This window comes from Trichoplusia ni, chromosome 4 (genome assembly GCF_003590095.1).
Source record: "Trichoplusia ni isolate ovarian cell line Hi5 chromosome 4, tn1, whole genome shotgun sequence".
Classification (NCBI taxonomy): Eukaryota; Metazoa; Arthropoda; class Insecta; order Lepidoptera; family Noctuidae; genus Trichoplusia; species Trichoplusia ni.
In genome coordinates, this window is record NC_039481.1 from 10,838,633 (window position 1) to 10,910,721 (window position 72,089).

General features: G+C 34.3%; 1 protein-coding gene across 1 annotated transcript; it reads right to left on the reverse strand.

Annotated features, from left to right (window-relative positions):
* Positions 1 to 1,156: 1,156 nt before the first annotated feature.
* On the reverse strand, positions 1,157 to 31,845 carry LOC113492992. The gene is made up of 12 exons (XM_026870755.1): positions 30,909 to 31,845; positions 27,780 to 27,971; positions 13,836 to 13,982; positions 13,343 to 13,531; positions 12,282 to 12,432; positions 10,233 to 10,364; positions 8,506 to 8,673; positions 7,923 to 8,112; positions 5,452 to 5,603; positions 5,161 to 5,276; positions 4,932 to 5,084; positions 1,157 to 4,263 (listed from the first exon to the last, which is right to left on the reverse strand). Exons 1-12 carry the CDS (start codon positions 31,219 to 31,221, stop codon positions 1,784 to 1,786), a joined length of 4,383 nt encoding a protein of 1,460 aa, XP_026726556.1. The 5' UTR covers positions 31,222 to 31,845; the 3' UTR covers positions 1,157 to 1,783.
* Positions 31,846 to 72,089: the final 40,244 nt, after the last annotated feature.

Consider the following 72,089-nt stretch of genomic DNA (forward strand, 5'->3'; position numbering starts at 1 on the left):
CTTTCCCCGTTTATCGTAGAATAATTAAGGAAGTATATACAAATTAGGATTGGGATCGAACCTGCACCTCGTGCATACAAATCCATACAAATTAGAAATGTGTCTCTAAGTGTTAATGATAAAACTACAAATAAAAGAAGTAAAAAACCAACTAATGAAATGATACAAACCATACAATTATCGAACAGAGATTGCCTTCTGATTATTACAAGTCGTAATAGGCCAAGTTTTTGGATTGGCGAATAAGGATCAAGGGCTAATTGGCATGAGCAGTGATGACTGAGGCCTTGAATGGTAGTCATGATTCACGAATTACACTTACAAACTCGCTCAACGATAACACTGCTGGATGTAAACTTTGTAAGCTTTTGTGTGGGCTTAAGTAAGAAGGTTAAAGCGAGGAATTTTTCAAGGGTGATAAACCAAGAGGTCTACCGGCAGCCGGAACTCTGTCATCAGGTTTTCACAAAGCACACGAAAAGAAGAAAAAGACTAAAATATTAAGATGAGCAAATTGATAAGTATTAAGATCTAAATCTAAGATTTGGTGACGAATATTCGTAAATCGTTATAATCTGGATTTTAATTATCCAGAACGAATCTTAGTTAAGTCTATTATTTGAACCGTTTGAATGTTGCCATCCTAGTTTCTCATCTGAACTACAACAACTGTAAAAAAAAACACTGCTCTGCCATTGCTCGTAATAAGTTTGTAGCTCATACCACACAGAGGATCAAAGTATAATTTGTAACATTTGGAAAGTAAGAACGTCTTCAAAAGACAATAAGAGATGCCGCGATGCTTGGGATATCATTAAATACTTACTGCTGGTTTTATTGTTGGAATCAAAACGTCTGCTACGTTCCCTGTTATGAAGCCGTTGTGATTTTTCAATTGTATATTATTTTCATACGGATTCTTAACTATAATGAGATGTATTATAAACTCATTACTTTATTTTGGGTTTTGCTAGGGTCCAAGGTATCAATAACTATACCTAATCGTGGTTGATGACTGACTTTTTTGAAGGGATAGTGTCAAAATAAACTTACTCGTTAAAAACGAAAGCTGATTTTTAAACATTGGATCTTGTGTAACTTACCGATTATGACCGGAATTTAAAAAAAATGCAATAAATCTATGTAAAAAAACGTATATTTTCAAAATGCATATTTACATAAATGGTACTTTGGCATGCAATTGGTCTGATTTTTCATTAAGTTTTTTTATTTTTGGAAAAACTTATCTTAGGTACATTCTGGTTTAAAATCCACTATCCCACTAAGTAGGTTCTATCTTACAAATGCCTTAAATGTAAAACATTAAAAATACATTAATAACACGTATCTATATAGAGACCTACCATTAAATGCTACATCTAATATTTTTTCTGGGTCTCTTTACTTACAAAGGCAATAATTATATTTCATTGCTTCAATTAACACTAAAGGACTATCTATTTTCTGTATCGCAATGCAATCATGAAATATAACTACGTACATAAATTATGTAGTTCGTACATATTTTGAAATGACTTCAATGTTTCATCTGGCAATTTGTATTTATGCCTGAAACTGTCGTTCCGGATTGCAAAGATATACTTTCACGTTTACATCATAAGCCTTATAACTAAGTATGTATTATTGAAGTAAAATATTTCATTACACCTACAGAGATCATACTGTTCCTACATTTTTGTACAAACAGTATACAAATGAAATTATCATTTAATATTCACTAACACTTTCATGAAAACTTACATTTTCGCTTTTCCTTTGAAAGTCAACCCTTTTTTAGTTCGACCTTTTTCACGGTCCCTGTACTCGTTTCAGTATCATTCGACGAACCTGAATTAGAATGTTCTAATTTCATTGAATCAAGTTTGCTTTTATCACTAGCTCTCTTGTTTTTTGAACTCCTATTCAAAATCGAAGGTGTTCTCATACTTTTTCTTTGCTTAACTTTAACAGCCTTTTCAGGAGGTCTGTGAATACTTTCAGTTCTATGCTGAAGTTTATTTAAACCGAAGTTCGGTTTTATTTGGGCCGTTCTTTCCAAGTCCGTAATTTCTGGCAAAAATAAATCACTTATACACACATAATCCTCTTTCGCTTTAGGAACTAAAATACCGGGGTTTATTTTAACAGGTACTATTTCTAATTTCTTTTCAAAAATATTGTCCGGCCCCTTAGAGTCTAAAACGTCGTCCATATTTGTTGGTGAGTCAACACCTCCAACTAATTCTTGAATTAGTTTATCTTCAAACTCTTCGTCAATGTCATCATCATCATCATCGTCATCAGAGCAGAATGACGAAAACGATGTAACAGAGCCAGTTTGAGTATGAAAATCATCAGGCAAACGAACTCGTGTAACATTTTTTGGTATTTCTACTTGACTGGGCGAAGGTGTTATGACTATCTTCGGTTCTTGAGATGCAGGAATGTCGCTAGATGCTATTATTACTCTTGGGAACTCTCTGTCCTTCAACAATACCGTGTTTGGCTCAATTTTATTTCGTTCAAAAGAAATATTGCGTGTTACGTCATTATAAGGAGATAACGTGTCAATATTTTCATAATTTTTAACACAAGCATCTTCATTTATTTTCTTTATGTTTGATGAATCAAATGAGGATAAAGGCTTTGTATTTTTGTAGGCAAGACGTCTTTCCAAAGTTGTTGTTCTTGGAGGTGGTTGAGGCGGTACTCTTGGGCGATCATTCTGACTATCAATTGAAGAATATCCACGAAAAGATTGAAGTGAAGTTGGCTGTAGTGACAATCGCTTTTGAGCTTTTGGTAAATCTGGTAGAACTTTAGGAAAGTTTCTTTTTTTAATCGTCAAAAGCGCTTCTTCAGCAGACAGCGGATTTGTTTGCGAGTTTTCTTCTCGTGACGTAACATTTACATCGTTTCGAAATGTAACAGGTGGCAGAATGTTTGCAAGGTTAGCACACTCCATCTTTTCTAATAGTTTATCATAATTTACATCGGTTACTGGATCAGATGAGGAATGTTTGTGAGATATCATCAATGGTTTATGTTGAACTGAAAGAGTTACTACGTTAGTAAAAGTTTTTTCGTCCTTCTTAGGTTCAAAATCGTTAGTATTCTTGAAATCAGTTTCACTAGCATTTTGAATTTTATTGGAATGTAGTTCATCACCAGAATCGAAAGATTTTGTTATTTCGATTGGTTCTTGATTCAAAATGGAGTGCGTTCGGGCGGCAGGGGTCGCGTCTATTGCAACCGATACTTTTTTAGACTTAATACTTTCAGTTGCTTTACTTTTAATGGAATCGTTTGATTTACTGGTATGTTTAATACTGTTGAAAGACTGTTTATTACTTCCTATAGATGAGTGGGATCCCAGTGCTGATGTCGACGTCGTTTTTTCGGATGTCTTAGTCCTGCTGTAAGTTTTAGAAGCAAAACTTTTTGAATTTACACTGTCATTTATTTTAAGGTCGTCCTTCTTTTTCTTCGATTCTGAAAGAAGTTCCTCCGATCTCGTGAAAGGTTTAACGACGGTCATATGTTTTTCATTTAAGTCCGAGTTAGATTTACGAAGTATACCAGGAGAACAGCGATGCATCATTTCATTGGCTATCCAGTCTCGTACTTTAGTATGAGCATCTAATGTACTGGTTGATAAATGCCGTCGGAGCTTAAATCTCTCTCTAAACCCGCCCGAGTCATCAGATTTAGGAGTTTTACAAGGATCGGATTTCTTCTTATATTTTTTCGAATTGCTTTTCATTTTATTAAAACTCATCGACTTGATGACGCTGCATCCGTTTTTTAAAGTTTGCAAAGCGCTTTTGTCTTCCTTAGAGCTCTTTTGACCGATTACATCCACTTCGCCTATTTCGGCGCGCGGCTGATGAGAACTCTCGAGTGTTTGCTCCCGTATTCTGAGCTTACGTTTTTTGAAATACAATATAGAGCAAATTCCGGCGTTGACGGCGAGAAACAGAATCCCTAACGAGACTATTAGCGTTATAGTTGCGCTGGATGTTTTAACTGCCATGTTGACTTTTGGTTTAGGCGTGGTTGTAAAAGTTGTGGTTTTTTCCATTAATCCCGGAGGAACGGGATGGGAAGGTTTCACAATAGACTTAATTTCTTTGAATATAACGTTGTGATCTGGTCTGTGCACAGGTTGAGAATATGGACGTAATCTTCCGTATATTGAAGATGATGAAGAATAATGTGGGGTCTCAACTTGAGGTGTCCATATTCTTCGAACTGGATCTGTGAAAGATCAGTCATATTGTTAGAGACAAATTGAACAATAGATTATGTAACATTGATTCTATAATAAAAATGTTATTTGACTTTGATGTTTTCTCATCATCATCGGCCTAGCCTTTCAACGAGGTTGGGGTCGGCTTCCAATCTAACCGGTTTTAATTAAGTACCAGTGTTTTACAAAAAGCGACTGCCTATCTGACCTCCTCAACCCAGTTACCTGGGCGACACGATACCCCTTGGTTAGACTGGTTGTCAGACTTTTCAAGCTTCTGACTACCTGTATCTGACTGTCAAAGATGTAGGAATAACAGCCGAGACCCACAATTTAACGTGTTTTCCGAAACACGGAGGAACTCGTTATGACAAAGATGGTCACCCATCTATGGACCAACCGCGTCAAGAATAGCTTAATCTGTAATCGATTCACTTATGATTACCGCAGTTATAGCTTAGCCACGAGCTCCTCTAGAAAACATAAAAAAATCGATGTTTTCTATTAGATTAAATAAGAAATATACTTTAAGTACCTGCTGCTCTTGCACCTCCTCCTGAGTATCCTCCTCCTCCTCCTGAGTATCCTCCTCCCCCTCCTGAGTATCCTCCTCCACCTCCGGAGTATCCTCCCCCTCCTCCATTTCCTCCCCCACCAGCATTACCGCCCCCCACCGCAGTATTCCTGTGCGTTACTTTAGACTTTTGTGTAGTAGGTGAAGGAGTATACTCAAACAGCGGATCAACTACATATCTGCTCATCTTTTGAGGCAAAGTCTCAATCCAAAAGTTGGTGAAGTTGGTCCGATACGATGTATCAACTTCTGGTGGAAGATCTGTGGAATAAATAAGTTGTAGTTGGTGCTCGAAGTATCGAGTGTTGACAATGTCAATAATATTGGATAAACTTACCGAACTTCAAATACGATTGTCGGATCCCCTCATATTCTGGCCAGTCCATGTCGTAAAGGCTCCACTGTCTTTTATCCATATTGAAAAATTTTACCGGTGCTTGTGAGTTGGGAGATCTAAAAGAAAAGAAAATAAGTACATTGTTAATACGGTACATATTTCTTGTTATGCTTTTGATTTATCAACCTATACAAACTATGTATAATAAGACTTGAAGTCGTACCTTGAGAAAACATAACTAAGACAATCTGTCGTTTTTATGAAGTACCTTACTACCTATTATAGACTTACCCATATTTCACGAAATTGGTCCACATCCTCATAATGACCTCGCTTAATAACTTCTCCTGCTGTGTGTAGTCTGGGCTGAAGTGTGTGTTCGTTGACCCCAGCGGGACCCCGAACACGTACGGCAGTTCTTGACCTTGGACACTTTTGTTTAGCTGAAAAACATTTTTATAACATTTATTTGGTTTGAAACAGTAAAATATAGTCATCTGTTTATTTCCAATATTGTTTTTGTCAGCCAGTAGTATTGACGTATTTATACTAAAGAAATTTGTTGAAAAACTTTAACTTTTGGTGAAGTGGCTAGTGACCCTGACTGCTATACTAGAGGTGGTGGGTTCGATTCCCACCTAGGACAAAATAATGTTTGTGTAATGAGCATGATCATTTGTTCTAAGTCTCGGCGTAACTTATTCATATTTTGTTTGTATTTAAAAATAAATAAGTTGTATTATATAGTACTCATAATAATATATGAGCTTTGCTTAGCTTTTACGCTAGATGCCGTTATGCGAAAGTTGTGGAATATTATATTATATTATACTGCTTCCAGACTGTACTGCCTATATGTATGTATGTCCTTCCCGCTGAGAAAACGGTACCTTACATTTAATTTACATGGGTTTTTGGAGTAAAGGCTTGATATACATCTTGCAATATAAAGTTAGTAAGAAACTGCATCTTCGTGGCAACATTTAGTAACACCTGACCCACATCTTCAGTTGTTTACGAGGCCAGTATTAAACTAATTTCTAACTTCATCTCGGTATATTCTAAGTTATATCATTCTTATGCTTCTAAAAATTACCACAAATTTTAGTATTTACCGAAGGAACTAGCTTCATTCACATGTATATATTTAAATGCAAGTTTTTTATGGCGTCACTTTTCTAGTAATAAAAACTTCTACGAACTTATTTAGCTGAAATGAAATTTATGTATGATATTTATTCTCATCATAAAAATCGGCGGTGCATTAATTTGAGTGAAATCATGTCTCATTTTTATTACTTTCGCACCTGTTGCAATCAAAGCTATTTCAAAGTCCATTTTATTATGAAAGTTAAAAGTTTTAATATTTCCCCAGCATTGTGTGCTGCATTAAGGTACTTGTTTCTTTAAAACACATCTATACTTAATATATAAAGCTGAAGAGTTTGTTTGTTTGAACGCGCTAATCTGAGGAACTACCTACTGATTCAAATTGAAAAAATCTTTTTGTGTTGAATAAACCATTCATCGAGGAAGGTTTTAGGTTATACCTATACTATCACGCTGCGACTAATAGGAGCGAAGATACAATGGAAAATGTGGAAAAAAACAGAAAGAATTATTCATCTTCGAGAGCTTCCGTTCAAAAATTCCTAATTTATTTTTTGTAACTAGGAGGACGAAGTCGCGGGCAACAGCTAGTTTAAAATATAATTGAACTTAGAATTTGTAAAGAATGCTGGTTATAAACTGCGATTCTTCATTAATTAATCGTTGTTTTTAAGAAGATACACATATTTTTGTTCTTGAAAAATAAGGGACCTTTATAATTTTTTAAAGTTTCAAAGCGCATGATTCTCTAGATTAAAATAAAAACGACAAAATTTTATATTTTTTTGTTGTGGTAGTCAGATAAGCAGTTGTTTAATGTCGTAAAGGAAATTAAAGTAAGTCCGCTTAAACTGGCTTCTTTATACTTGTAGATTGGAAAAAGGCCTAACAGAAGAATTATTTCCCTCGCGTGCACCAAAATGCAATTTTCATTGCGGTTGTATTTTGTTCTGAGGTATTTCTTAATTTCCTACATACGACCCTCGATGTACCGAACATTTTTCAACATATACGAACGGACGTAGGCAGAATATACTCTCTCCAAAAATCCTCGTGTTTCGTCCCACAATTAATCTTTAGAGCAGGCTACATGGATGTTTTTGTTAGACCAGGTTGCGACAACAACATGATGTAGTGTATTTTCACCTGACAAAACCCTTTCAACACGACCTACCTTTTCAGAAGCGTAATGTTTTCCTTAATCACGATTTACTACGCCCGTAGGATTCGAGGTGTTGCATGCCTCTCTGTTACACAACCTTTTCTAAATGACTGCTTTAAAAAATGTGTTTTATAAACGTCATTAAATTGACGGTTTTACATATAGGTTCGCATAGTGAGTTCGTATTTAATAATTGAATACTGTATAAAATTCAATGTTATAACTGTTTAACTCTAAGTGTCTTAACTTCGTGTTTAATATTTTTCTACTTTTAACATTTTTACAGACAACTATAACTTAACTTAATCTCTAAACAGTATAAGACATATTATGATGCAATTAATAAATTGAAATTCTTTTAGTGATCTAAAGCAAGTTGTATCTGTGATCTTAATTTTTTCACAGAAGTATGTGTATTTATTTGCAGCCATTTTAAAATTATCATTTACTTAAAAATGATATATAACGTTATTTAGGTTTCAATACTTACAGCAGCATAATCAGAGCTGATGGAGTTATGGCCAAAGACATAGAAATAGGACTGCCTGTTGGCCTTGGACTGGTAGTTGGCGAAGCGGATGACAGGGGCCAATGTGCGAGCATCGCTGAACATGTTCAGTATGACGTCCCGGTTGGTCTCCACATTCCAGCGCTGAGGGTCTAGTTTAGATGGGGAGTATCTGGAAATGAAAAAAAACTTTTGGTCAATAAACGAAAGTAAAGGGTCTTTATGTAATGGACAAATAAACTGGTAATAAACAGATTTTTAAGACTGATAGAAGTATCATTGATACATGATACTTCTATCAGTATCAATGATACTTGAATATTTTTACAAAATTTGTAATTACATTTCAATGGCTAGTTTATCATACTTGTTGATAAACAAGCCATTGAAATGTAGTTGGGCGTTGTAGACAGAAAAAAATGTTTAAGCGCATAACTCAAACCATTTCGTCAAGTTACTCATATTACTATAATCCATACAGACCTAAATGGAAAACACTCTAAATTTTTCTCCCTTTCTCATGCAGAAAACTTGAACCAAGATAATTAGAAATAAATGAGCTTACTCTTTCAATATTGCCTTCAAAGCTTCATCCTCAGCGCCTTCAAAGATGATTTTAGCGAACTTCTTAATGAAGTCATCTCTCTGGTTCTCCAGGACTCCATGCTCTAGTTCAATGACACCAAAGTCGTGGTACCTCTCCATTTCTGTGACTCCACTTAGAAGCTGATACCTAATGGAAAATACTTTTAATATTGTTGCGTGGTAGTAAGGAGGTTTGATAAACTCAGCTCTTTTAAGCGGATTAATCAGTATTACGCTTTAATAGGAGATACAAACACTTTCTTGATAAATAGGTAACTTTGCTTAAAAAAAACAAGATGACTTCAAGGTAAACCAGTGAGGTAATGGCTAGTTTGAGGTACACTAATAAGGATAAGGAGTATCAAATAACAATCCAAATTTTCAATCGAAGTCGATTGTTTTTGGTTAATTAGAAGTTTGTAGATCTGTTTTTCCCTATTTCAGTTATTTTTGGAAGAATTTTTTTTAGATTTCCTGGAAATTAACTTGCTTTTATGCGTTTGACTGTCGTACTGTCATGGTCTTAATAACTCCCGCCTAGTTTTAGTTTTTCGTTAAAAGACTTTAGCAACACTAACAAAAAATAACCACACTTCTCACCTAAAGTACACTATAGATAAATATTATGATAAAATCTATTCAAAATTGTTTTATTAAAATCATTTTCGGTATCAGACTAGACGTACTTCACCCGTCCTTTAAAGATCGATACACACGACTAGATAAACACTCAACATACACATATAACTCTTTACATCCAAGTGTCTGTGAGAAGTGTAAACGCACCAAGCTCACATAAAAGAACGTCATTAGAGAGATGTTTTTACTGCGTGTTTTATATGGAAAGCATAGACGTGACAATGTGGATCTGTTTGTGGGAATTTTATCTGGGCTATGCTTAGAAGCTTGTAAAGGTTTATGCAAAGCTATTAAGAATTTTTAAAGGTCCCAGCAGCAGTTTGTAACTGGTATCATTGTTTTTTGGTATTTTGCTTGTTCGCTATTTTCAATTAAAACAAGAGACTGTAAAAGTATTTGGACTCACCAACGACATCGGGAATTTGTGGGTAAAATAATTATAAGTAGTATGAGAGGTGTGGTTACGAAATGGAGAGTTTGCGACCACAAATTGCGATGACAACGACAGTTCGGCCGAAAATGGATCAACAAAAAAGGACTGTCGCCAAAAAACTTCATTAATCTATAATCGTAATATTGATTTAGATCCAAACAGTATTAAAGAATAACTTATTCTCTTCGAGCATAACTTAGACCATACAGTACGATATACAAACAATGACTAACAGAACTAAGGCCATCAATATCTGCCCGAAAATAACGTGTTCTTTGATCAATTCTTGGGCAAAACGCCTCTTGGCTACCATTGCGATACTATGTTGCCTTGGATTATGTACTAAATTATGAGTGAGATTTACCTCTTGTTATAAAATATTTGAAAATAATTAGGCGATTCTACAAGTTGGTTCAGTATTGCATTTACCAGAAGGCTATGAAAACAAATTTCACATTAGAATGGCATTCCATTTTGACAAGTGAGTAAAAGACTTTCTCCATCGTCACCGTTTGGAGGAAAGTGTTTTGTCTCCAGGCATACATGATACATACATTAATGAGGTTACATTTACTTGAGTATATTATACAGAAAAATTTTTACTAAAGATATAAATGAAAGAGGTCTTTACTTACTTGCTCAATAGGTTGGGGTACGACTCCATAGTTTTCGCTGGTTCACTTGGTATGAACGAACCCGCGACTACTGGTCCCAACGGAGTCTCGAACTCTCTAGCCAGTATCTGCACCTTCTTTATTTCTGACAATCTGTAAATACATTTTAAGATTAATATAAACATTGTAATTAACTAAACTTTCAACTCATAAACCGCGCGTTTTTACTAAATGAGAGGTTAGAATAATATTTTTTTTTCAACTTGATATACCAATCAATCAAAATCAAAATTAAAACTGTGAATCAAAATTAACCCCCAACCCAAAAAGAAGGGAAGATTTAAGCTTGATGTATCTATCTGTCGGTCTATTTGTGGCTTCATAGCTCCCGCACAAATTGAGCAATTTAATTGGTAATTTAATTTGTTTGGTAAAGTTGAATTATGAGTGTTCTTAGATATCTTTGATATAAATCGGTCAAGTCGTTCAAAAGTTGCGGGATTTTTTTTCTTTCGGGGGTTTCTTAGTAAGCCTTTTTTTAAGCACTTTCGAAGGGTAAATTATAAATGACTCTAGTTAACAAATGTACTAGACAATTTCCAAACTGCATTTTGCCCAAATAAATCTGTTACCAGAAACATTCAACCAGTACAGACGATACATATTTCATCGACTTTAAAAAAATCTATAAACGTTAAAAGCTTTTAACACTCAACATGGGGAATATAACTGCTCAATGGTGAACACTCACCGGCTTTATTGTTCGTTTAAGTTTAAATACCTCTTATAAAGTTATTCCGATAAGAATGGAATGCTTCTAATGTTGAATACTTCTTAAGAACATGAACTTTGTCATTTTGTGAGTGATACTACAGAAGTTAAATTAATTTCTATCTTTGTACTGTGACAGTATTGTTTCTGTTCCAGCTCTTCGTTTATTGTAATTTGTATTAATTAGAAAATCGACTCGGTTCAGTAAAATAATTCAAGTGTTCTTTTTAAAAGGAGTCGAATAAATTTTGATTCAATATTACTTTATGGTAAAGAATTTTATTGATATTTATAGCAGAATCTAAATAACCAACTTGCGAGTAATTCAAATCAGTACTCTTTACATAATAACATGATAATATGAAGATTTTGATCTTAATGTGGTTAATTATTATTGCTCAATATATTTTATAAATAAATACTAGCTGAATGTGATAAAATTTTTATGCCATATAAATTAATTATTGAGGAATTTCGGGTGTAGAAAACAGTACATAAAAATAAACTAAAAAATATAGGGGTGGACAACACTTATCCGATTCTCAGTATGGAAAAACATTATAATCTATCATTCTAAACTAACCCTTAGACTTGAGAATTTTATAAACAAGATTACTAACACACACACAGCATCATATTTTGATTTGATAAAATTCTCCATTCGCTTTTCTATAAGTTAAGGAAACTGTTTGGTGATTCAGGGCCAATATTAAATCCGATAACATTGTAGCCGACCATAAAATAGTAACTGCGTATTTTACTCAATATGTCGTTTCAATCCTAGCTGACGGAGATCGTTTCAGAGACCGATCCAGTTTCAAAGTAGACGCTAGTTTAGAGCGAGTGAAATCGCTTTAAACTTACATAGTTTGAACTTAAATGATTGCAATTTTCTTAGCTTCTTCATAGATGCAAAGATTAGGCTAAACCTGGTTTAGGTCGTTGTCGTTTGTCGGTTTTATGAATGGATTTGATGACACAGGGTACAGGTTCGATAACAACGCACTCAATGTACAAATGTGTTTTTTCAGACAAGACGTGTTTTCTTTCAGGCAAGACGCTAACTTATAGGAAAATATTATGAGGAAACCTGGATTCAAATTATTGAATTCTGAAATCGCCATCCCGCATTGAGGTAGCGTGGTGATCACTGCTTTTAAACCTTCCCTATACGGGGAAAGACCTTTATCCATCAGTAGGAATTATGTCTCAACTATATATACTAAACTCATAGAAAAGTTATTCTGTGTGTAGTGTATCTAAAATAATAATAAATGAACGTTATGTATATTGACTTACGGTTTCTTTTGCAAACAGGCCATCATGTTCTTGGAGGTAGGGTTGCATCCTAAACTCTGTGCGACTTGTAACGTGTAGGGTGTCGGATCTTTTGTCATCGCCCAGTCTGACAACGCCGACCCTGACATTAAAATCGCTCGGTGAAATAGGCCTGAAATTAAAGAAACATAAATACATGCATAGTATGTCTTATAGGGTTATTAGCAATTTAATTTATTTAAAAAATAAGTACACAATTTTCTCGTGACTTGAACATTTGAAAGAGTATGGCATATACCGCGATCCGCAATCAAAAACTAAGACCGCGTTCCCGTTATAAATAAGATTTTACGATTTTATAAAATAGCATTTACACTGGTTGTCCATAAAACTGTTAAAAGTTTATATCCTTGAAAAGAACAAAAAAAAATAAGTGATCATTTATCAGACTTCTGTTTTTTATTGACACAGTGCTATATCATAGCATGTAGGAAGGATCAAAGAAAACAGGAAGGAAAATCCATACGGCGAGAATAAATTTGACGTGTGTAATGGACGGTATACGATGGGAGAGTCGCATCTGATATGTTATAAGGCAGGATTGTGAAAACGTGACACGATGACATTGAAAATGTAAGAGAAACCAGGTTTTTTTTATGTTATATCTAAAATATCTATTTCTGGGTTAATTAGAGGTTTTAGAAAAAAATGTAAAGATTTAGAAGAGGCCTTTGGCGTCTTGTACCAGAATTTAACTTGTTTAAGTTTTTGTCCACATATCACTTAATCCGTATTATACTCTGCAATTCAATTGAAACCAAATCAATCATTATTGATACATTTGGCAAAAAATCCAGCTAAATTCAGTTTATAATTCAATAAAATGTGCCTGTTCAAAGATTGCACTGAAGTTAGTATTTTTAATAACTGCTCCATTAAAATTAAAATAATATTGATTTAATTGCAAGAAACGTGTCTTTTGTGAAAGAAATAGTCGCGGTTTACTATGAAGTCTGATTTCAGTAGTAATTAATCAACAGCCTACCTGAAACCGCCATCCAATGTAGCCTTCAGGTACTTACCGTTGGAAATAGGAGACAGCATCAGAAAGTTAACGCAAGCAGCTCCAGTTCCATGGCCCATCAAAGTTACAGAGTTCGGATCCCCGTTCAGATCTTCAATGTTATCTTTGATCCACTGTAGCGCCGCTAATTGATCTAACAGACCATTGTTGCCGTAAACATGCTCTGTTAGACTTGGTTTCATGAAACCTGTAAAATAACAAATCAGATATTTTAATAAATTTGCAATCTTTAACTTTCGTTCTAGGGTCAAATTTTTAATAGATTTTTGATTCATCAGTTCTATGGTGGTTATTGAATTGGATACTAATACATAAATAATTACGGGAAATCTAGGGTTGATAAACTAAGATTAAATCGGTGTGTAAGTGATACGGTATTAGTAACAGTCAATGGCAACTATCTTACTTTATCAGCTCCAACAAGAAAAGCAAAGAGATCAATTGAGAAAGAGTGAAGGATTTAGATATTGCTTAAACAATCATTCACTCACCAAGAATTCCCAATCTGAAGTTGACAGTGATGACCATGACATTCCCGTAGGATGTCAACATTCTGCCATCGTATGGGTTCCCGGAACTCCACTCGAAAGAGTCGCCGTGGATAAACACTAGCACGGGAAACTTCTTCGTCTTTTGTTCTGAGGATGAAAACAAACAATTGAACATCGAACTAATGAACATTATGGAAAAGATGTCTTATTATGGCTGGAGTATATGAAGAAAGTTTTAAACGCGGAATAGCAAGTCTTTGACATATCACCTATACACCGTGATTTTTTAGTCGTCTTACAAAAGCAGCCCAGTTCATGTATCCAATGACTAGAACACGTTCATGATAAAAAATAGGTATTTATGAGATTTGAATAAATTTAAAATGCAATTTTTATTCAATATTATGATGCAATTCGTAGCTTTTTAGAAACACAGCTCTGTTGCGAGCGCGGTCCGAGCCTTGTAACAATGGTGAGGGGCACGGGCGGCGGCGCTTTATCATTTTTAAGAGTATATTTCAGATTTGTCTTGTTTAATTTTTCTTCGTACTTATTATCTTAGTTGATGATAAAAAATAATAATCGCGCCTAGGGGTATTTTACGTCGGATACATGAATCACTGTGTATAAACAGTTGGAGATCAAACTTAAGAACATGCCTCCGAAAACTGTAGTATTAACGTAGTCATAAATAGCCCTTGTGACTACACAAAAGAAAAATGAGGCATTGTCACTGATCTAAAGATGAATCAGATAAAAGCTATGAGTTATATGGCTTTAGTCGCTATTTACGAAGGACCTAATTGAAAATGAAATGGCAAAAACATTATTTGCATTTTGTAAAGCAGACACAGAATGAAACGCTTTTAAGTAACGATGCTTACAAGAATCTAAAAAGTCTTCTAATGGACAATAAAGAAAATGCATTTCATTTAACCCTTATAAAAGATAAAAGCGTATGCTTAAATATTTTAGTAAAAAAAAAACAAAATTCCCACTGTAATTTTCCCTTAAAAAGCTAATCTTTATTTATTTGATAATCTCCCCTCCGAGTGGATGAAAAGGGAAAAAAGCATCATTAATTGTAAATTCATTTAGCTCTTGGAATTTCAACTTTAATATAATAATGTAAGGTTGATATTGTTTTGTAATTGATAATATTTTTGTCCTTGGTTAATGTAATCATTGCAAAGATCAAAGGAGCCTTTCCACAAATCAATCCTGTCTTACCTTTCCGTTCGCAACTATTGTTATCTCCGTTGTTGTTTATACCAGATTGAGTATAGGAGATGTTTAATTAAAGAAATGTGTTAGGATGAGAAAATGTGTACAGACGAAACCGGACCAAAATATCTGAGTCTTAAATAGCTACACATAATGTGTAAATATCTATAACAGCTACAAGTGTACTTCCTATTTCTTATATCATGAGAATTATGGGAGACGCACTAATGAATGGGGGATTTTACAAACATTCAAGTCACAAGCACAAAGTCGGACTGAGTCCCAGACCAAGGTATTAGCCTAGACCTCTCTATTTTTCTTTGTAGCCATTTTATAACCGATGGTAAAATGAGAAAACATAAAAGTAACTTAAAACTTTTATGTTTTGTCATTTTACCATCGTTACAACAAAAATGTGTACTTACAACAAAAATCTTAAAATTTCAGGACGGATAGCCGAGTAGCAGATGCGTGACGTGTCGCGGGTTCCATCCCCACGTAATACAACACTTGGAAGAAGCATTTTTGTGATCCGCAATTGCTTATTTCAAGACCGGGTGTCATATAAGACACCCGGTGGGATACAAGGATCGATTTCTGTTGGAGTGTTTCTTTTTTAACAACAATACATATAACTTCTGCTTGATGAACTATAATAATATTAATAGTTCATCAAGCTGAAGTCCAGTTATTTTACAATTTGAAAATAATATTTAATTGTTAAAAGTTGGTTATGACGATGCATACAAACTTTAGTTTCTTTATGTTTTACTTGCTTTACAAATACCCAAGAACGTCTAGTAAGTAATGCAACTTAGATTACAAAAAAACTGTATAACATTTTTCTTCCTCATTCATTTAATATTTCGCTCCATAACAACACCGAATTAACCACCTCGAAACTTTTACATAAACGTTATAAAAGTTTTTGGGTCTAACGCATTAAAATTTCTGAAAGTTCAAACATGACCCAGCAAATTGCTGACTCATAATTTATTACTTCGGGCTTAAAATTACGATACTTGTAACGCCATCTAGTTTTATATTTGTAAACGAAGTGGGATGTTAGGAATCTACTGAAGAGAAGCTGTGAGTTGCATGAAACTGTACGTAGGAACAGCATGAACTATGTAGTTCGGGGTTTTGTTCATAGATGGCAGTGTGAAAGTGAAATTGCGTTCTGTTTTTCAGGCATGAATGAATTCAGAATTAGTTCAATTTAAAAATATATTTAGTACCAGACGCTCAACATTTCTTTATTTCCAGCTTTAGTGTGTTGTAATAATTTAAATTGAGAGACAGCTGAAACTGTGAAACTAATCCAAAAAGTTCAATAGGAAAAGAAAACAATAACAAACGGACTTTATACACGAGAAACATTTGGCTTTTAAACAGCGGTAAAAATTCTGTTTGATTTAAACAATGATTATTATGTATTAACATTTTCTTTTTTTAAATAAAACATGTCAAAGACAACCTAATGCCTGAGTCATTCTCTAGCGGTCAACTATAATAAAATTAGCGTAAACTCCAATAACTTCTGTTCCATTTCTATCCGTTCGGCACTCAAAATCATAAAATTAAAACACGAATATCTATTACATCTTTCATAGCATTCCATCCCATTAAATTAAAACAGGTGTCAACAAATAATAACTTCAACGGTAATTTCGAAATATGAACAACGTAGAGCAATAGCATCCCTACTAATATTATAAATGCGAAAGTAACTCGGTCTGTCTGTCTGTCTTTTACGCTTTCACGTCTAAACCACTGAACTGATTTTAATGAAATAGATTTTAATTGGCACAGAGATAGAGTTGACCTTGAGAAAGAACATAGGACAGTTTTTATCCCGGACTTTTGAAGAGTTCTTTTGGAACCGTGATATAACCGACATCGACGCGGGCGAAGCCGCGGGCGAAAAGCTATACCTAATAATTCAAAAGTTATTTAAATAGGAACCAGGCCAGTATGAAATAACATTCAAATGTTTTGCAGAGAACATTTCCACGTACATTACGGCAGAGTAGTGTAGGAGCTCGACCTAAACATAATCGGTTTAAAAAGGACATAAAATCAAGAGCATGAGTAACGCGAGCGGAAATGAGGGGAATTCTAACGTCGACCGCTTTCAGCGCGTTATTGTGCTGTGCGTCAGGCGCGCGGTTGTTATACGCGAGCTTTTTATAATTTTTATTATATTTGTGCTCAGTTTAACTTGACACGTAAATATTAAACGTAGTTTTTTTTTAATATTGTTGTCGAATTTCTTAAATTATTATATATTTTTAAACTGATCCCACATTAAATATTTTAATCCTTGTGTCTCGTAAGATTTCACATGCTGAAAGACACCTAGACTGAAAACAAGCATTCATGGATCCCAAAAACGCTTGTCATACAAGGGGATCGATTGCTCTGTGGTTTTTGGCTTGGTGACATCAACCACTCAGTTATCCGTGCAGTACATATATAGGTCTTGCTTAAAATTATCAAAAACTGTGCTTTCTGTTCAACGGAAGCTTCGGTCTAGACGAATTTCAAAACGGAAATGTTAAGTTAATTTGAACGACACTAAAAGCAAGTCGCACGTTTGCACAAGCGACAGCCATGCAGTATACGCTACTAACAAAGAGAACATAAAAGTTCAAATTGATCATTGAAGTTAATTTCACATGAATATTATTAAAAAAAGTAGAAGCTTAATCCTTAATTATTTTCGGTTTAAATTACAAAAAGCGACATACTATTTTCGGTTTAAATTACAAAAAGCGACATACAATTATAGAAATCTTCAGTATTTGTGAAAGTATAGCCGTGCAATTCACGTTTTGTATTATTTCCCTATGTTCGAACAAAACAATCGCGTAAAACAAACCGAATCCTTGAATTCCGTGTAAAAGGAATATCTCTATCCCTTTCCGACGTATCAAAATAAACAGAGGCGGAGAAGTTTCACGAATACCGCGTAAATCGTTGTGCTTTTGTTGAAATCAAAGCGCTCCGCTTTGACGAGTCGGCTTTAGCATTAGGATGTTTAATTACTTTTAGTATTAAGTAGTGGGATTAACGGCCTAAACAAATAAACGAAATAAGGATGTTTTGATTTAGAATTTGGAAATAGAAGGATTGCTTTAAGTTGTGATGTGGATTCATTTTAATAGAATTTTTGATATAAATAAATCAAAAATTCTTCTTTGTCATTTGCTCTTAGACTAACTATATCGAAGAGTCCGTTGTTATTGGATGATAATAGCTCAAATAAGTTTGTTTTATTTTAACTAAACATCCCTTGCTTTATAATATAACCGAAGTTAATTCTAACACGAAATTTCTACAGACGATTTTATTCTCCAAATCAATACAAGTATTGGCGCTGTTGGAGACCAAAATCTTCAGGTACACGAGACTATAGTCCCCACGTATACGAAGTTCCTAAGAATAAAAATAGTTAAGCGGGTTAATATAGTACTTGGTAGTAATGAGCCATCAATGTGTTATTACATATAAACTGTGATTACTGAACCTAACATTATCGTTGGAAATCTGCCAATATTTTATAATGCATGGACGCTAGGAAACTATAGGCACCGTACGAACAGCGTTCCAATCTATTATTTCAATAATTATGACTCTCAGTTTAGAATACCGAGAAATTTGTATCACACTGAAATATAGCACTTCAATAAACAGTTGACAATCCTATAACTCTTAATTTTATGGAATTGACATTTGTAATAAGTCACGTGATTTAGATTTCGATAGGATAGGAGAAAAATGCGTGTTGACAATTGAACATCTACTAGATTAGGACCAACAATTGCGAATCATACAAATGTTTGCCATGGGCTTGAATCCTTGAGTGGAGACGGCGAATTGGCCAACGCAGTGACCAAGCTCACTCACCCAATGAACCGATAGCCTGGAATGCCTGGATAGCCAAACCAGCTACGGTTTGGATTGTATGTAAATGGTGGAACATCAGGTGATGTGGTGAAACTTGGGAGAGTCCTAAGTTCAAAAGTTTACTGCGATAGGCTTATTTTATTTGAGGCGACTTACATTCTATAAATACCCAAAGTAGCTACATTCCTAAATAATATTAATTTCAATTTTTATTCAACAGCCGATATAAATAAAGAAATAATTAATGTTTACTTGGATTTACCTTCAGGAACTTTTAATAAATGTTGGAGTTTTTGATGACGTCAGTCAAGAACTGTCCAAATTAATTAACGTTACTTCAAATTACTTCAGATGTTATTTCTACAACATTTATTTAGCGAAGTAAATGGGTTAATTAGTGGTTATTGTAGGCTAACTGCCAGGAAACCGTCACTTATATTTTTTTATAGGTTAAAACGGTTAATGTTTCTAAAGCACCCGTTATAGATTTTCTTGAAATAAAAACGAATTAGGTATTCGTTTGAATGGCAATTTGATTGTGGCCCGCAAAATAAATAGGCGAAGCAAAATTTCCATTGTGGCGCATTGGATTCTTTTACACGTGAGTATGCCTGATAGGTTGGCAGAGAGCAGGAGGTATATGAACTAGTAGTTGCTATATTTATTGTGCTACTCAGTATCATAGGGTATGATTTGTGTGTACTGCTAACATTATATGGATCAAGATCTGAAATAAAGTTAATTTCATTTCGTTAGACCGGTTTATAGTTAAAAATTGGTCTTACTATGAGCTCTTGCAGCGGAGTGTTGCCAAAGCGAGACTCCGCTACGCAAAGTCCAGAGCCGTCTTGTTCACACACTGACAATAGTCTTACACCTATACTCGCTCTTAAAGCAGAAACATAGACTTATACTGTTAGATAGATAGGAACCATCTCAACCTATTCTTTATCTCCAGACACTGTGCTACAAGTTTGATTATTTCCAGTACTGTCATACGTGCATCATAATGTACAATATTAGAACCTCTATTTTACATAGTCTTTTGTATTGCAAACTGATCTACTATCAGCATTCAGACACCAGTTTAGTTCACTAGGTCATCAAGATCGCATGGTATGACGTTCTCACAAATAACAGGATGTTAAAGATCATGGTTACACAGAATTTGCACAATAATAGTAAGGCAAATATATGATGATATGCGTAAGGCAGTGGCAGGTAGGGATTGGAGAAGGAGAGTTGAAGATGGTGGCCTGCTATGGGAGAGGCCTACATCAGCAGTGGACTGAGATATATGATATGATGATCAGAACTTCAGCAATACTCTGACTCTTTGCCTACCATTACAAACAGTTGTCATAGGCTTCCAGGGGGCAAGTTAAGAGATTCTCAATTTCTTTTGGCGCTTGCTTTACTTAGTACTTACCACCACTTCGAATCTCCGTGCTTAAGAAAATATGTTGCTAGCACTGATAGAAAGAAGTATCATCCAACAAGTCTCAAATTGAGTATGTCGATGAAATTTAAGACTTCGGTAAGGACGACAAGTGCGGGCTACTGGGTTTTAAGGAAATTACAAAATCATACCTAGTTATGAAATCAGAAGACCATTCAAATAATCACATCCTTGTAAACCGAGATGATATTTCTACTGGACTATTTATACAATTTTGTATCAACTTAGTTTGGAACAGATTGTGTACGGTAAAAAAAAACTAATTTTCAGTAGTTTAATTATTAAATAGTTCGTCTGAGATATTAGACCTACAGGATTGTTAAATTAAGAACCCTATTTAACAGGTATCTGCCCCACACAGTTAAGTATAATTAAATATTATTTTTGGACATTAAAAAACAGGATTAAAACAATAGTGTCGTACCCTAGCAGTCAACACGTCTACTGTTCATTGTTCACCGACTTTCTTTGTTCCTAGCGGCCTTTTGTTTGTAGGAAAATTACGTGAAAATTTCACTGGATCAGTGTACAGGTAATGCTAAAAGAACAACTCTTGGAAATGTCCTGATATGCGCTCCATATGTTCGACGTTTGCCAAAGACTGGTTCTTTTATGACGGTTTAGAGGTTAAAGGCAAAATAGTGGCTTGATTTTAGTTATCAATTAAGCTACGTTTGTTATGGTCGAACCGTGAATGGGTGACCATGCATATCATAACAAGTTCTTCCGTGGTTTTGGAAAGCGGTATTTTCTTAGTTACGGGTACTTAGATGCTTGAACGTCTGACAACCGACTTGATGAGGTCAGACTGGCATTCTCTCTTTGTAAAACACTGGTACTTAGCTACATCCAGTTAGACTGCTAGCCGACCCCAACTTAATTAGAAAAAGGCTAGACTAATGATAGAGACTAGATATATGCACATCAGATAATCTTATTCCGCGATCAGTCTCAAAAGCATACACTGCATCCAGAAAAATAACATCAAGACCCAAAATAAGTATTGAAATATGTGGATGACTCTAATTTAATGTCTGCATCTTACTGGGATCGAATTGATCGAACCAGTGGATTATACGAATACACCAAATTGTTCAACGGTCCATCGGGATTAGTAACTCCTTCACTAGTTCCTACATCCCATTTAAATCCAATTCTAATGTTGGAAACTTTAGCTCAGTGTAGGCAAATTCAAACAAAGGTCAGAACAAAATGGAAATTTCTTAGAAAACTTTTGAACAAAACGAAACTTCTACTTTACATCTTTTACAGCCAGTTTGTCGGGTTACGTCTGGATTTGACGTTTTTATCTTTAAAAGCAAATTTAGACCTTACGACTTCGAAAATAAAGTTCAGTATAGAATGATGATTTTTTTAGTAATCCTACTTTTTACCGTTTGAGATTTTATCGAGTTCCTTATTACAAAGGTATTATGTTGAAGGATTCTTTCGTGTAGTAGTCCTAATGTTTGATAAGTCGAGGCAATGTTCCGTATTTATGTTACGTGGCGCATGTCGTGATCTACAAATGAAATTCTTTTATACACGCCCTTGTTATCCGACATTCGGTCATATTTATTTATTTGATAAACTCGATTTTGATCTTTTGCAGTTTTTTTTTTAATGTGATCTCCTTTACTCATTCTTTCATAAATGCATATCCAGCATTACTATAATGTTCATCGGACAATAGACTTTTAAAGCCATTTATAAGTTTTTTTTGCATATTTTCTCTGTATATGATTTGCTTGATTCTTTATCAAAGTAACGATTAATACTACATCGTTTTAAAAGTTCTCAAACACCATGAACAATTTTTCACACCGTCGAAAAGTAACGCAGTTCTTTCGTATTCAAAATCGTATAAAAACCTCGTAAAAGTTGTAAATACGTGACATTACGTCCTACCCTACAGGCCTATTATAACCCGTGTCAGCTGCGAACCAATTTCATGCGTCTATTTCTAACACTTCCGTCGCGTACTGTCCAAATTCTTTGGTTATAAATAAATATTTGGAACCATTCGGGCCGGCGTAAACTAAACTTAGTTAAGAATGTTTCAAGTTTTGTTCGAGTGATACAGGGATTTGTTACTGGGGCCGGAAAAGTGTTGTCTTATTTAAAAGAGGTCTGTTATGAAGATGATTATGATAAGAGTTTTTGGTTGATGACTTTATTTTAATTTATTCGGTATATTTTTTATTGGGATACGATTTAAGTAGTAATACTGTAGCCAGTTAATTTTTTAAGACTATATTTTGTTATAAATACTTATTATTTGATATTTCAACATAATTTCATGTTTAAGTCCTACGTCGGGATAGATCATCTCACTTACAAGGCGGGAGAATTGATTTTATTATTGTTAAATGTTGCGACGTCTTTTTAAATAAACCTGGAATTATTCACCACTACTACCTACTATCTAAAGTCCAAAGCTCCGATACTTTACACGTAGCTTGGAATTCTCATATAAACAGAGATGATACCATCACAAGTGGAGCAAAACTTTGTTGAAACATCCCACCCAAGTGTGTCACAGAGAATATTCTGTTACCATCTGTGAATGAGTTCTGGAGCTAAGATAATTATGTTTGAATGTAGGCTAGCAGCTTTAAATATCTAGATTTTGATAGCAACTATCGTGAGTGTTATTCATTATTAAATGATGTTGGGTTCGAAACTAGTCGGGCAATCCCGATAAATACAAGTGAGTAAACCGTTGCATAATTGAATAGCTAGATATCTGTCTAAATAATTTATTAAGTAAAGAAACATACATTTCCATAATTTCCTTTAGTTAACGATTGAAAATCAAAAACAAAAATGCAATGGAGAAATTTGAGTCACCGGTCCTTAACAGCTGAGCTTATGCTATCAAATCATCTTATGCAAATAAAATGATTCGATTTTATTTAAGTCCCAAATGACGCTAAATATGTATTGAAATGTAATACTAACCCGCTTAAAAATACTTCTAAAATAGGTAAAACAAAAAGTAAATATCTGACCGTAAGCAAAATACTAACGTCATCCAAGGACGGTGAAGGTTATTCTGATGGCGTTATAATTTAAAGAGATCAAAAACCAAAAAAAAATATATTTAAAAATAAAGTAATTTCAAGTACCATCCACTACTCACTTAAGCATTTCTGAAAACGAATCAAGCATCGCCCTACTTCCATTAAAAGTATGTTTGCTGATTGTGTACGCGCTATTTCAGTAGTTTCAACCGGCATCTACCATGATTGACATATATTTACTCATACGTTTTCGTGATGGCGCCAAAGTTATTTTAATCTGTGGAATAACCTGTATTAGTTTTGTGAGCGAATGTTTCTGGGTTGATGCGGTGAAGAAATTTTAGCGTTAAATTGTACGTAGTACATTACAGAATTTATCGTCTTTATAAACATTTTATGTTCTGGTAACATGATAATTTCTGTTTACTTTTGATTATGAGTCACTAGACCGAAAACTTTTGAAATAATTGTAGCATTCAAATTTTTATGAAAATCGTCTCAAATATAAATTGCCGTACCTAAAACAAATCCTCAGTTTATATTTAGGCGAAATAGTTAATTTCAAGCCTTTTGTCTGGTTCTATATGCAACTTTCAAGTTTCTCCACACTTGATGAAAACATTGGATCTTGTTTACATTCTAACCGCCTATGATCATCCCAAGATATTTCGAAACAGCCGAAATGCATTCCAAACATTTGCATATAGAAGTTACGCATGCACTGGAAAACATCGTTGAATGAAAATTTATGTCGTGTGACGCTTGTCATAACAAGAAGATCAAAGCTTAGTAAGTAATGGATGATACATCACTATTAGCAAGAACATACTTACCATAACTTAGCCAAGCAATGATTAATATAATACAAACAAAACCAGTCAAGTACTAGGCTCAAGACACTAAGTGTTCCGTACGAACTACGGCTAGAGAAAAACGAGTTTCTCATAAAATAGTCAATCATCAAATTTGTGACCGTGCTAAACCTTGTTCTACTCTATTTAAATTATTTTTAGTTATAACGGCTATAGAAATACACTATCTGTAAACACAGACCAATCACGGTTTGTTGTTTAAGTAAATTTCAACAAAATTAAAAGTAAATAGAAAGAGAACTTCAAGATTTTTGAGATTCTTCTAAACAAAACATTATAACAGCGTATTAATTCGTGTCAAAAATGCAAGGACAGCCACTTGAATTAAAATAGCCACGGTCAGGTATTTTGGTGTCAAAATCAGCATTTTCATTTGAAGGAAATAATGATCGTATAAGGACAAGCATGGACCCTCTAATCTCTAGTAATTTCTTCATGCCCATCTTTGACTTCATCTCCATCCTACAAGTATACCTTTAGTATTTATATTTAGAGTGCATTCACCACAAATAGTTGAGCACCATGTTTACAAGCTCCAACGGTGCACAGTATTGAGTAATATTTCTACAGCGTTCGAACGTTCGAACTGCACGATCAAAGAGCTGTCCATATGTAATGATGGGAATACTATTAACTGAGTCAAAATGTTGTGTACATTTTGCTGTATTACTAACAATGACAGTGATTGGTTGCTTTTTAACAGCAAGTACATTATTGAAAGTTATTGTTTTGACAACAATTGGTGCATTGTTTATAGCAGTTCTGTCTCTTCAGTAACTGACATACCTGGAAACGTCTATGATAAAAGACTTTAGGAATGATGAAAACTGGTCAAGTGTGAGTCCTTTCTGGGCCACCACAGGTATAATAAGGTATAGCTTAATAAGAATTCTTGACAGAAGGACGTATAGATAGATAAACGGACAGACGGCTAAACAGTGGCCTTACTTCAGGGTAACTGCTGTTTTTCGGTTTCTACGAAACCCTAAAATTAGGTAGTTTATTTATTTGTTATGTATTTTGTAAGGAAACATATTTCCAGGTTAAAAAAATACTAGGCCTTATGGGATTTGCAGAAGAACATCGTTCACCAATATAACAAAAAAAAAAAACAAGACATCGTTCTCGACTTAAAACAGTCAAGTGGAAAAGCATGAAAATTTCCTGTACTAAGCTGTCCTTGAAAGACTCCAAAGAAACTTCAAGTAAACGGTGATTATGTTTTCTGATGGATATGATACTATTAAGCATACTTGAAAACTTTTGGGCGCTCATTTCTGGCGCTAAATAGGCAATCCAACTTTTTGATGAACACTCCATTTATTAAGACCTGTTTTCTATTAGATTCCACTTGCTTTTGAAACGACTATTTTATGATGTTTCAAAACAGCCCTTTTGATTTTGTATTTGGGTTCTTAAAGGTAGTTAAGAAATCAAAATTGAAAAAAAAAATTTTTTTAACACATTTTGTAGAAAAAAATTCTTTTCTACATACAATTATAATCGAATGGAAGCAGAACCTGTCTCCCAGAACAAAGTATTTTCAAAGAGAACACAATTTAAATACAAAAGAGACATATTTTAAAATGTTTTAAATTATTATTTATTGTGTACGAGTATGAAAATGTTAGGCCAATCAAATAATTCTATGATTCATTTCTGGAATCCTAAAAATTTTAACACGCCTGCCAAATCTTTTGAAGTTAGTATTTTGTTGTTTATTGTATTTTTTTAGGATTCCCATTGACGCCATTAAATATCAATGTTATCTTCCAGATATTATTCACGTGGTTACGTGGCGTCCGAGGTTAATTTTAAAAATAGTTAATGTTTTGTTTGCTTCGCTATACATACACACATAACAACTATCTCTACAGATTTCTTCATGAAAACATGTTGTGTAGATTTTGAAGATCATCCTCAATTTATTCATTTTACTTATCGTGAGTTTCGAATACCTATTTGAAATATAGACTCAAATTAATGCATTTGACCGGTTATTACGTAATGCGTTAACCGGATAATTACTGAGATACAGACTGGTGACAGAGATGCCAACAGTGGAGACTAAAAGACAGGATCGCGAACGGTACGCTAGTGGTTTTAGGCAGGAAAGCCTAAAAAAATCTTGGGGTACAAATCTATCCAAGAAGGTCCAAAAGTGGTCCAAATCTGGTTCCTCAAATTACTAATCTTCCATAAGACAAACGACAGCGCTTATAATATACTGTTCTCATTATTTAATGATTCATCTGAACAATTCGAAGATTGCTGCGTGGCTGCCAATTCATGTGATAGTACGAGGATTGTACTATTGCCAATAGGCGCTTCGATATTAGATCGATTGTATTCAGTTGTTTTCAGTAGCGTTGTTGGGTAATCAATGATTTGATTTTTGGTTTCAATGACCTGGTTGCCTGAATTTGTAAGAATACATTCTGGGGTAAATTTAAACGAAGTAAAGTTTTTTTGGTGGTCTATTATAAAGTGGTTGCTATTAAATAAATAAGCGATTAAGTAAGAGTCGGACTCACGAGTATGTAGTTTCCAAAAAAATCCCTTGGTTCTGTCAAAAAAAATTGGTTGAGTGACAATTATATATTATGTACTTGCCAGTCTTTATACCCGTAACAACTATTTATCCATTAAGCTAGGTCTATATTTCTATTTTTGTTAAAGAACTGAAATATATCATAGTGAAAAACTCGATGAACTCGATGACTCGTGAAAGACTCGAGATCCAACCAGGTGACAGACAGACAGACTGTAAAAATACCTAAAAATGGGATTCTATATAAGAAATATATAATATTCTTTAACAAATAAATAATTCACAAAACAAATATCGGAAACAAGAGATTTGATGAAGAATATTTATGATGTCGACATACTTTGTTCCATGTCAGTTCTGAGGCATGAAAAATGAGTTCCAACACCTACGTTAGTATTATTATTGCTTTGAGTTTCGAATGCGGTGACTCTATAACGTTATGTATGTAATTTCCTACATAAAAACGATGTGCTGTAGAAACTTCGTAATAATCTTCTATCATTAGTGTGAGTTTGTGTAATAATCTTGTTCTTCGTAATAATGTTGGTTTGTCATATCGTGTGCCGCTCAATCAAGTTCACTATCGGAATTGGTTTCAAATGGTCAGAAAAGCAACCAGTTTTCACGAGCGTTGTGGTTTACGAGATCCAAAAATAATGTACCTGCCTAATGCATATTTGTAAATCAACAAACTAATGACAACTATTAAATAAAATTGTTTTCACAAAAATGAAAACAATTTTATTTAACTTCTAGTCTACGGGGTTGATCTAATCTCTAGTAGGAAAGGGACGGGTGAAGCACCCTGGTGACGTTAGCCGCTAAGAGTAGACTTCTCCCCAGGGTGATTTCTCCGTATAAAAAGGCCCTCTAGTGCAATCCATAATATTGAATAAGCCACCTTACCTCGATATGGAACGTAAATGTTCAAATACAAGCAGTCTTCAGACTCATTGGTGAGGAATGTCTTCAACTGGTTCAAGTAGTGTTGTCGCCCCGAAGACGGCGGGTTCCCCTTCTTGATGTGGGGTAATGATTGGGGGCACACGGGGGCAAATCGTGTGGCCATCTTCATGCCCGGCCATGGAGGGGCACTGACTGAAACAAACGCAGTTATGATAAAAGATGAAGCATATAGATTTTACCAAATTCTTTGCGGGATTTTGGGTTACTGCGGTTGGTATTTCCTGTTGCTGTATGCTTATCGTGTTTTATTTTTCTGTTGATATTTTTCTCTGTCTTTAAATTGTAGTACTTATTCAAGTTCATTTGATTTCATTTGCATTTTTAAAAGATAATTTTTGAATCGTTTCATGCATGTGTTTATTTTACATCAAAACTGGTTTTCAGTGTCTTGAATCCAAAGAATTAATCTTACATTTTAAATGATAAAATTATTTTAAAATAAATGTCATTCTAAAGACCAAAAACTTGTAACTTATACAAGCAATCGTAAAGAAGTGGTAAGATTTCTTAGAAATAAAATACAAATATTGACGAAAAAAACTAACATTAATGCCTACATTATGACTCTCTTAATTTGGAAACAATTTGATAGCGCGCAAGCTACTCATAGGGATATTTTATAGTTTTCGGTTAACCAAAACATCAAAATATGAATCAGCGTTATTTCCATCCAATTCTTAGTAACAATCGTTAAAGTTTTGACCAATGATTGGCGTGTTTATAAAGATATAACAGATTTCTTAGAATATTACACTTAAAAGTGTTTCTGAAATTATTCTTTCAAATTACAAATCTGACCAAGCGAATTTGATCTCGTCAAGTTACACAAGAAGACTTTAAAAGCACAAATTAAGCGACTGTAACAATGATGGGCTTTATGAACTCAAAAATTGATTCAATATTGGCAGAAACATTTGTAGATCACACCAATATTTTTTTCTCAGAGAGAGATTTGACTATTTTTGATTCATTTTGTTTAAGACATATTTTGCTTTTGATTATGTTAAAAGTATTGCAATGGCTTACAATCTTGGACGTTTTCTTACTGTTTTTTACAGTACACGCACTTTTACAGATGGCCACTTCTCTACTTACATAAATGATAAATGATCGGTATAAATGATGACTTGTATAAATGATCGGGGAATTTTTTTTTTTGTAAATAATAATATCAGTTTGAATACAAAACTTTCAAACAGCATTTTATTACACCTTCAAAAGTAAACCCAGTTAAACGGTGCATAAATTGTTAGGTCCTGAACTAGGAACGGAAAGGAAAATGTTTGTTGTGCACACAAGAATAGCTAGTGTTTGTATAAAACGTGTTTGTGTGTGTTTGTTCTTCTATGTTTAAAACCAACACACGATGCTGGAGCGGGCGTTTTGTGATGGGTTTTAAAACTTATATTCCTGATATTAGTATTAATATCCTGATAAACAAACTAAGATCTATTGGAGCTTAATTAATATTTATTAAAAAAAGCAACATCTATGATGTCAAATTGCCTTTTAATGGCACTTTATTAGAACACTAGCTGTTGCCCGCGACTTCGTCCGCGTGGTTAGAAGATATAAGTTATGATTTATATCTGCCCTGCTTTTTCCACATTTTCCATTGTACTGTCTTGTCATTGTAATACCTTCCTCGATGAATGGTCTATTCAACACAAAAATAATTTTTCAATTTGTACCAGTCGTTCCTGAGATTAGCGCGTTTAAACAAACAAACGAACAAACTCTTCAGCTTTATATATTAGTATACAGTATAGATTTGCCTAATATTTTCATTTAATCTTTAAATTGGGCAAATGATTCTAAAACTAATTAATAGGTGAGCAGTATTACAGTAGTATTGATATAAGAATTGTTGTTGTGCGACCGACATGTCACTATACGCAGAGTATTACACTGTCATGCTTCCACAATAGCTTAGAAAACCGGGAAAGTTAAAAACAAATTGCAATTGATCGACTTTCGAATTCGATTCGATCACAGGTTAATCTATGCTTGACGCGGTTGGTCCGTAGATGGGTGACCATCTTTGTCATAACGAGTTCCTCCGTGTTTCGGAAGGCACGTTAAATTGTGGGTCCCGGCTGTTATTCCTACATCTTTGACAGTCGTTACAGGTAGTCAGAAGCTTGAAAAAGTCTGACAGCGAGTCTAACCAAGGGGTATCGTGTTGCCCAGGTAACTGGTTAAGGAGGTCATATAGGCAGTCGCTCCTTGTAAAACACTGGTAATGAGCTGAAACCGGTTAGACTGGTAGCCGACCCCATCATAGTTTGGAAAAGGCTAGGCCAATGAATGTAATAGCTCACTGTAGAGTGTGGCTTTTGCACTATAGTAAAACAATTTTGGACTGGTGAATGTTATACGTCAAAACACCAACGATCTTTGTGTAGTCCGTTTTCGATTACCACCAAAGACCAGACAAAGCAAATGTTTGTGTGATCCATAAATGCTTGTTATAACGACGAGTGTCTTTGTGCATGGTATACGCCTGTTTGTGAACTCCCGACGCAAGGATATAGGAGCGATTTATTTAATAAAGACGTGAGAGAAAAATATCGTTTTGATTTTAAAACAGATTGAGTATTAACGAGATACGGGATCTATTCGTAAACATTACTCAGTTATTTTTATGAAGTTTGTTACGGTAACAGCTGTGGCCCAATGAGCTAGCCTTTAAAGGATAAAGGTTGATGCGTAGGTGTTTGTTCGTAACATAACAATGTTGATTGATCTCCATGGTAATTATTAATCTTTTCTTTGTATGCATTTTTCCCTCATAAAAGTAGTGAATCCAATATGTGATATTTTCACATCAGCTACTATAGCAAGACTCATTCCCGTGCAAGTAATAGCTTTGTATGTATTTTTTACCTAAAGAGCGAGGTTAGGCCTTTGGTGATGTGTGATGAAGTGATGAATGTAAACGAGGAAAAAATCAGGTAATAATATTGATGAAAATTTATCGACGCCGTCTCCTAGTCTATATTAGCAAATTGCTAAATCCTTTCACATTTTTCTTTGTACTTAATTCTGTTTTTCCTAAATGAAAATTACCTGGTGGCATAAATCTGAGGTGTCCGGTAGGGGGCGCTGCATACGGTATGCCGAGAAACATCTCCACATACTGCAGATCGTATTGCCGGCTTGGTTTCACAATCAGGCCCCTCAGAGCGCCTTGCCTAAGGTGGTATTCCCTAGTTAATCGCTTCCCTCCATCGTCATTCGGAAAATTTCGGCTATCTCCGTACACATTCGCAGCACCTTCGTTCGCCATCGGCAATAGGAGCGAGATGAATATACAAATAAACATATTGTGATTTATAAACGAAGTTGCGTGCCGGTTAGTGGCCATTTTGTTTATGAGCATCGGTTTGCTCGTTTTATGCTTGGAGTGCTCGAAATAGGTGGAGTTTTATTGTTTGTTTGCACTCTGCATCAAAAGTCCACTGTTCACTGTTACTGTTGTATTTTAATTTCGCTTATGTCTATTTAACCATCGTTTCTAAAATAGCACAACACTAAAAAAAACTCAAATAAATTTAAAAATGAAAATTTTGGATTTGTAAAAAAAACATTATCACAGATTTTCTGATCGCTAGGAAAAACAAAGTATGTAAAATATTGTGACGATCTATTTTTGTTTCGCGATATTTTTTAACGATCGATAAACGGCGTTTGCGCGTTCGCGGCGCGTGATTCCAACTGGATGGCTTCCAAAGTTGTCCCCGCGAGTCTCTAATACCGAAATACTACGGCATCTGAAGCAGAGGGGATGTGCATTGCTGAGATTGTTTCTAAAGATGCGAACATTCCTCGCACTGGATTTTCTTTTGTGTCAATCTGGATTTAGTTTTGGAAACAATTGCATCGACTGCCAGACTCCAATTTATATTGGAATACAAAGTGGTTTTATGTGTCAAAAGAATCAAATTTCGTTTTGTCATTCTTGGGATTTTCTTTGATTTTAGTTTTCGTTTAACTAAAAGTGTCATTTTTATTAAAATAACAAACGAATGTTTATTTTAATAAAATGTCACCTTTTTAGCTTACAATAATTTTGCGATAATTTGACAAAAAAAAGTGAACGTTAAAAAATTACAATACTTATAAGTGTTTTCTTAGAATAACTATTTCATTTATCAAGGGACTAATGAAACAAAATTAATACGTTACGTAAAATAAAGGTTATTTTGGTTAGCGTTAACTTTTTAATCGCTAAAATTATTTGAAAGTTATTTCCTAATATAATTTTTAAAAACTCTATAGCATTAACGATTGCATTTATTACCGTACCACCTAAATTCACAAAAATATTATTCATTAACCACAAAAACAACACATTTATCAATCCGAATCACATTAAAAAATTATCACTTCTTTACTCACAAAAACAACTCCACAACACAAAAAATATTCAACAAATACCAAAAAAAAAAACAAACGATCTATCCCAAGATTAATCCCTTAGGAGCATCTCGTGTGCACCGGCACCTCTCATCGTCGCACGCGCTTCATTATAACCGTTGGACTAACACTGATCTATTTACGTTGCAGCACGTGGCATTCCGGATAATGACCGGCCAGGAAGGAAACAATGCTTTTGATCCGGATGTTTCGACATCCACGGATATTTAAAAAAAAAGTATTTGTATACGTAAGTTGGTTTTTAAAACTTCGTACCTCATAGCATAAAAACGGACCCCTATTACTGAGATTTTGCTGTCTGGCCGTCCGTCTTAACACTGTATCTCATGAACCATGATAACTAAAGAAATGTCCAAAGACGATGTGTGAGATGATTTCCGCTAGAATAGAAATTATATAAAATAGAAATTATCATTCATAAAATTGACAGGCGGGGCTTTCTACTGCAAAAATGACGAAATGGCACTTGTCAGAAAGAAGAAAAGTTTTAATCGCTTTTTGCTAATACGATGTATCTAATTTTGTTTAGTACTATAGTCGATAAATAAAACCAAGCCAAAAATATTCAACTTGTATTGCTTTGCTATAAATATTTCCCCACTATACGAATTAATATCAAAATCAAACTTCTTAAAATATAGTATTTTTTTCCCTATTTGCAAGAGTAGTTTATATGTATTTCACATTGAAATTGTTAGTTATTCGTTCAGGAACGCGAATAGGATTTTTCAGTAAGCTTACGTTTCTAGAAAATATTTTATTTTGATGATATCAAAGCTTTGCTTTGGTTTTGGAAAAATAAAATCGCTTCATGTTAACTGACTAGGTTTTTTTTATATTGTTTTTATAGCATCCACTTTTAGTCAAAACGGTTTCAGCTGAATACCCATATTTAAAATAGAATGCTTACAATGAAACACAACAATTACAACGCAGAAGTTGTTCGATCACAGGTTAAGCTGCACTTATTACGGTCGGTTCTTGGATGGGTGACCATCTATATTGAAACGAAGTTTTCGGTTTCTTGTCTGTTACTTAAACAAGCAAAAAACTGAAAAATATGTTTGCTTGAAAAACTTTGTGTTAACAATTTTCAACTAGGTACTTATTTACAATTATTTTGGTTTGATCACATCTAAAAACCCAAATATTTAATCTACCATTTTCGCTCAGCTTAGAATAAATTGTCAAAGAATACAATTTACCAGATACTTCATAATACAAATGTTTGAATGTATACGACCACATGACAAAAACAGTACAGGAATTATATGTTGACGGGCCTGTTGGTCTAGTGGTTAGTGACCCTGACGGCTATACCGGAGGTCGCGGGTTCGATTCCCGCCCAGGACAAATGTTGTGTGATGAGCATGATCATTTGTTCTGGTGTCTGGGTGTAATTTATCTATAATATGTATGTATTAAGAAATATATAAGTAATTTTATCAGTTGTCTGGTTACCATAACACAAGCTCTGCTTAGCTTGGGATCTAATTATGAAAAAACTACATTATCTAAACTTTAAACAAAATCCCTTAGATTGATTTGACGTTTCTTCTTAGGGTAGCCAGTCAGAAAAAGTTGAGTATGTCTAACTTAAAATATCACAGGTTAATTTCAAAATATGTGGTTTTATTTCATATTTACATCATTTTCATCAATTGTAGTGGGACTTTACATGATATACCTTAAAATAATGTTATGTAACTAAAACAGTATACAATTAATTTATTAGTGTACAATGTATACATTGTTAATTAACTTGTTCATAATCTATGAAATTTCTATTAGCTACACGCTGATTCTGTGTGAATATTATTAATAATTATTTAACACAACATTCATTGTTTATCTTGTATTCAATAATCTATCAGGGGATAAAATAATATTATTCGTAAACTTCATCAAAACACTGTTTTAGCAATGACATTTTATAGTTCATAAATGTTTTGTTTTTCTTTATTGTAGATTCACACTGTAATTAATTCTAGTTCTATATTTAACGAGTCTCGTTATAACCGTAAGGAAAGTAAAAAAAACAACAATTAAATTACATCAAAAGAGTTTTTATATGCGTAAATGTAACAGGCAGATTGCAAAGAAAAGAGAGGTTTGGAAGAGAAAGGGGGAGGTCTTTGCCCAGCTGTGGGATCAAAAACAGGCTATATAAAAATTTTAAAAAAGGTTATCAACCCATCGAAGTGAATGATCAAACAAGTTTTAGTAACGCCAAAAACTAAGTTCTTGTCTAACTTCTTGTCTCGGGGCTCTTCAAATAAAATGTTCAAAATGTCATCTCTACATTTTACTTGATCATTGTCAGTCGCCGACGGCCATCTTGGGCCGCGATACGTATTTCTAGGAAAGCCGAAGATAAATCGTCTAGTTTCTTCACCAATTACGGCATTAATTTTATGTTTATTTTAAGTGCTGCGATTATTCATGAGTAGAATATACGGAGATGATTGTTCGTTGCTGTTTTTGTAGCTGAAATCGTTTATTTGAATTAATGTGTTGAAAAAGAAAACATTTATGTGTTTTTTAGTTGTGATTGTGATTTGAAGATAGGTTTAATTCCTTTTTAAAATCTAATTTCACAAATTTCTTTGTCTGTTAAAATATTGCAATTTACGCACTTCTCTGTTTTCAAATGAGCTAAATTTTTTCATAAATGTGTGTGCATCGCGTGGCAATGCAAGATGGATCTGATGATAGAGTTAGCAAGTAGCTGTCGAAGCTCAGCAATAAAGTAACACATCGTTATCGAACTTGGGCTCGTTTCATTTGTTTCCACGAGAACTTTGATGCCAAAAGACGATACAAAGTAAAAAAAGTTTTAAGCGAATATTTGTATGCCAAGTGAGGCGAAACATAGTGAGACTTTTTTTTTATTAAGAGCTTTTATATGTGTTACCTATGTTTAAACAAATAAATTTATGCTATTCTATTCTATTATAAAAACTAATATAAATTTCTTCTTTTTCACTTGTATATTACCTCCACAGTTGTAGTAAACCAATCAGACCAATAATAAAAGAGATTTCTCTACTGTTATTTGCCCTTTTTTCTACTTCATACCAATGTAATCATTATTGGTCCAAACGCGTACATTTACATGTGTGACACATTATTTCAAACAAAAAAAACACACTCAACAACAACTAAAATTCTATGCCCGTCTTGTATTGACTAGAAAGCCACACAGTACTAGAATATTTGACAACACTATTCGGTTCAGATATTATTAGAATTTTTCACAGACTAAAAATAATTAGACAGTAATAAAATCACATTCAATTTAAATATAATTTTATAATTTAATAATTTGTATGGCACCAATCGTTTACAATAAGATACCAAAACCAATAAGAGACTTAAATGATAAATTATTCAAAAAAAGGCTTAAAATGTACCTAGTTAGTAAATGTTATTATAGCATTAACGATTTTTTAACAGAGAAATGTTATTAAGGAGATAATTTTACTATTGTTTCTAACAAATTTTGTTCCTTTATTGTGTTTACTAGCTGTTGCCCGCGACTTTGTCTGCGTGTCTCTCAAGATGTGAAAAACTATGAAGTTTAATAATAACGATCATAGCGAAAATGTAATGCAATATTGAAAATGAAACACTTTTTTTATATTTCAAGCTTGTTTTTTTATTTCTAAATTATAATGAATCTTGTGCGGCCCAAAAACTATCAAATGTTTGAATCAAACACATTTCATCGTTTACGATACTATCCTGGTGTCAAATATTTCACAGCTGTTTTAATGACTTTTTCTTATTTAATCCCAAAAAGAGGGGTTTATAACTTTGACATATCTGCCTGCCTGTCTGTCTGTGACATTATATCTTCCGAACGAATTGAACTATTTTAATTTAAACGTGAATTATGTGCGAGTGTTCGTTTAGACATGTTTGACAAATCGAGCCGTTTAAAAATGAGGGAGGGGGGGGGTGCAAGTAGGAAAAAATAACAGAAGGTATAACTCAGTCTTAGCACTTCTGCTAAAAATGTTTTACTTTCGAAATTTTCCATTTACTAATTGGGATGATTTTCAAGCACGTCTGTTCTTGGGCCGGCCTACACCTGAAATTGCTAGACGGATTATGACAGTGATTATGAGTTATCATAAAATTATTATTGTACTGTAACCAAAGAAGTAAACCAGAACGATATTACTGAGGCCCTGGTGTCCGTTTGTCTGTCTGTCACCTGGCTGTTTCTCAGGAACAGTGATAGCCAGACAGTTGTTATTTTCACACACGATGTTTTCTGACGCTATAAAGAAGATGTCAAATTATTTTTGTGGACGGAGCTGGTGAAGTGAGAGTCGGGCTCGGTAACTGTGGATTTTACATAGTGTCATAAGATATAAGATTTTGCAAAATTGTACCCAGATAAACGGTTTCCTGAAACACGTTATGTTTGATTGTCCTCTTAATATTAAAACTGATCTTCCTCACAAACATTTGGTGTTTTGATCATGATTTGCCTTTAAATTGCTGATAAATAAATAGCGTGATAATAAAAAAAATATCAGTCACCCCTTTTTTTTAAATTGACAATGACAAAAGTCTAAAGTATAGGATATCTGTTATTTGTGATGTTAGGACAAAGCAAAATATGAACATAAAAGTGACTTCATGTGCATGAGTTCTATTTACTGTACCAATTTAAAAAGAAAAATTACGTATTTTATTCGTTAACATACCTGAGGATCATTAAAGTAAAATACCTACCGTCATCCCTACTGCATAAATGGAACTTAAATAAAGACTGGTTATGAGGTTACGCTGTCGATACCGACAGCCAAAATGAATTTTCCAGACATTGTATGACGGATGTAAGTGCTGATAGCTACACGCTATTATCAGCCCTATTGGGGAAATTTCCAAAAATATGTTCCTAATCCTCGTCGGCTTAGGGATCTCAGAGACTTATTCAGTCTCGTTCCTTCCCCTGTTTTTACCAGGCTACGAAAGAAGAAAATTTTAACTCAGTAGAGAATACAATAAATTGTTAAAGGATTTTTTGGAAGGACCACGTGTGCGGTCTCTATAATAGCAGATGTAGACCGATCAAATCGTTAAAATATTGAAAAATCCCAGGTATCAGTAGACATTATTCTATCAATAGATACATAATGTATATTCATTGATAGCTTTGGTCTTATAGTTCTTTCACATTGCATACCTATTATGCAGTTTTTATGCAAGATTTCTGGGCTTTTTTATCGGAAATACTTTCCGAAAAATTTAAGAAAAAAAAATTGTTGCTGGTTGTTACAGATGAACCAAGGTAATAATTAACTGTGTCGTTCAGTAATTTTTTTTATGCATAATTATAGATGAGATCAATGTGAACTACATGCAACTTTGGGTTGAGTGTCACTACGAATGTTTTGATCTTGAAGTAGCATCGCCAACATTACCGAGCTAAAAACATAGGTATATACTCCTATCGTAAATAAATACAAATTATATTACGGCATTCCACATTTGAACTTGAGTAATTTTAGTACATCAATAAAAATAAAAAGAATTTAAGTTCCTTTCTTTCAAGAATGTACTGATTACCGTAACAATTGCATAAAAAAAACTTATTAGTTTATGTTTCTTTTATTTTACTTATGAAATAGTCGCGGTAGGCCTATATCAGACTTGAAAAAGAATAAAATGACTAATTTTGTGAATATGATTTATTTTCGAAAAATCCTATTACTGCTCTGCCAAAAGTCTTAAGATAAATAACGTGATGTTTTTTTGTGTAAATTGATGACCGTGCTGCTTACTACTCAATGGGTTGAAAATACACCTCATAATTGTATTACACGATGTTACGGGTGAGTCCAAAAATTTAAAACTTTACTGCTCATGCCCCGTGCATAGTAGCGTTATGGTTTTTGTATATTTGTTGTATCATGTGTACGATAAGGTTCATGCAAAATTTGAACGAAATATATTCAGTAGTTTATGAGATAATTTGATATTTGTTTATAAATATAAAAGGCTCCTGCTCACCCCCTGTAACGAAAAGCGGGATAATAAGTAAAAAGTATGTTGACCGGACCTCTTGTTGATATTCTCTGAAAATTTGAATCAAATCTATCCAGTACTTTCCGAGATCTTTCCGGACATACATACAGACAAACAGACAAACAGACAAAAATTCTAAAAATCATATTTTCGGCATCGGAATCGATCGTAGACCACCCTGCAATTATTCTTTTTTTTAAATATTCAATGTACAGTTTTCACTTTTCTACAATTTTATTATATGTATAGATTAGTGATTTTTATTTTAGTTAAGTACTTTTATTTAATTTGTTAATTCATTGTGATTGCACTTATACCAATAATGTACACCCTCTGGGTATGTTACGGAGATCCTTTTTTATGTACACTACCACCTGTTATTTTTTTTTTTTTGTTATACCTGTAACAACATTAAATAAATATTCTATTCTATTCTATTCTATTCTATAAACCTGTGTTAGATCTCAGACATTTGGTTACTACTACTAGTTCTTCTACAAATTAACGTTGATCTATTTATGTAACATGCTTCATGTGCTCGCGAATTAAAAACATTGTTTTAAAACCTTCCATGCAGAAAGACGCGTTTTATAAGTTTGTTATGTCTGTCTGTAGCAACATAGCTCCCGAACGGATAAACTGAATTTTATTTTATTTGTTTTATATCAATATTGAACAATGTGCTAGTGTTCCAGATATTTTTAATAAAAATCGGTCGAGTCATTTCAATATTTTACTTTCTTAATGTTGGATTTGGATCATTTGTAATCTGAAAGTTAAATAAGTTGAATTTAATTAATGTATGGTAATTGTAATTACACTTTAAATACTGAAAGGGTTTAAGTAAAAAAAATCCAATTATTTCTTGATTTTCACGCTTACTGCATCGATTTGACCTTAAATAATAAGTATAAGTAAATACTCAAACTAGAAGTAAATAAACACATATTCAATATCAGTTCATTTAAGCAAGTGACAAATTACACAAAAAATAACAAAAATCAAGTCTCCGAAAGCCAGGTGCTCTCGCCGCCAAGAATAGACGCGAGGGAAGTACTTCGAATTTAGCCAGAGATTCGCATATGGTTTTAATTGTTGCTTTTTAGAACGACGAGTGATTCATAGTAAAGATGGCTAAAGAGTTACTAGATCGCAATAAATGAATCACGTTTTTTTTTGTTTTTGAATCGTCTTTTGTTCTTTGTTAATTATTTTTATGGATTTATTGTTCGAGAATAAAAAAAATGATATACGCCCAATAATAAAGACGTGTATATACGTAGATAAATACTAGGGTAGATAAATAGTCTTTTGTTTTTTAATACATCATTTTTAATTATGAATGGACTATTGTTTGCCTGTGTTTTTACCTAATTCAATATCACATGAAAGAAAACCCAGACATTCGTTGCAAATATTATGTATTCTTCTACAATTTCACACGCACAATCCAGTCTCAACAGACACGAGGCCGACTTCGACGATGACTCCCACCAAAAATGCCCCGCCAAAACTAGTTTTTCATCAAACGTCAAATCAAAACGTATATCCGGTTCTGTGTTGCCAGTTAATTAAACAATATTGCTTATATAAATTATCTTATGCTAACATTCGGCTAATCCTGACGTCAAACGCGGCCTCGCGTTTAACAAACAAAACCAAAAGAGATAGAGAAAAAAAAAAGGTTAGTGAAACAATTAACAGGACCAGGAATTAATCGTTAAAATTATTATACACATCACTTAATAACGACTACAGGCACTCTCACCGGTAGCGACTCACTCTTAAATCTAACATCGACTACAGGCACTCTCACCGGTAGCGACTCACTCTTAAATCTAACATCGACTACAGGCACTCTCACCGGTAGCGACTCACTCTTAAATCTAACATCGACTACAGGCACTCTCACCGGTAGCGACTCACTCTTAAATCTAACATCGACTACAGGCACTCTCACCGGTAGCGACTCACTCTTAAATCTAACATCGACTACAGGCACTCTCACCGGTAGCGACTCACTCTTAAATCTAACATCGACTACAGGCACTCTCACCGGTAGCGACTCACTCTTAAATCTAACATCGACTACAGGCACTCTCACCGGTAGCGACTCACTCTTAAATCTAACATCGACTACAGGCACTCTCACCGGTAGCGACTCACTCTTAAATCTAACATCGACTACAGGCACTCTCACCGGTAGCGACTCACTCTTAAATCTAACATCGACTACAGGCACTCTCACCGGTAGCGACTCACTCTTAAATCTAACATCGACTACAGGCACTCTCACCGGTAGCGACTCACTCTTAAATCTAACATCGACTACAGGCACTCTCACCGGTAGCGACTCACTCTTAAATCTAACATCGACTACAGGCATTCTCACCGGTAGCGACTCACTCTTATCTCGTATCATCAAATATAAGCGCTTTCACTTGTAGATTCACTCATTACTAATTATCATTTTTCATACAACATTTACTTTCAGGTTATTATTACAATATCTATAAGTCTAATTCTGGCTAAAATCACTATCATAATATCTATCGATTTATACTTCACACAATACATAATAATAAATTAATTAGGTTCTTTAAACTTCGAAACTTAACTTTTCCCTTTACAATGATTTCTCGACAGACTTATTTACTTCATACTGGTTTCATTTTTATGTAACTCATATTTATACTTATACTGTTTCGATCTAACTACAAAAGTAGATATAATAATTTTGTTAACAAATACTAATCTGTCATGCATTTCACACTCATTTACTTCTTTCCATAATACATTATTAGACATCATCATCTCATTATATTCATTCACGTAATAATAATAATTAAGAATGGGTCTGACAGTTCTACTACACATATTCATTACAATACTGATTTACTCTGAATCACTCGAGATCACATCATTATTAAATACGAGCCAAGGATGTATCTTGTCAACCGCATACACTGACCGGTAAGGCTTACTACCTTCTTTTCTGGTGATAGGAGTATCTTCTACTTCGTAGCGATCATTACCAATTACTTTTGAAATCCTAAACGGCCCTACGAATTTAGGTAATAATTTACGACTGTGCCCGGATTCCGTACGAATTTCTTTTTCGATACGAACTAAATCACCTATTTTATATTGAGCTGGTGGTTTATGTGAACTATCAAAACGTTCTTTCTGTTTTTGTTGATTTCTTTGAATCAACAGTTCCGCGTCCTTTCTTATTTTATCACGGTCTAACTGGACATGAGATTCCGACACAACCGAATTCATAATACCATCTGAAACACCAGTCGTTTGAACACCAAACAACATTTCTGATGGGGTGCAGCCAATAGCTTTATTTATAGTATTATTAAGTGACCATTGTATTTGAGGTAAACGTAAATCCCATTCATTTTCAGGTTTATCGTGATTAGCAGCTGTAAGGGCATCAACTATAGTACGGTTATACCTCTCAACTTGCCCATTGGCCCTGGGAGAGGCGACCGCATTTAAAATATGCTTAATTCCCTTTTTATTGATGAAGTCGGAAAACTCTTTACTGGTGAAACAAGTACCACGGTCAGATATAACTCGACGAGGCACTCCGAATAATGAAAAGTAATCCTCAAATATTTGTATTGTTATACTGGTTTTGACACTTTTTACTGGCTTTACAAATATGAATTTAGTAAACGCGTCTATTATAACCAAAATATGGCAATTTTTCTTTTTACTAATCGGAAAAGGACCACAATGGTCTACATGAAGTGTATCAAATGGTTTATTAATCTTAGGAATAGGATGGAGCTCACCTTGTTTTGCTCCAGCGGGTACTTTATTATGAGCACAGTTTAAACATGAGTTACAATACTTTTTAATGAAACGCCTCATTTTTTTAAACCAATAGGCTTGACTCACTTTATTGTAAGTTTTGTCAAAGCCGAAGTGTCCAGCATCGTCGTGATTCATACGAACTATTTGCCATCGTACTGCTTTTGGAACTACCCACTTTAGATTAGTGCTTTCATTGTCCGTCGTTACTCGATATAAACGGTCATTTTTAACGGTATAGTTCTTATGAATCTCAACGATGTCTTTGGTATTTGAATCCTTTAGAATACTAATGATTCTTTGTATTTCAGAGTCTTGTTCCTGCGCTGTACGCAACCAAGCATCATCATCGATTGCTAAAATGTCAACTACGTCAACAACTTGTTGAGTTACGTCAGTATTGCTCGGATTACGTGACAGTGCATCAACATGACTCATTTTAGTGCCGTCTCTATGCTCTACAATAAAATCATATTCCTGCATCAAAATATACCAACGCGCTACCCTCGGTATTAGGTCCCTCTTTGTCATTGTGCTGCGTATAGCCGCACAATCCGTGATTACTTTGAAGGATTTACCTAATATGTAGACTCGAAATCTGCTGAGAGCGCAGACCACCGCCAAGGTCTCGAGCTCATATGAATGTAATTTGCTCTCGTCAGACGTCGTTTGTCGACTGTAATAGCATATAGGGTGTGGAAGTTCAGTATTTACGCGTTGTATTAAGATTGCACCTATCCCTATTTTGCTAGCATCAGTGTGGATTTCAAATTCACCTTGGGGGTCGTACAACGCTAGCACAGGTCGTGTGGTAAGTCTAGCCTTTAATTCTCTGAACGCATTAACTTGAGCTTCGTCAAAATGCCACGAAGCATTTTTCTTGGTCAAAATTGTCAAAGGTTTGGCTATCACCGAATAATTTTGGATAAACCGACGAAAATAACTAGTAAGACCGACATATTGGCGAACTTCATGAACGTTTTTAGGTTCGGGAAAATCCATAACTGCTTGAACTTTAGCAACACCAGGCCGAATTCCATCGGAGCTTATTTCATAGCCCAGATAATTTATACGAGTTTGAAAGAAGTCACATTTTTTTAGATTTAGTGTAAGTTTAGCAGATCTTAACAGCTGAAAAACTTTTTCTAATTTCTCCAAGCCTTCTTCAAACGTTTTCGACATCACTAAAAGATCATCCATATATGCTAAGGCCAAATTTTGCCTACCTTTAAGCATAGTATTAATTGTTCGCTGAAATACACTAGGAGCGTTAGCTAGACCGAATGGCATTCTTTCAAACTCATACAAACCATCGGGTGTTACAAAGGCAGTAAAACGCTTACTGTTTTCACTCATCGGCACTTGGTAGTACCCCGAAAAAAGGTCTAGACTTGTAAAGTATTTGTTACCGCCTAATCTGTCTAACTGATCTTCTATACGTGGCATGGGGTATTTGTCTTTCATTGTTTTTCTGTTTAGAGACCTATAATCAATGCATAACCGCTTTTCACCATTTTTCTTGCCTACTAAAATCACGGGACTTGAATAATCAGATGTACTTTCTCGAATTATGCCATTAGTTAATAAATCATTAATAATTTTGTTAAGATGTTCGCGCTCACTATGAGATATCCTGTAGGGATTATAAACTACTGGTTTATCATCCGTTAATGTAATATCCATCTGTGTTATATTAGTTTTGCCTAATTCTGTCATATTCATAGCGAAGCAATCCCTATATTTTGTTAATAAAGCATATAATTGGTCTTTTTGTTGTTCCGATATCTCAGTACTAATTTTTACATCCATTAATGGTAACGGTTCATAGTTTTTAGCTTCATCTATTATGCCTATATATTCATTATAATATGTCTCGTTAAATTTGTGACCCCTAACCAGTAAAGAACCTTTATTAATTATTAATTTGTTAGAAGATAAATTTGTCAACATTATATAACCCCGTCCTAACTGGAAGCTAAACAGCCCTGGCATTACTATATATTCATTATTTGGAATAACTCGAAGACTAATCTGCACATACAATCCGCCAGTATATTTATCATTAGCGATCACATTAACTGGCATAGTCATTTTAGGTAATACGATTTCGTCCTTGTCTGCACAGAGTGTAACCTTCGAGTCATTATCACTTAAATCAGGTGTAGTTATGAACAGCAATTCGCTTTCCGTTTTTAAAAGTATAACGTTTGGTTTTTCCGTAAATGACTGTCCTACTAGAATTGCTGTTCGTAAGTACTGATCACTAACAACAAGAACTTCTGTCTCAGCTTTAACCGTACCAATACCTAACATAACTGTTATCCTACCTAATGGTTCTACTGCAGAATTACCAAACCCCTGTAGGGTCGGTAAGTTCTTGGTATCCCATTCATTGCATATAAGTTCAGCACTGGATCTACGCATTAGAGTACATTTACTACCTAAATCAATATATCCTCTTAAAGTTATATCGTTCACTGTAATATCTTTGTAATATTTCTCATTATCAGTATCATTATTAGTAATACACATAACAGCCTTGTTTTGTTCCCTGTCACTACTAACTTTAGTCGATTCGTCATTAGTGTTGTTCCTTTTACGACAATCTTTGGTATCGTGTCCTAATTTAAAGCAAAAGTTACATCTTTTAATAGGTTTGTTACATCTTAAACTTATATGTCCCGGTTCATTACAATTAAAGCAACGTAAAGTATCTGTGCTACTATTTTTAGTTTGTTCATTATTAGGGATATTAGACTGTCTAGACTGCGTATTAGTACGAATACGTGAACGGTTAGTAAACGAATTATTTTCATTTTGTGACACTGTGCGCAAATAATTAAGGACCTGTTCAGGTTCGTTAAACATGCAAGCTCCGGCTCCCATCCGTACAAACTTATCGTCAATACCATGTATGAGACAACCAACAGCCTTGGTTCCGGTTATTTCGCATTTATTTATAAGCGCCATTTTATCATAATAATAATGTTCTAGAGATTGCCCAAACCTACAACGGAACCTTAACATTGTCGACAGTAAGTCTCCGTAATTTTCGTTAGAAGGAAAAGCTAGCTTTAATTTTTGAATCCACTCATCCCAAGTGTACAAAACTGAAGGCAGCCCCTTGTACCACTTCTTGGCTAAACCGCTCAATTTAGGAAGTGCATAATGACATATTTGTCGATCATTCCAAGAATAAATTTGAGCGCATTCATTGACCTTATTAATCCAATTTTCTATCGTCTGACTATTATGCTACAGGAAAATTATTTTGAGCCCAGAAATTAGGAAATGACAAAGGCACAGATGAACTACTTGCGTTATTCACTTGAGGGATATCAAATGTCGTGTTATTGGTACTAGGTAAATCGGTATTCGATTGATTATTTATAATTACGGGAGTGTTAGACATGTCTAATTGTACAGCCGAGGTAATTGGCGGCGTTTTGGTTCCTTCACGATTAGAATTAATTTCAGAATATTTTTGACCCCTACGATCGGAACGCGTTTCTTTTCTACTCCGCCTTTTACTACGTTTGTGACCATGACGTCGTCTTTTCCGTTGTCGAGATCTACGAGTATTAGTCTCACTACTACAAGACGAATCAGAATAAGAAGTACTAGTACCGCGTGAGTTGCGTCGCTTTCGCTTAGAATTACCCATTACTTTATCTAAAGTGATTCAAAGTACAAAAGTATCTACTATTTAAAAAAAAAATAACCAAAATGATCAACGATAAATACAATAACAAAGTCAAATATATTCGTACGGTTTCACTTTTAAATCATCAAAATTAACTATTTAAATTGTGACGGTTTCAATAAACAAAATTATCAACGATAAATAAAATAACAACGTCAAATATACTCATACGATTTCACTTTCAAATCAACAAAATTAACTATTTAAATTGTAACGGTTTCAAATTGAAAATAATTTTCACCAACACAACGTAAACAAACACTGTTAATGTATCACTTTTAGTTGTTAGATACTCACAACATTATCACCACTTTCCTATTTAGTTGTAATGTACGTAGACTTGCACAATATTAATCAATAGTCTCGTGATTAAATTTGGAATTTCGTCACGTAGATTCCGCGAGAATAACAGCATGTGATGTAGATATTGTAGGTAGTTTATAATGACATTAAGCTCTGACCTTAATCATCCACTGTTCAGGAACCTTTAGGAGACCGCTGCATGAGGCACGTGGAGATCACAATTGCACTTCTGACTTGAAAGAAAACCCAGACATTCGTTGCAAATATTATGTATTCTTCTACAATTTCACACGCACAATCCAGTCTCAACAGACACGAGGCCGACTTCGACGATGACTCCCACCAAAAATGCCCCGCCAAAACTAGTTTTTCATCAAACGTCAAATCAAAACGTATATCCGGTTCTGTGTTGCCAGTTAATTAAACAATATTGCTTATATAAATTATCTTATGCTAACACACAGTTTGCGGGAAAACGTAATACAGGTGATTTTAATTTACCGTCGAGATCTGCTTGATATTTTATTAAATTTTCGTTGATTCTAAATGGTCATTATTACCTGCCAGTTGGTCTAGTGGATAGCGGTCCTGACTGCTAAAAAAGAGGACGCGGGTTCGATTACCACCCAGGTCAAATGATTGTGTGATGAGCACGATCATTTTTTGTGTCACTTGGTATAATTTATCTAAAGTATATATGTATTTTGAAATATATAAGTACCTACGTTCATGAGTTGTCTAGTATTCATAACAAACCTTTGCTTAGTTTGAGACTAGATGGCGCTGTGTGAAAAGCTATGAAATATAATATAATTTTAATTAAACTACCCGGCCAAGGCAAAGTCACTTTACATTAATATTTAAAAGAAAACACCAACAGCTGTAATAGAGAAGAATAATATTCTGGTTAAAATAAGAGCGCTGCAACATTCGTTATATCTCCACTCTGAATACATAATTTATTATTCAATTATAAGGTACTCGCGTCATAATTTTATACTGTGTGAACCCTAATGAGATTAAAACTTTGGATATTATCAAAGTTAGACTTGATTACTTTGGCCTGCTCTGATATGAATAGGGATTGGTGATCGCTATCTCTCGGCTTCAATAATCTTTATCCGATTTCTGTCATTCAACGAGAATTATTTTTAGTTTGATTTGTCTGGTGAACTTGAAATTTAATATTCTTTTTTTTTTCAAATAGAAATTGATCTCCATATATGATTAGGTACCTGCTTGGGTTTGTTATGTCAGGGATTAGTTTATGAAAATCAATTTTTGAGGTGCTGAAAATTGAAAAGGTAACTTTGAACTAATTATCATTCATGTCTTGTTGCAACATTATTTAAAAAAAAACTGGATAAGTGCGAGTTGGACTCGCGACACTAAGAGTTGTATACAAATAGGTTTATGATAAAAAAATCCATCTGGCGACAGGAAAATTTGGGGATCAATTGTAAAAAAATCTGCTGTCTGTTTGTGTGATGCATGGATAAATAGCGAACCCTTAGTTCCGTAACCGAAAAATAAGGGCTGTGAACTGTTTTAGGAAAAAAATGCGGAAATCCAATATATTCCCTTTAGAAACATCATGATACCACAATTACTCTCCAGTACGCTTAGCTGTGCGAAGTTACTGTCCGGTAATAGAGTACCAGTTATATTTTGGTCATAGTAAACACTTCTAAATCTGTAGTCAGTGCCGTCCTGTTATTATAGCGACGGGTGATACGCGGGTGACAGGTGACCGGTATACCATGTTGAAATCTTAGTTAACCGATGTTGGAGATTCTGGGTAAAATTAGAATGGGTGTGTTAGAACATTACCTGTACTTTAAGATTTTCTAAGATTACTGGGTATATGGCATCACGTTGCTGGCGGCAAGGGTCAGAGAAAAAGTTCCAATTATTCCATTGATTACCAATTTTTATAGTTTTATCTTCAAAAATGACGTTTTTTTTAACCAACTTTCATGCTCGTTTTTACTCACAAAAAAAGAAAAAGAAATTGAGTGTGTTAAAACGTGGGCAAAATAAACAGAATTCTGGTAAAATCTAAGTCTAAAAGTATTAAAAAGTCAAAAAGTTAAAAAGTATTTTTTTTTCTTCAAATACAGAATCGTGGAATGGAAAAACATTTAAAGAATAAAACATAGTAGAGGAATGATTTTCATTCTACAATCGTGAATGATATGTAAAAAACACAAAACTACTGCATCAATAATATGTACTCATAAAATCTCAAAATGAGAAATAGCTTTCTTCCACCAAAATGTCGATAAAATACCAGAATAAATAAAGATTTTAAATAAAATATAGCGTTTCGAATATCTTGAGAGATTTATACGTTTTCGCCCAGACCATATACTTACATATTTCAATTTTATTCATAAACGTGATAAATGTTTCAAATCCATTGATGTAAAGTTGTAAGACGTGAAATAAGTTATGAACATATAATTTACCTACAAAAGACACGACTTACATGAAAACATGTATTTTCAATGTATTTATTTGATTAAATATCGTAACATTTTAGTTTCAAATGAAGCCTTTATTAAGTACCTTTTTCATTTTTATGAATTTTCATACGAATGAATTAACTTTGACACCGATGTTCTTCGGAAGAACGGGAAAATATTACGCGATTTCACTTAAAACTGTAAACAGTGACGTTAATCCTATCACTCTAAAAGTAAAAAAAAAGTATTATCAACTAAACCGACACGAAATCCAATCGTCAAAACATGGAAAACCGCCACCAAATCGAAGCTAAATGGCTTATCTAATACCACCAGAAATCCCGATAAAGGAAACGTATGCATTCAGAACGTCAATCGAGAAATCCGTTTCAAAATATCACGAGCTTGAAAGACAGGAACAAAAAGTTGTGTCGTAGTCGCCACAGCTGTTCGCTTTCAGAGATATCGATTGCAAAAAGTACAGACAAACAGACAAGCTAACGGCTTGTACACAAAGGGAGATCGTGTTTCGTGTGATTTTCGTTTTTGGATTTCGTTTGCAGCGGTTTGCGTTTTGGCATTGTTCTACCCAATTAAGTGGCGGCATTAGAAATATTTGGTCTGGTTTCAATTACACGATGGTGCATCAAGAGCATTTGGCGTGGCATTGGTTAAATTCATTTTCTCAATATTGTATCTATTGATTGCACTAGTATTGTTGCACAATTACGTTATGATTTTTTTAGAGAGTCTTTCTTTATAAAAATCCCATCTTTGTGCGAAACGATTAAAATGTTCTCTATTCTCGACAAAGACCGTTTTTTTTACATTTAATCAAAGCAAGAACTTTAGATTAAGTTAAGAACTGGGAAAACATTACCCACGTCACCACAGTATGTACATAAGTTGAAACCCAAATTGCACCTCAATACCCAGCACTCCGGTTTCCACATCCAGTGCAAACTACGCGACATCAACCGGGTCATCGGACTTGAATGTTACCAAGTTCTAATTTAAGTATCTCAAGTACATTTGCGCTTACTATGAGCTCTTAGAAGAACTATGGAGGAAGCAAGATAGTTCTACGTACAGTAAGCCCATCACCCTATTTCTATGATAGCATTAGTCCTGCCTCCAGAATTCTTAGTACCAGGTCTGTAAACAAAAAACAACCGCAAAGAGAACAATCATATTTCCTGACAATACAATATCTGCTTTTGAAGATATCGTTGTTTCCTATATTTTGCGGGATTGTGCGCGCCCTAATACGGGCACAATAAATATTTGCCCGCAGATTAGAGCAGATGCGTCGTGGGCGCTTATTGCTCAGCTTTGATATGAAACATGCCCAAAAGAGGCTTGTTTTCTTAACAGATTATTCTGAAGTTTCATAATCATCTAATATTTACGTCTTTTCAACCGACTCTCAAAAGGGGCTCGGTCTTTTCGTGTTGTTTCTTGGAAGTAAGTAATCGGAAAACCGGAATAAAAAGTCTTATGTTTAAGAGAGTGCTCAGGTGAGGTAGAGTATATTGAATAATTGTTGATTAAAAAAAAAACAGCTTTTATTTCAGTAAATCTTTACAAGTAACTTACTGAGGCTTCCCAGAAAGTAATCATAAGATACTTGTGTTGAGAAAGCCTCGCTCCTCCTGCGTGAACATAAAGGTCCTTAGATTTACAACACCATTAATTTTACTTAACATTTTGTATATGACAAGAAAAAAAAATAGTTTGTGTGTGTGTGGTGTGTGTGTGTGTGTGTGTGTGTGTTTGTGTGGGTGCGTGTGTGTGTCTGAGTGAGTGTGTGTGTCCTAACTACCAAGTTGTTTTGTGATTTTGACTACGTAAAGCAGAGTATTAAGTTTAAATTAATGTCGAAAAAATATCTTCCACATTAATAATTAAAGTGTATTAAAAGGCTGAAAAACTGCTGAAGATGGATAGAGCTTACTTAACATACAAAAAAACTTAAGTTACTCACAATGTTAACGTTTAAAATATAAAGTATTGTTTAATTGTCTTAATGTTTACTAAAATTTGTGTTGTTTTCCAAAGAATAACATTATAGACTAATTCTCAAAGTAAGCTCTATTAATCTGACACAATACATTCTATCTCAAATGCTAATTCTTTGAACCAAAGTAAGTCTTCACAATAGGGCAAAGCACAAACAGAAAAGAAAAGAAACCATTTACTTTTCCTCCTTCCTTAAGCGAATAGGCATCTCCGAATTAAATAAAAAAGAAAATCTAATATTACAAATCCCTGAGGATTTTCCACAAAACTTTTTTGTCACCAATAAGTAAAAATGACCGTAAAATTTCGAGAATCGTTGTATAAAAGCAAAAATGGGAAGTTAGAATTAATTTCTCTTCGTAATTGTTAATTAGGAGTTTGTATTAAAATTATCGTGGAGTGGACAACAAAAGAGATTTCATTTCGGTTTTTAGTTAGTTTTTCTCTTTGAACAATTTATTTACTTTTTGAAAATTTTGCCGTTTTCAATTAGCTATTAATTAATGCGTAACTTGTGGTTTTCTTTAATTATAATTAGTTGGTTCACTTCAACAAGGAGTTTTCAAAATATATATGTACCGTAACACAAGAATATCTGCCTCATTTTTTACTTACTGTAAAAAAAGTTTAGATCTATCCTAAATATTTCTTTAGTCTACGATGAACAGACAAAAAAAGCAACAATGATAGGCGTCAAAACACAATTTGAAACTTAATAACACATTAAAACGCAAGTAATTCGCAATGGGATAATAATAATGGGATGATAAACAGCAAATAACGAATAAAACAGACAAACATCTCATGTTCTTGATATTCAAACAGTATTGAATAAAATGATAAGGGAAGAGCAGGACGTCAACTGTTCTTCAGCTATTAAGCACCCATTAACGATGGTATCTCCTGATAAAACAGCGTCAGAATTTCAAATAATATCCCATTATAGAAACTGTATTTTTCGCTCCTTATATTTATTCAAATTAATTGCTTTTTTATGGCGATCGTTGGAGATCTCCAAGTTTTATTTTTGCAATGGTATTTTATTGTTTGGTGACAAATATTAGGACGTAGATGTGTAAAAGATTGAGACTGATATTCTTTTTTTTTGGTTTTTAACGCGTTAATATTTTTTTATTCGCAAATTTGGCAGTAGTGGTTGGAGGGTTAGTTAATTGTCCTAAGAAATGTGCACTAGGTGTTATATTAACCACCATAGTGAACTAAGACGAATTGGAAGACAAAAGTTTTAAGCCTAAACGAACCTTGCGCGCGGTCTTATCAAAAATCTGTAACTCTTGTACGTATAAAAGGAGCATGATCTCATTTTTGTATCAATTTAAAAATTTACGCATTTTGCACGTAAAACGTTCTTTTTCAGCCGTAAAGCCTAAACAGTTAGCAAATAAATACTGAACATAAAAGTTTGATGACAGATGATCCAAGTTAAGAGAACACAACGATCATAGATTGTACTAAATTTAATCTTGAATTTTAGCACCTATAATATGAAAACTCGCTGCCTTAATTAATGTGTATGTTTGAATATAATAAAAGCAAGTATGAAGACCTATAAAAAGAAGTCGTCAAAAATATAGCTAGTACTTTACTTTATTTTTGATTCCGTGCTATCTTTTCAAAATATTGCCTTTTATTGGCACTGATGCCCTTGTGGAGAAGATAATTTGGAACTTGGCTATTCACTGCATAGTGCTACTAGTGCAGTGCGAACACAGCAAACAATGTTATCGGAAAACAGGTCGGATTCAGGAACTCTCAGATTCTCTTCTAACTTGCTCCATACAAAAAATCTACATTGTCGAATCTTCATTACGCAAAGTTGTTTGTCGAGGACCAAACAAACAGAGCTACCGATTTGACTGTTCGTGCGTTTTTGTTTTCACATCCTACCTGTATTAACTTATACAGAAGATTAGAATGTTATTTAATGACCGTATTGGGAAAAATGAAATAGAGGAATTATTTATCGGTTTTAGAAAGCTTTTGGTAATCATTAAAATAGATAAGAATAGGTTTTATCTTACATACACGATATATACGTCCAATTACTCATTTAAATAATATCCTTAGAATATACAGAATTTATGAATTTACAAGCGTACCCCGTGATAAAAGTTGCTCAAATGTATTTTATTTATTTATTTAGCACACCAACAGTACAATTACCTTAAAACTTAACATTTACATTTTCAAAGTGTAATAGAGACAGTAATGGCACAGATTATAGGCATGCATGGCATTTTCAGAATGATTTAAGATAACTATAAACTACAACTTAGTACTATTACAAGATGCAAATAGACATTAGGTATACAAGAAGTAGTTCGACAACTATATATAATAAGGAAATGTGTAAAATACAACTTAAATTATGTTTAATAGGGAGCGTCTGTATGATATAAATTTCATAGAAAATATATCAATGGGGTGGTCTGTATCACCCATCCGTTCATTGTACATCCTTGCCATACGTGTTAGGGGGCTATTATACGTAGTATTTAAAGTGGAGAATGGTATGTCAAATAATTGTGGGTGACGTATGCTGCGTTTACTAATTTTAAACTTAAAGTTATTTATTAATTGTGCATCTATAGTCCCGTTTATAATTTTATAAAGTAATAAAAGGTCCGAATTGTAACGTCTGTCCTTTAAACTTATCATTCTGAAATAAGCTAATCTGTCGCTATATTCCGGAATAGACTTACGGATTCCACTTTTTATGCACATATATCTTACAAAACGTGCTTGAACAGATTCTATCATATCTACATATTTCGTGTAATAAGGAGACCATATAGTGGAACAATATTCTAAGCAGCTCCTAACCAAAGCATTATATAGCAAGAAAAGGCTATTGTTGTTACGAAATGGCTTAGCGAGACGTATAATAAATCCAAGCAATTTATTAGCTTTGGCTACTACATTTTCAATATGCTGGTGGAGGCTCATAGCCGAATCAAAATGGACTCCTAGGTCTCGAATAACCGAGACTCTGTCTAGGGGTTCACCATTAATGCAATATAAGAAATCAATATATTTTGTCTTATTCGTGAATGTAATGTATTGGCATTTCTTTGCATTTAGTGTCATGTTATTTTGGCAGCACCACTGATACACAACATTAAGGTCACTCTGCAGTTTCTTACAATCACTTTCGTTCAATACACTACAATAGATTTTCAGATCATCGGCATAAGCTAAGCATTCACAGGTTATGACATCCAACAGGTCATTGATAAATATTAAAAGAAGTAAAGGACCCAATTTAGATCCTTGTGGTACACCTGAACCTGGAATAATAGGTGCGACTTTTAGATCAAAATGTATGGTAATGACATTTTATATGGTGAAATAAGTTTTTATATCATAATTATTTACTCAATAACATTTTATTCACGCGTGATATGTCAATCCCGAATAATATGCGTGAATAAACCGTTACCCAATAATTATGAATACCTTTCACGAATGTTTATTATAATAATAATTTTCTTAGAATATTCTTTCTTTCCCCGATACGTTAAGTACCAACATTCCCAGTTAACTAGAAAAAGTGTAATAACGTACAGATACACAAACAAACTGACCTATTTCTTATTCTCATCCGCGTTGTTACAGAAACTGAATGGCAAACACATAAATCTCTGTTATACTCTTACATTTAGTCCAGGAGACGGTGATTTCATAGAAAACTAAGTTTTATTTTCCTATACATGTTAAAAGATTTTTTTCGGTTTTATTTGATTGTTTTCAAATATAGGATTTTCTTTTTTTTTATAAGTGCTTAAAGTTGCTTAAAGTGAATTTTCTAAATGGTACCTATCAGAGTAAAGTTTAGCTGTAGTATAGTTTAGTTAGAGAATTTAGAATCATTCCATAAATTCTAATTAAATCATACGCCCTTTTAAATGTCAATTATGTTAGCTAAAGAATTATCAGAACAATAACGATCATAAAAAAATCGTACTAGAAAATCATAAAAATAAGTAAACATTCAATTCATGCAAGTTACATAGTGATAACATAGTACTTTAGCCAATTATTTGATAAAGTTGCTTCCGAGACCGCTGTCTCCTGGACTATCCCGGTGTTTGGACAGCAAAGCGGCTCAAATCGACCGGATGGCTAAGTAATTATGCCGGATACTTTGCATGCTCAAATAAACAGTTACTAATATTGAGTGATCTGTTTGCTTAACAAATTTCTTAACATTTCTGCTTTAACCCTCTACAAATATGCGTATAAGACAAAAAATCTTTGGTAAGATATGGTTATTAATGTACTGTAATATGAGCCTTCAAAACATTTGCAGGCTACTTAGAAATGTTTGACGTATACAAGAAGTGAACCAGTTGTACGTCGCGAATATCATAATAAGGCTGAGTGACCCAACACTGATCCATTAGTGGCATCAAGACCTGTGAATATCTTTAAGTGTAAATTGAATGTTTAAATAAAGCACCCCGAAATAAGTAAATAATTGACGTTTGTTTTTTTCAAAGCAAAGTCATGACATTTCGAAAAAAAAACAATCTTAACGATTCGTAATTCATATTTAAATCATATACTATTCGTGACGTCACTCTGAACACTGTCGTCACAAGTCCAGCAAACATAGTTTCTTGTCAACTTCCAAAGTAGGATTTGTCGGCGATAGCGACTCGAAACGAAACGATAAGGACACTCTTATCTTCTTCCGATTTAATATTATTCTGCGTCTGCCCAAGGGCCTGATTGACGCTGGTTTATCAGATAATAGATTTCTTTCCTTTTCCCCTCGCTTTAGTTTTTAGGAAAAGTCTTGTTTTGTTGTCGAAAATGAAAGGATAATTTACTGCTAGCATAAAGTTAGGTATTGACTATTATCTGATTTTTAGAGTGCCACACCAAGAAGGTAAAAACGAAACTCAATTACTGAGGTTTCGCTCTCTGTACACATCATGGTGAGAATTTCTGCCTAAAAACATTTTCAACTTCTATTAAAATGAGGAAAGTACTTTAGCATATTATTTGCAATACCTAAATGATCTACATATGTACATGTACATCACTCACGCACATTCACATTCACTCCATCAGAACTTCACACTATACAAAAAAACTCTTAATACTTATCATTCAAATTAAAATACTATTCGCAAAACAAACGAAATTTCGAACTGCCTAGAACTAAATACAAAAAAAAATAAACATGACCTAAAACGAAATTGAAAAGCGCGCGAAACTCGCTAACTCTCGTGTACCGTTGACAGTTGAAAAAAAAGGAGCGTTTCTGAGTTTGTCAGTCAGCAACATAAAGAGATGTTGATGAGGGTTCCCGGGGAACAGCTGAGTTTTTATTGGTTTAGAGTAGTAGACCTCTCGTCCAGGATTCACGACGGCCATTGAGTGGGATATTTTTAAATGCATGACCTTTTGTCAATGAAATCCTTCGAGGTTTTCATTTGTAGTCGACGATCGATCTTGTGTGAATATGTGTATTCATTCGCATTTTTAACGTTGAGAGGCTATAGATAGTTTTCCATTACAAATTTTCAGGGTTCCTTGATGAAAGAAAAAAAAAGAAACCTTATTAGCTAGTCAATCCACCATTCACCAAACTGTATCTCGAAGCTTTAAAAAATCCTAATTAAATTAAAATCGAGCGGTCCCTCAGTATTAAGAGTTCAAGCGTGTTTAATTTTCTTCATAATCATAATTTCCAATCGTAAATCTGCCGCTGTCAATCAAAACAGACCTACGCGCAATGCTAAGCACGATTCCCACATAGTCAGCAATCCTTGTGGCAACTGCCTCCCATAGTGCATCAAAATCATATTTCAAAAGACTGTTAAAACTATAAAACCATAAAAATAATATTATTTTAATGTAATACTACCATGAGCAAGATACATTACAGCCCTCACTGCAAACTCTGTAAGTCATATTGTCTCATCCCCTGATATTAATTTTAAAACTTCGTCAAATTAAAATGAAGGTGATTTTATAGCTCCTTCATAATTAATTGAGGGTCGAAACTTTGGCCACTTTGCGACATTTTCGTTGAAAATTGACGATTGTAGTCTTGTCTCAAAAATTAATGTGACCTATAAAAGAAATATTTGTTTGGGACGAGATGGAAGAGAGAAGCGATTGTGATATACTCATACAATTATGGATTAGAAAATTATAAATAGATATTTTTTACACTTATGGGATTTAAACGATGTAATTTTCTGTAAAATAAGAACAAATACGAATTCTCCTTTCTTATCATGGTTCGTATGACACATCCTAGTGACTCCCGACGTTTGATCTCATCATTTTTGGCAAGTGATAAAATAATTACTGAACATTGCACACGCGAATACAAAAAGACACTTGGTAGTACCGAGGTTTGAACGTACGACCTTTGCCTTGGCAGTCTAATGGTCTTACGCCAAGACTATCATTATTCTAATGAAATTGATTTATAAGACATCTTACTACGTACTTTTAATACCGACGAGTTTTTATCTCACAAAGTGGCTGTTTTGTATCTTTTTTACAACTTGGACCATTAAAATGTCTAAGTCGCCAGAGAGCTTCGGAGTTTTGGCGGATTAAGATAATTAAAATACTTGATGCCAAGTTACGCTAGCGTAGCCGAGATTAACGGAAACATGTATATTTTTATAACCCACCATTAAATTATGAGTAGGTAATAATTTTGAAAAAGTAAAGACCACTTTCAAAAATGTTTCATCAAAAAAGGTTATAATACTAGTTTTTCAGAAACCCGTCAAACCTAAAAAGAGGTTTTGTTAGACAGCTTAACAGTTCTCTGGCGTAACTTAAAAAAAAATCATACAATTCATTGGATTGAAAACAAGTGAAATAAGAAACAAAGGCAAACGAAGTGAAAGGGTCGGGTACCAACTCGGACACAAAGTGACGTAATGAATACGTCCCTCCTAAGTGGAAGGTGACGAGACAAGGGTCGCGAAGGTCGCGTTGACCTTAACACGTATTGATAATAGTACAAGGCAAGGGTTTAAGTGAAAACAGGGACTGAGAATACAGGGGCTCTAAACTTGTGTTGACATTGAGTGACCTTTGGATATCAAGCTTTATTTGTTTAAAACGCTTACAATATCGATTGTTCGATTAACTTTTCCTGGACTGAAAGTTACATAAATGGGTGATTCTTCGGAAAAAATACACTAGTTAAGGTCATATCATTATCCTCACCAACTGGTTCACTTTACTATGATGCTTAAAATGTTTTCATTCTTACTTCATCTAATAATAGCCGTAGTACTTTACAAGCTTAGGTAAAAATAATATTAAATCAAGCAATCTGCAGTATGAAAAATGTGGTGAGGATAATGATGTTCTTAATTTGTATTACTTTTTTCCGGAGAATCACCCAAATATGTATTAAAAAAATATTCCATAATATGATACGTAATACGATTTTCCATTCTAAATATGTGGACTAAAAAATCAATAAAATGCGAACCTGAGGGTTCCGCATAAATTGGAGACGAAAACAAATTTGTATCTAAAACGGATCACCCATTTATGTATAACCGTACAAACGTTGCTTAACCTCATCTGCGAGCTTGATTCCTTATATGAACCTAAAATAAATCTGTTGAGCTTTTTCATGAGATACAGCTTGGTGACGGACAGACGAACAGATGGCGAAGCCTTCGTAATAAGGTTCTTCTTATGCTTTGGTAATGAAGTGACAAGATGACTTAAGAAAACTTAAATTCGTTCTAAATTTCTATTAGTCTCTAGCCCTTACCTACTAATTAGATTAAGCTTTCTCTTAGAAAATTCTGATAGAATCATCAATCAAATCACTAAAAGGGTTGTTCACTTTAATGGACTATAACCTAAACAAAGCAGTAATTCCGTTATCTCTAAATCTAGAGTTTTATAGCACTTTTTATAAGACATAAAGTATGAAAGCTACGCTAAAAAAAAGTCTTAGCCACGCCTTAATCCAAGAAGACTTTTTAAAACCTAGCTTCAAATCAATATCAGAAGATATCAATCAATTTAATTAAATTTTAAAAGCAAAAGATTTTAAAACATTCTTCTTGAAATCTATCGTTCCTCTTTATGTGGATTTTAATGAAAATCAATTTTATCATCACAATCATATATTATGCAGTTAGTATCACGGATATATGAGTCGTTGAGATCACGACAAAAACCCACTGAGTGCCACGAGTTGCAGGTTCGATAGCATAATAACTTTCCAGGCCAAATTTTCCTAACCTCAAAAAACCTCTCCGGCTCTAATACAGACAAAAGCATTTTAATTTGAAGCTGAAGTCCCATTTTCCCCTTCGATATAGATAAAACAAAGATCATCTATCCCAACTTGCACATCAATATTTATTACCGAAAACCATAACTACTTGAACCGCATCACACCTAATCAACTGTAAAACATCTTCTTAAGTACATCGTTCAAAATTCACCATTAAACCTCCATCCATAAAAGCAGAATTATGACGTAATAAATTAATTCCACCTTTTCAGCTGGAAGTTCGTAACGGACCATTCCAACTTTGGAATCTTGACTTTCGAATCAACATTAAAGCGACAACTTTAAACTTTATAGATAACGATAGTTTTGCTTGTCCTACTTTGTACTGTAAATAGGCCGACGTCGTTTGGGAAACTTGCTTTACTAACTTAAAATGGAGGCTGGATGTACTGACTTATCTTGATCATGAAGTATGTTTGTGTGTGCGGGGGAATTTGTAGGATTATTTATTTATTTACTAACTGTTGCTTGCGGGCTGCACAAAATATGCGCTGCTTTAACTAAGTCGGATAAAAGTAACCTATTTATTAATCCGGGGAGATAACTGTATCTCCATACCTAACACATCAATATCGGTCCAGCTGTATGGACGTGAAGGGGTAACAAATATACATACATACACATGCAAACACCCTCAAATACTTTCGCATACGCTTCTCATATAAAGAAATCTTGAAAACCGATTACTAACCGCACTAGTTATAGTTTGCCAATTTAGATTCCAAAAATGGGAATCCAGACTTCCTCAATTAGGTAATATCACCAATGAAGCGCCACGTTGTGGATAATTATCCAAAATATAAGTACTTTCGTAATTCTAAAAGTTCTTTGGAAAAGTCACATAGGTTGTGTACGTGGACCTGAGACTAGTGTAGGTATACAAATCGATACAAAGAAAAAGGCTGCCACGACTTTACTTTAAGAATAAAATATTTTAAAAATAAATCCAGGGTCAGTCCGTTTTAAGTGCAGACAACAGATTGTAGAAACCAATGGTGTACAATCTTGAAATAAGTCAGTCTTAAATTGTCAAAAATTACGTGTGGCAATTTAAAAAGTGTCATATTGAAAACATTATAAAGTTAGAATGAACGTGTCTTCCATAAAGTTAATATTATTACAGAAACTAAGGAAACTCAATACTCTTCCAGTGCAGGTATCAGGGAACAGCACAGATATAAAGGCTTCTTTAAATAAACATAGCCTGGGGTACCCGTCGTTCGAGTTTTATAGCTCTTTGCATAATAACACAGAATAAATTAATTATTACCTGTTCGCTTGCATAATTTCATGGCTTGGGGTTTATTTAGGACCTAAGGGACGTTTTTACTGTGGAAGGCACACAGCTGAACATTAAACGTTGTGTAAATTAGTTTGTTATGCTTAGCGAGAGCTAGGCTCTGCTGATATAGGTTATTTTAATTTTGGAGAAATGATTTCAGCAATTATTAGATAAGGTCCTGTTTTATAATAGGTTGGAACGAAATGTATTAAAATATGGTTTTAATTTTACACTCAATTTGACAACTGCTACGTCCTTCATTCGTATTTCATGACATCATACTATTCATCATACTAACTACAAACGCAAACTTACAAAAGACGTTCATCATCATCATCATTCACAGATTTTAGGTACTATTATTATCGACCCATTTGCTCACGGACAACCGACGCTTCTCTTGCCTTGCCTTGGGCACCATTCTGTCACCATATAAAAGACATTAGGTACCGTTAATCAATTATACATCTTAACGCCTTATCATATTTACATAGCAATAACGCACTCTCGACATTACTGAAAGTGACATCATATCATAAGGGGTTTCATTTATATTATTTTCAGTATTTCACAATTACTAATTAGTTTATTATGTTTCAGGTAATTTCTACATCTAACTTCCTTAATTGATATAAATCTCAAAAGTTATGACCGAAATCATACCGAAGTTTGCCAATATCTAAGTCTTCTAGTAACGTAGGTGGCGAACTTGCACATAAAATGTTTCTATTCGCTAATAAACAAGCTTGGTACAGTTCATTTGTCAGTGGTGCCGCGGCATCAGTTCTTGTTTGGTTTAATTTAAAGAAAATGGCGAAGTAAAAAAAAATTAGAGATAAAGATGGTACAGTTTTACTTAAAAGTTACATAGTTAAATCACTTTGCCTTTTATCGAATCAATTTTCAAATATGAAACGAACATTTCGAGTTAATATTAATTTATTAAGCCAAACTAAATTTTTATCTCTCGGTAACAATAATATAAATGGTAGAAAATAAAATCTCTTAACAACGTATAAAAGACCTACATAATTATATCAGTGTCCTAGGTGTTACGCAAGCGAAAAAACTTTTAGTTGCCAGCGCTCATGTGTCTACGTGTGTGTGAATTGTTACTGCCCTTTACATCCAAACGAATGGACCGATTTCATACCTCTTATCATTACACTTTGCATTTACACAGGGGCTACTTTAAGTCGTCTGCGTTATAGAAGAGTTATGTTTTTCCAGCTATAACCTACATCTAGTCGAGCAAACCCGCGAGAAGCACAAAGCATTATATAAATAGCTAGAATTTGGCACAAGATACAAAGTGTTCACATTTGCGCCCTACACGGTTCACACGACTCTATACGACTTAACAATCTCAGTTCCAATCGTAAGACCATACCCATTATAATGTAGTACGACAAAGGCTCAGGAGGCGCGCGATAAGCACATTCAATTGCCACTAACATAGTCACAAAGCTATCAAGACTTGATGTTATCAATCCGATCCGAATCTTCTAACATGTACCATCAAATAAACACAACGGTGCGGTTTAGGTCGCGTATGTGCAAATTACACTCGCAAATTTATTAGAACATTTCGTTTGAAAATTATTGTTGCTGTTTTTGGTTTCGACGATAATGTTCGTCAGAAATCAGATGCTAATTCCGCTGTTGTATTTATTCGGTTCGATGTCGATGGGAAATTGTTGCGTTGTGATGTATGGATGTAATTAGACTGCAATGCTTGCCCAGTGGTACAGGTCACAAGGCCGATTGTGCGAGATGTATCGTGGGTTTCATCCTCTTGCACAATCTCCCGCGATGTGTCGTCGGTTTGATCCTCTAGTAGGATAATCATTCATAGTGTGATTCACGAATGCTTGTCCTGAGTCTGGGTGTCTGTGTCCATGTGACATGAATGTTTGTGAATCCTCCTGCAACACAACGATTACATTGCTTTGTCCGAATTCTTGTATGCCTTTGTAACTTAGGTGATAAGTTATTTTAATATTATTAATTTGTATGTAAATTGTGTCTGTGCCAATAATACCATGTAAGTTGTTTAGAAAATTATAGAGTTGATTAAAACGGTGCGGTCATTTAAATGAATTCGCTTTGTGTTGGCGAAATTAGCATAACAAAAGCAAATGTTTGAAAGCTAATAATTAAAAATGAAACTGTTGCTGAAATCACCGCTCACTTAATTACAAACATGAATTTGGACACAAAACTAAAATAAAAGATAAATGCCTATTAGTAGATACTAATGATTTCTGATTAACAGACTCAATTATATTATGTTCGTTTTGGAGAAAAAAAAAGCAGCTCCCAAAAGGTATATTATATGGACTCTATGTCTACGGCTCCGCTGTTTGTGTGTCCGCCTGTAGCCAAGATTACTTTCATAAACCGTGGTTCAAGCTAACATAAATTAAACCCTTCAGTTTGTTGCGACTAGCACATCATCCGAATCATCATTTAATAACAAAGATTATAATAACTGGGCTGTTGGTCGAGTGGTTCGTGGTCTTGACTGATATACTGAAGGTCATGTGTTGGATTCCTACCTAGGACAATACGGATGGTGACTAGGTATAAAAAGAAAAAATCTCATTAGTCCCTAGTCAGATAATTGAAAAGTATGAGACACGTATTTTTTCCTTTTTCAGAAAAACTAGAATTGACAAAGATTAACTGCTTTAAAGTTTAGGAGAGGGGGCTTGTGACGTAACGATAGAGTAAAATTTATACTCAATCGTGACGTCACGCGTACGTTTCCATCCCTATTGTTATGTGATGACCACGATCATTTTATCCTGATAGTAGTTTATCTATATTATGTATGTATTTGTATGTATGTTTGTCACTAGTGTAGAACTCACAATACAAGCTTTACGTAGTTTAAGACTAGATGGCGTTGTGTGAAACTTAAAGGTTGTTGTAAAGTATTTTTTACCTATATTGTATACTTACATATATCTAAATGCTCCTAAACTCGTAGGAGGTATATAAATAAACGTGTTTGTAAGTGAGTTGGTACTGTTTCAGGTAGATAGGGTAATATATGTCTCCCCGGGGACGCTCCATGGCTTTTCAAGATTTAATGAAAATTATATTTACTTTCTTGTTCGCTCAGTTTTATCAGTGCCTCACAGAGAAAGTATTTGAAGCGGTGCATAAAATTATATGAACAAGTCAAATGATGGAATGGGAAAAATATGGGTATGGCAAGTATATAGAGTCTATACAAAAGTAGCTGAACTTCGATTTTTATTAACATTATTTATTTTTATATTTCCGAAAAATATGTCACTTGTTGTCAAAAGGACGCATTGATGGACGGTCGTACAGAGAGCAGAACCTTATTTATAGGGTTTCGTTTTTACCCTTTGGATTCGAAACCTTAAAAATCCTTTTATTTTACAAAATAGAAACGAGCATTTTGTATTAAAAAACAAATTTAAATAAATTCACCGAACAAATTAAATTCCAGCGACTTTTGAATTATTTTTACCGGATCTAAAGTTCACAAGTGACTCTACAGGCTTAATCTAGAATTAATTACTAAGCGTTTGTGTTTAGTGCAAACGCAATTAAAGAGGCCGCATGCCCCGCATAATTGCGGATGTAGGGATGTGCTTGGTATCAGTTGGAATCGAGAACGAATCCGTTCCAAGTTAAAATTGGTATTTAAAAATATCGAATAATTCGATATTTTTCTTTGGTAGGTACTTTTTTGTATCGTAAATTTTATACCGTTAGAGGAACTGATCTACATATAGTCGACATCCTTCAGTGAACAAGCAATCAGTGCTCTATCCTTGCAGACAGCAGAAAGCGACTTAAAAAATACCCGTAGCGGTCTTTTCTGTGGTATGGGAAAATCATTGTTAAAACTTGTGTATGTTTTAAACATGGTGAAAAGACAATTTAGAGTCCTAATTGCACTACACAAACTCCTGAGTAAAGTGCCTGAACACTTGATGGCGACAAAAAAAAATCCGAAATATTCTCACGAAATATGAATATTACTCGATTATATCAAACGACGGTACATCACTAAGAGGAAGTAAATATCCGCCGTTCCTGGTTTGCTCCGCGTGTGTTTTATTTTTTAATTCAGTGCACCTACCGTACCATGTATATGCAGTTATGTGGTTTATTATCTCGGCATTTAATATGTTTATTTTGTAATTTCGGTGTGCAACGAAGCATAACTAAGCAAAATTCTTGTTAAAATTATTTTACTTAGTTGCTTGTTCTAACTGGTGACTTTGAATGCATTTTGTTTATAGAGTGACGTGTTACGGGTTGATCTCCCGAAAGAACAAGCATTTGTGAGTTCTTCGTATGCTTGTTCTGAGGCTGGGTGTATAATTGTGCATGTGAATAGAATGTGAAACCTTCCGCGACAAAATGATTGATTAATTTATTTAGTACGGGAAAAATAAGTTGGTAATTTGACATACATTGATTCATCATACAAGCGTCTGTTCAAGCCATTTATTGAGCACTAGTAAGAAAAAAACATTTTCGAAGTCAATTCACATATTTCCAATCCTACATACATTCTGGATGCTAATGTTCGCAGTGCAGTCTTTAGCACTTTGAAGACCAGATAACACTTGTTGAAATATTATTTTAAAGTAATATACCTAGTGGGTTTTGATATTGGAAATACAATCATGAAATCCGAATTCTTTGAGATAAAATTGGATGTGATCTTTGTAAGCCTGAGGGAAAGAATGGAAATGTCGATTCAATATATTACGTAGATAAACAGACTTCACTTATATGTATTTCCTATGGGAGTCTGAAGCTGCATCCTCTGTACAACGAGATTTTTCTATAACTCATAAATAACTGATCGTTTGGTTTCCGAAACTTTAATTTTAGTAAGTGTGTTCGTTGTCTTACTACAGAATTAAAGTTTTATGTAATGTTTGGAGATATTTATTATTAAATTTTGTGGTTTTATTGTGTGTTGATCATCTGATGTTAGTATTATAAATGTTTTAATGTTATAGTGTATCTTTATGATAAAAAGCATATTTGAACAATAGCATAATGTTTTAGTATGAAATCTGGCAATCTCTACATACACTCACCACACCTTATTGGATATCAAACTGAATGTATTGATCAGTTATTGTATTGTTCAGAACCTATCATAATTGTGGCTTTATATTTGCTTATTATAATTTGTTTTTTTTTTCGTTTCAAATAAATAAATAAAAAATTACACCCTAATGAAGGTTTGGCGGAATAAATAGTGCATCTACAACTAAATATTCTTAAAGTTAAATTGTAAACGATAGTAATGATAATATAGATGACATAGATGTTACCTTACTATCATCAGTCATAATGCAGTTTAAACATTTTTCATTTAAATCCTTCTTTTTACTTCAGATAAAAACGTTTAGTAATTTATTCGCTTCACGTGTTCGTACTTCTTATCTACAACTTTAGCCACGCGACGCTTTTCAGCTCACATTGAAACTACCGAGGACTTAGTGCAGACGTGGTTTGGCGAGATTTTATCCAGATTGTATTGAAGTTTATGACGTTTTTAGGGTTCCGTACTCGAATGGTAATACGGGTACCTATTAATGAGGCTACTTTGTCAGACTGCTTGTCCGTCCGTCATCACACTGTGTTTTACGTCATAACTAGACACTTGAAATTTTCGCTCATGATGTTTTTCTGCTACCGGTTAAGATTAAATAGTCTTTTTATAAATAAGATAACTTTATAAAGTTGAGGGATGATGAATTTATTTTTTATTTCTTTTTCTGTCTGTTTTACGTTTATCAGAACTCTCTGTGTTACGATTCCGAGGGGCGATTGACCGGTTTTTTAATAACTATTCAGCTCAGATATCGCTTGATAGTTAAATCTGGGTGTCTTTGTGCCTGTGTCTTGAATTGGCTAAAAAAATTTACTACTTTTCACGCGTATGTCGCGGGGTGTGGCACAAATATTCAAATCACGTACACCAAGAACACAAATGTGAGAATCGATACCGCAGCACGTTGCTAAGAGGATTAGATGACACATACCATCACTTCTTGAGGTAAGACTGTAGTACTGTGCAACTGTGACAAAGCACTACTCGGAACAGAGTGGCATCTTTCGTTATCAGCTGCAATACTCGATTTAATATGATTACTATGTTCAGGTATAAGTAAGTTGTGAAAATATTGGTAAGACGTAATTTTGTGACTGCGGCCATTTTTGATTTTAAGGTTTTTGTCCTTTCTAGTATTATATTAGTCAATTACTTGCATTTGCTACCCATATTTTTTTTGAGAGTTCAGAAAAAATATAGGTAATGCGTCATTTTGTGCTGGCGTTCACATTGGACCGAGGTTATTTCGCCATTAAAATAAAAATCCAACAACACAATGAGTTAATCAGTTCGAGAACTACGATGGCGCATAAAAAGCTCTGACATACATACAAAAATACATCAATGTGTTAATCATCAATCATATTGTTTTACAGCGAATGTAATGTGAGTCCATGGTAGGTGCACTCAAACAGTTTGAGACCGCGATAGTTCGTCGCTTCCCTCTGAATATATATCAACTTGTTTAGTTCATAAGACACGTACTAACTTGAATTCTTGTCTTTGTGACTCTTTAATATCTAAATGCTTGGTAAAATGTAAAATTTACTATTAATGAAAATCACTATACCGGTGGAAGTCCAGTGAAAAGAGCAACGAGCTGCAAAGTCAAAGGTCGTAGGATCGACTCGCAGCACGAACCAATATCATTTCGAACTCACACGGTTTACAAAGTGATTGTTAGTTAGAAAGGCGAAGAAAAACGTCTAGATTAACAGCCCAGCACATCAGAGATGTTGACAAGTGTATCCAGGCTGGAGGCCTGTACTAATAAGACTCATTTGGTCTTCCTTTCAATCCATAATATAGTTACCCAAGAATTTTATTTTTATCCCCATCGTTTGCTTCATAAACATTGTACTATTTAAATTATTGAAACAAATAATATTGTGGACTAAACATTTATTCAACCAAGTTAATTAAATGAAGCTATATAAACAAAGATGAATTTATTGTTTTTGATATAAATTAGGATTAGATGTTACATCGCTCGGGCGTGGTTGCAGTTTATTAACTAAACAAATCTTGTTACTGCGGTTTACAATATTGTATTCGATTTAACTTAACTTGGAATTCATTTAGTACTTACCACAAATCAATAGCTTGGTCATTAGAGGTTAATTTATTTAATGTTTGTTTGAAAAAATGTAGTGTAAGAGGTTGATTTTAAGAGTTTCTAGAAAATAATTGCTATTGGTTTTTAGAATATCAACGAAAGAAAATTCCTGTGAATGAACGCATTTTTTGTGATTAAGTCTAGGAGACATCAACTTGTTTTAAGAAAAAACCCGGTCAACAACAACAACAACGGTCTTGCGGTACTGGGTTCCGCACAATCATATTTTTATTCCTTGTTGTTTGTGCATTGTTGGTACATTGTGTGTAAAATTTTAATTGTCCAGCTATTACGGTAGACAGACAGACAAACAGGTAGCGAATCTCTTTATTTACCGTTTATAACTAAACCCTAAAATCAAATTTAATAGATCAGCTCTCCAGAAACTGAGACCATCTCTGTTCTGTGACTCAATTTCTTCTCATCTTTGTCTCCTTCTCTTTCTCTCTCCTTCAACAAACTGATGTCTGAACAGACACACCTCTCGACGACATTGTCCTCTCCCGCATACATTTCTAAGAACATTACGATGTGACACTCACAACGGTGTTTAAGCATTATATTTTTCAACAGGCGGTCTCTTGAGAAATCAAACTTTCCTGCAGAAACCAGCCATATTGTTTATTTTTTATTCCCAAGCCGTTTTGTGGGCTTTTAGTTACATTCTTTTTGTTTTGAAACGATCTCTACTATTTGTTATTGTTTTTCTGTTTTGCTTGAGGAGTTTGCTTGTCTATTTTTATAGATTAGTTTTTACTAGCTGACGATATGAATAGCCGAGAGGTATAGGTGTAGGTTTGATTCCCGCGTAGAATTAGTATTTGTGCACTACAAATGCTTTCTGAGTGTCTTTGTGAAAAGCCCAGCTATATAAAGATTCGATTTTTAAGTGAGAGAGTGAAGTCAAGGTGCTCGTAAGCTTTTTAGTTTACACCTTAAAACTACGATTTTTTAACCATGAAATACTTTACACGTAGCAGTGTCTCCACACAGCAATATTTTAACTATAATAGCTTATAGTCCGTGTCTTTTTTAGAGAGTTAAATGGTTTACCATTTACTTTCATGCATAAATAAAAAAAATGTCTATTAACTTAGACATTTTTTGAAGTCTACTTTATAAAAATAAGTCGGGTTTTCCTTCCTGACGCTCTAACTCCAGAACGCACGAACCAATTTCCACGGTTTTGCATTCGTTGGAAAGGTCTCGGGCTCCATAAGGTTTATAGCAAAAAGATTCAGGAAAAAATTCAACAGAAAGCAGGAATACCATCTGGTGGCGAAACGGTGTTCGCCGAGTTTGCTAGTTACTTATATTTGTCATATAATTAATTTCAAAATCAGCGATAAGAGTCTACGAATAGTTTATACAAATATAATATGTATTCCTTATAAACCTACCATTGATTACTCATAAACAAAATTCTAACACCCAAACTACGACTTTCAGTGGTCACCATTTTTACTTTCATAAAAAACACAGACGCAAAACGATAAAAGCGTTTCAACTTCTCAATAAAACTGGAATCTAAGCCATTAGCACTCACACCTTCCACTCAAATGTTTACCAACACTTTTAATAAACGAGCCGTGGTCTGTGATAAATATTATAACGCCTTACAAAGAGCAAAGAGCAGTGCGCGGGTTTCATCCATTAATCATATTAGTTCGCGAACAAATGCCAGCTGGGGTGAAGTTGGCGTGACTATTCAATATCGGTACATATACCTTACATGCTTGTTACAGTCTAAAAAATAAAGCAAGTGGAAATAGGTCAACTGTAATATAATTGGATGTGCGCTGGTGGTTTTTTTAGACTGTGGCTTCGTCGCGTTTGTGTTATAGGCAGGGAGCACGTGTGCTGAAGTTTTCTCGATCGCGACCGCAAACATACCATCGCGCTACTCCTAATATGATGGATTGTGACAGTTTTGTGTGGTTTTACTTATTATTTCGTTATTTTCTATGTCTGATACTTGACATGTTCGCGTGACCACCAAGTTTTTAGGTCATACATATAGGTATTAGTTTTGTTTTAAAATAATCTAGGAGAAAGTAAAAAAGTTTGATTTTCCACTGATAAAAGACACTTAGAGGCAAACGAAAATGTATTACTATCCATTGTCAAGTTTATTTTTTTAATTTTTGCGAAACATTTATAAACATAGTGCGTATTAAAATAAAGACTTACTTATCATTAAGACGACTGAAGCAGTTTAATGATACGTAGGTTAACGTAAAGAAAAAACAAGCTAATTATTTACAATCTGATCAACAAAAAACCCACTCAAATCACGTAAAAAAAAAACAAGTTCCAATAAAAATCCCGCGCGTTGTATTTCACGACACATTTGCTTTCCCTGCGAATTCACTATGAACTCTCTGTTAGTAAAACTTGTAAAAAGTCACGTATCAGCCCACTGCGACAAAGCATTTTTATACGATTTTAAAACTCTAGAATAAAATTAGAAAGAGTAAAAACCGCTGTTTCACAAAGTGTTGCAAATTTCGCGTGACATTTTATGTTCGTATTTTGAATTTTATCTCGATTGTTTTTAGGTATTTTTTTATCTGTTTACGTGGACGGTTATAGGTGCTTCTACATCGCAGCTTGATGTATGTCCTTTATTTTTCTGTTTGCGTACAAATAGAGTTAAATGCAATTCCTGATTGCGTAAATATTCCACTTTCTATATTGAGGAGTATTGAGCACTGATGACTACACTTGTTTGTTACAGGTTATCGCTTTCAGTTTAGAATAATTTTGATCTAGAACTCTTCACAATTTTTTTTCTTTCAACTTGTCTTCCGCGGCTCATGAGAGACATAAGAGTAAGAAGGCTGAGAAGGCCATTACCCAGTATTGGGACATTCCAGGATAGTCTCATACATACTTGGAGTGTCGCCTTAATCATTAAAAGGTATCAATAACTTCGCAACAATCAATCAAGATACGTTTGCAACACCCAAGAGTAAGCTGACAAACATCAGACTGTATACAGAATAAAGGATTTAAACAAACCTAATGGTATGAAATTAAACCTCTAAGTTGAGCTATTCCGTATACTGTAACTATTGAATTTCGCTAGCAATGGAAACCAACGCTCGGAATGGGTGCGTGGCGAAATCACTGCGCTGATATATTGAGTGGGGAAGCAAGAACGTGAGATGACTACGCCGAATATACGGATCAGAAATACCGGCGGGAACGAATACGCTATTATTTAACATTACGTTTTTAATATGAGTGTGCACTGGTTTTTAGGGTTCAATAACCAAACGGTAGAAGTTGAACTCTTTTTTTTTGGTTAGGGGGGCAATTCACATTGACACCCACCTCCTCGGGGGAGGAAGCGGATAGTGTCAGACTCATACTGACTTCACCTGAACCGCCGTACAGCGTCCCGCATTTAGTAGGTGCGGTAGGCGCGGCAATGCATTGTATTTCAACACGCACCGACCGTGGGTCACCATCGGCCAATAGATGCCGACGGCTTCCCTCGTTTCGGACTCTGATGTGTAAAGAGCGTCGCTCTCTCCGCCTGGTACTGGGTCCACAGTCATGTTAAGCTCTACTACTAAGTTACCGCGGTTATTGGGCTCATAAATATTATGAAAATTGTTTTTCCGGTAGATAGTAAACAACTAAAAAACAATTGTCCAATGTTATCTTAAATACACAAAATTGCATATTGCAGACAGCAGAGCGAACTTGTCAGCTTCTGTTTTTGAAAATAGCGCACCGTGTGTTTCTTCACACTACGATTGACGTCGATCCAAATTTGAATTGATGTGGTCCTGATGAAGATGTCATAAATTATGAAAAAAAATCTACTCAGTACGCAAAATCGTTGTTTATGATTTGGAATACGAAACGTTTGTTTCAAACATTATTCTAAACATTGATTGTAGACAAAGAAATGCTAGTCTCTCTTACAAGATCTACGATGACTATGAGAATTTAAGTCAAGGAAACATAATTTAAGACCTTGAATACTAGGTTTTTTTCAAGTAACATTATTATTTACTAATCCGAACGGAATGAAAGCTAATCGGGGAATATTGTAAGACCGTAATCTTAAAATGTTCGAATAAAATTTTCCTACATACACAGAAACTTGTGTCAAAAACTCATACAAACATTTTAGTCAAAAACTTTAACTTTCCGTTCGGGTCCGGAGTTTTGAAACTTGTCAAAGTTTAGCGTTCGTTTCTCGTCAGAAGAGATATGTTGTATGTAAACCTAAAAAATTGGAAGAAACCAAAAAGTACGAATAAAAGGAGGTTGATAGGATTACATGACAAGTTGATAGCAATGAGTAAATTAAAAGATCTGCCTAATGTTGTTGCATGTAAGACGCGAACTATCTCAACGACTTGAGTAAGTAGAGGTAGGTGTGTTAGATGGGAAGGAGGGAGCAGGGAGTTGATTTTCGTCGGTGTAAGTCCAACATGTGAAACGCAAGTCATGTAACCAGCAATTCAAATCCGCGACGCTCAGGGACAAATGGGATAAAGGGGAACAGGTAAAACAGAAAAAAGTTGACAAAACCGACCGTCGCTTTACCTCAATCTTTGTCTTTAGTACTTGTTGTTATAGTGGCATAAGAA

What these genes read in the sequence shown, in the direction of transcription:
- LOC113492992 (XM_026870755.1), bottom strand. Translation starts at nt 31,221, where the DNA reads ATGCTCATAAACAAAATGGCCACTAACCGGCACGCAACTTCGTTTATA. An exon ending in CATTTACGTTCCATATCGAG is followed by an intron (nt 13,983 to 27,779) that starts GTAAGGTGGCTT and finishes TTTCATCCTCAG; the next exon opens with AACAAAAGACGAAGAAGTTT. An exon ending in TCAGCTCTGATTATGCTGCT is followed by an intron (nt 5,604 to 7,922) that starts GTAAGTATTGAA and finishes AATGTTTTTCAG; the next exon opens with CTAAACAAAAGTGTCCAAGG.